Raw genomic sequence first — 70,015 nt, 5'->3', positions numbered from 1 at the left:
AGCAATAGTTTGTATTCTTGATTCTGTTAGATTGCTTCCAAATGCACATAGAAATAAATCTGAAATCTATTGAGGATCGAACGTATACAATGTTACTAACTTTGAGTGACAATGTTACTACTTTGATAAATGTTACATATAACGCATGTAGCATGTAATCATGAAGAATCGAATCATTCCATGCATGGATACATGCTACTATCACTCTACAAAGAGATTTACGTAGTCCTGCGTCACCTATCTATGCGGTCGGGTCTTCTACACAACCTTCCTGATTTTTTCCAATGATCAACACATTTCCAAAGTAAACATATTTCAAAAACCTATTTAATTTTTTTTCACCCGGATAATCGAGTCCGACCTGTATTACCAAAAGTAATTGAGGACAGCTATTTCATATAGTCTCCCTTACCTAAAATATATTTGTGGTTTATAAATATTACACATCAACATTGAAACTAGTGCACGGAAGAAATTTATGCAAAGGTAGGTGTAAATTAAATATAAATCGCAATGATTGAACTTTTCTATTTTCTAGGTTTATTTTATCAACTTCACTGTTTTCATCCCCAGTTTCCTCAGTATTGTATCATACCATTTAAAGAGGGAAGAGACGAGATTGTGTGATTTCATCTCGCAGGCGGTAGTAGAAAATGCTACTAGCGCTAGCCGTCGTCATCATTATTATTCGCTGTCCATTTTTAAATCACATTCGTCACTCAACACACATTCGAGCGGATCGCGTTGGTGGAATAAACAGCACGATTCTGTCTGCCGGTAGGTATCATAACAAAAATGGAATTAATGTATTAAAACATTCGAGAAATTTTCCGATTACTAATAATAACGTCGTACCTGCCGCCCACTGCTTAGTGGACCTTGGTGGATCCGAGCCAGGATGACAAATAAATTACCCAATCAACAAGTACATATAAGTAAATACAAATATTAAATAGTCGTAATTTCGTTCGTTACTAGAGCTTTCCTTCCAACGATGATTTGATGCTCAAGAAGCTCCTAGGGCATTGGATGGTATTTTCGGCATGCTTTTAATGATTGGGCCTACTCTGCTTTCGTGTTACCTGTACCTACCTGAAGAACCAATTCATTATCACGAAACGAATGTGAAACCATAGTAGTGTATATTGGTAAGAATTATTGATGATTTTCCCCCTAGGATGCGGTGAATAGAGGGTAGGCTCAAAATAGAAGAACTAGTGCCGCAACCCTATTTGTTTTTAAATTTTCGATGTATAAGCCTGTGGAATGATGATCAGGGCAGGGGAGTTGCTCGAATTTGTCCCAAAGTGTGATACCTTAAATGCAATTTAAAAGCTACTTTGACGAAATATATGGCTACTTTACTACTAACTGCTACGGGCCGTCTTTGTCAAATCAAATAGGGTAAGCTCTGATACATGAACTCGACATGAAACATGTTGCTTTGGACTCATGAGAAGGAATCAGCAGCTGATTCTTCAAAACATGGTGCATGTAGCAATTGGTGTTGATATTCACCTTCACTTCAATGAAAGGTAGTGCAAGTTTGACATTTCGTCAAGTGAAGTACCACGTAAAACATAATCATCGATCCATTTAATTAAATGTCAAAGTTCTAACGTTTCGAAATTTCTATCAACTGTCAGTCGGCCCCATTAGCGAATCACGATTCGATATTTGGAGTGCAGTCGTAACTAAATTAACAAATTTAGGCTGTATTGACCTGATTTGATAGGCACCATTCTTGATTAGACTAGGCCAGTGGTGCCCAGGCATAGGCATGGCGCTGGTCAAACAAGATCACCCTATGATGTCGCGGGCCGCAAATTCCTCTGGCCATTCCTGCGCATAACAAAATGCAAAGTATGCGGCAATAAAAACCATTTTCTGGGAATTACCACAAGATTTCAACCGGAAAGCATTCGGAACTACAAAATACACGAGACATTACGACTGATTTGAGTAACTCCTGTGTCATCAAAAAAGTTACTCCACTGTCTCTCAAATCTTGAAGGGTCGCAGATTGGCCATCACTAGAGTAGGTGTTTGAACTGTCAAAGTTTCACAAGGTCTGATTTTCTGGAAATATAACTTTATAATCAATTCTCGTTTTGAGTTCATGATTTCCGCGCCACAAAAACCAATCATCTTTTAATATAAACTGTACCTTGTAACAAACTGTAAATGTTAGATGATTACACTTTCAACAAAAATATCATTTTGGTAAAATCAACCTTACATTACAAATCCATTTGATGAAAACTTTGAAATACAACTCTAATCACTCAGTAGATCGTCAATTTAGTATGCTTTTATTGCACTCTTATTGTGGTTTTTACTATCATATTTGCAAAATTATTTATCTCATTGATTTCTACAAGCTACTTATTAATTAGACTTGTAAATCATTCTCATTCACATTCTTTATTCTTTCATAATACAAATACATTGGATACTTTTAAATGAGTTCCAGGTTACAACAAGTTTTTGTTCTGCGCTGATACGAATTTTTCCAGTACTTCTTAAGTCCTATTTTGTAAGTCGAGCAACTCGACTCGATTCAGTCACTGTCGAGTGTTGAGCGCGGGGAGCACGTGCAGTATAGCGCTTCAATGCACCACTAAAATAAAACAAGTTCGCTTGTCATTTGATGATGGTTGAGTCACCACTTTTTAGCGGTCGACCCACTCGAGTTACGCGATGAAATCGCGTCGCATGTGACTTTCATAATACCAAATGTAGACCAGTCGAGCAAAGTAGCACTCGACGTGCCCTACAGACTAGGGGAGGGTCCACAATCATGCAATTTTAATAAATGGAGCTGTTTTAAGTTTCTTCAGCAAGGTTAAATAAGCATACTATAAAACTTATATTTTATAATGAATAGTAACAGACTAAAATTATTGCGGCGTACGGCTGTGATGAAAAAATCTTATTTGGCTCGCATAATGTCTATATTTGGGCACTACTGCCTTTGGCGGAGCTTTATGAGGTAGACGGATTTTCGATTTGGACGAAGTAAATGGCTTGATCACGTATCTGTAATCTCTGTTCGGGAAAGTACACCCTGCTCCACTGCATATCACCTCCTTGGAAACGCTGCGTCTACGACTTGGATACTGAAAAGAAATACAAAACAAATTGTTCAACTGCTCTATCCTGTCTACAGAGCGAATAACTTACAACCATGCCCGTATGACCGAGGGATAATAGTACTTCCACGATGAAAACTGCAAGTAGTACGAACTTCATCATGCGAAGGTTCAAATCGAAATCCAAGCAATGAGAATGTGGAAAGTTCTTTTCTATGCTGTATATTTATATTAATTTACAATGACCGTCACTGCACTTGATTAAGAACTTAGCTCTTAGGTATTTAAACTCTTTATTGCGGTGTACGCAGTTTTAACGCTGATAAACTATCGCCCTTAAATAAAGCTACGTACTTCATTTGTTTGCATAGGAGAGATCCCGCTTGACGAAAATAAATAAGAATACATTGATAATGTCATTGAAATGGATTTGAATGTTTTAAGTTATCGGGGATAACGGATGCGGAGGAGGAATCCACTCTCGAATGGTTTTGATACATGATTTCCTATGTCACTGATAGGTGCTGGGCGTCGCAACTTATTCGGCTATCTCATTTGCAATGATCCTAAACATTTGTGGCAACCTACTTACTACAGTTTCCCATCATATAATAAGGCCATTGCAAATCATATTTAAAGTTTTTGTCGCCCCCCCTTGGAAATTGGCTTGAAAAATCCGTCTCGTTCGAATTCGAACTTTTGTATAATTCCAAAAACATTGAGCAAAACGTTACAGTTACTTAGTGATATTATATGCAATCAATCGTTAACGGGCATAATTTCGGAAGCAGTTTTTGGGCCTAAAACACGGGCTCTGCTTTTAAAAATGTATTGCCAATCTGAACACAAGGAATATACAGCCCGGACTCGATTATCCGGGTGACAATTTTTATTTTCAGCCCGGATAATCGAATCATCATTTTTGGTACAAAAATTTTTTAGGCATATCAAGTTTTTTGACTTTTAGGTATCAGAAATATTTTATTTATTATTGATCTATCTTCCCAAAAGTCAGAAAATTCCTTTCTTACGATTTTTTCCACTGATAATTTTTTTTGGTACAATATTATTTTTTGTATGTTATGTTTTTCAATATTTAGGTATTATAAACGTTTTTTTTATTATTGATCAATCTCCCCTAAAGTCATAAAATTCCTTTTTTGCAATTTTTTTTATTGATTATGATGATGGTAATGGTGATGATGAGGATGATTTTTAAGTAAAAAAATTGATTCCATCATCGCAGGATTTATTTTTGTTTTGTTCGCCGATAAAAGGAATATAAGAAAGGAATTTTGTAGCTTTAGGGAGGTGTATCAATACTTGTCAAGTTGGAATCATCATGTAGCATGAAAACTATAACATTAAGGTTTAAAATAAATCATTGAAAAAAAAAAATTTTTTTTTCACCCGGATAATCGAGTCTAAAAACCCGGATAATCGAATCCCCGGTTAATCGAATCCCCGGATAATCGAGTCCGGCCTGTATTTCCTTCAACAGAATTTTTGTTCTAAACAAAAAAACTGCTTTTGAAATTCTCAAAATTAATTACGACTCATTTCACCTTAACCTGAATGACCCGCCAACATTTTGTTCATTTGCAAACCAACATATGCGTACGTGTATGGAAGCCACACAGTCGGGCATGTTGGCCAGACCTGAATTCACCAGCGGTTTTATAATTTCTCTGAAAAGTTCATTGAAATACCTTTCACTTGGAACCGCTTGGAACCAAAATCATTAAAATCGGTTTGACCACTAAACCGATATTTTTTAAGAGTTATAAACAAATAATTGTTGAGAAAAGTGACGTTTTTGCCTTTCTACTATATGAAAATATAGTATTGCCTTTCTACCGTATGAAAATATAGTATAAAGGTATAGCAATCACTCGGAAAGCCGAAAATCGAAAGAAGGTCCTGCGGGCCGAATGTCATATACTATTCGACTCAGTTTCGAAAACTGAGCATTTTCTGTGTGTGTGTATGTGTGTGTGTGTGTGTGTGTGTGTGTGTGTGTGTGTGTGTGTGTGTGTGTGTGTGTGTGTGTGTGTGTGTGTGTGTGTGTGTGTGTGTGTGTATGTGTGTATGTAACGCTTTTAATTTCACTCACTTTTCTCAGAGATGGCTGGACCAATGTTGATGGTCTTAGTGTCAAATGAAAGGTCTAGTTGTCCCATAGGTCGCTATTGAATTTCATATTGATCGGACTTTTAGTTCAAAAGTTATATATAGAAATACGAAAAATATGAGACTTCATTTTCTCGTAGGTCCCTTAACCGATTTGAAAAAAAATAATTGCATATGAAAGGGGAGTCTTTCAAACTCTTAACTTCCAAATTTCGTGATGATTGGGCATGTAGTTTGAAAGTTACATAAAGAAATGTGGAAGAAAAGTATTTAAAACATATTTTTGTAACATATAATTATTAATTCAATTAGGTAAATCTTACAATTAATTTTTATTTGAAAATTACTGTTGAGATCTATCAAACGAAACCAAGTTATTGAAAATCGGACGATCCATTCAAAAGTTATTCAAACTTTAACACTTAAGCACCATATATTAAACCGTTGAAACGTGTAAAATCAAAATATATCAGTCAAATCTCGGGTAAGTTTTCAAATAGACCTAAGTGATAATGAGAGATTCTCTTCGCGTCTCCTCTCTTCCGCTTTTTACGGCGATCCTAATGCATTTTAACACATCAGCTTTACATAAAACGGTTGCTGGAATCACTAGTTAGCTAAATGTTTTGAAAATTTCCTTTTCTATGCATTTATGTAGCCATGAAAGACGGAAGAGAGGAGACGCGAAGAGAATCTGTCATTGTCACTTAGGTCTATTTGAAAATTTACCCGAGAAATGTCGATTGTATTCAATGTATGAATGATGCATGAGTGTATGTACGCATGTATGTGTGTATGTATGTCTATATGTATGTGTGTGTGCATGGGTGTATATATTAATTTATGTATGTGTATGTGTTTACGATTTGCAATTTTGAAATTTGCATTGAAATATTAGAAAAGTGAGAAACATGTCAATTGTCTAAAGTTTTTGAAGCGTCTTAGTAGAATACAAAGCATGAAATTAAACAAAAAAACTCGCGACAGATACGTATTTCGCCTACGAGTTGCAGGCTTCGAAAATAGACACTGAATCAATACATACTAGAGCTTAGCAATTTTATATGAAAAATAGCAAGAAAAGGTTGCTAGTGGTTTTGTACGAATAAATGGAAAATGACAAGCACTATTAATCATCGATCATATTTTCCATTCTCAAGCATGTTTATGGCGCTTATTTTGCGCTGTTTTTTGATCACATACCATTTTCTAAATGTAACGAAATCTAAACGTAATGAAAATAACGTGACACGATTTTCTCCGGAACCGCTCAACCAATTTCAACAATTTTAGTATTAAATGAAAGTCTTGCTACTGTAAAATTATTAGGGAAGTTTTGTTAAAAACAAACAATCTGTTCAAAAGTTATGTATAAAAATGTGTTTTACTAGGTGTCAATCAGTCGAACGTTTCTCAGAGATGGCCTAACCGTTTTATGCACTATTAGTATTGCTTGAATTTCGAAGTTATGAGTAATCGTATATAACACAATAAAATTTACAACAATGTGTAACGATTTTAACCAGATGAATCAAATTTTAATCAATTGTATCAAACGAGAGATCTTAACGCTCTGAATATATCTGCTAAATTTGATGGTCTAACCGGTTAAAAGTTATTTGATAATAATTTGATAAAATTATTTAAGAAAACGTTGTTGATATGAATCAAACAGGATGCACAGCTAGGCCTAACCTCAAAAAGTGCAAGCGTAAAAAATACGTGATTTTTCAAGGGGTGTATCTTTGGAGAAGTTTATTGGGCGCATATTTTTACATTATTAGTGAATCCACCTAATGGGGCGTCACAATTTTTTGTTTTTTAAGTGCATGCAAAAAACAAAGTGTCTTAACAACAGTTGTAAAATATAGTAAAATAAGCAACTTTGCTGAATATAGAAACTGTTTATCTTTTAGTCACAGACAAACAGACATAACACTCGTTTTCCATTCCTCGCACCGATTAAACCGTAATTTCAAATTTGGGATTAGCTGGGAATGTCTCCGTTTTGGTCAAAGTGGCGCTTTTTGACGAAAGAAGGGGAATTCCCCATAAAAAATACTTGCTACTTCGGGGGATACTCCTGTTGCTATTTGATATTTGGGAATGTCGATCCTAGATGGTGCTAGTGTTCAGGCTAAATGTGAGGTGCGATAATTTTTGTTGATTTTTCTTCCAAGTGTCATATCGGGTTTGAAATGGGGAAAGCAAATGAGGAAGCGTCCAGCATAGCTCTAGCCATCCCAAGCCCCTACCTAGCGCCTCCATGTGGCCTTACCCTAATGCTCTATTGAGTAGCCAAGCTAGGAGGTGCGATGATGGGTGGTTCCCGGCAGCCTGATCTCAAAACTGCGGGTTTGGATGACGGCTGAGCCACACGACCTTGTTAGTAGATAAGCTTAACATAAGTTACTTTAATGATTTGTTTTGTTTTAGCTCATGGATCAAGCACCTCCTACTGTACAGTGAAAACTCGGGCCGAAGAAAGTTTAAATAATGCTCATGGATACCAGAAGAAAAAATTAATTTAATAATGGAAGCACTCATGTAAACTCAAATGTTGCAACTCTATTCCATACGAAGGACTGCTGGTGAGATTGTTCTGTTCTGTTCTGTTGCCATACATCATCATTATCGTAAAGGGGAAGGAGCATCAGGGTATCGAATGAATCGAAGACTGGATGAGGGATGTGGTAACCAGCCCAAGTCATATAAGGTCGGAGAGACATTGCTTATAGATCCACCCAACCCCTTTTGGTCCTTCACGAACAGCATTGAAATGAAAGTTGCTAGGTAGATAAATTCGATTCTGGAATTGGAAGTGGAAAAAGCACTTAAGATGGAATTCTACTCTGTAAGGTCGTCGAATAATGGAATTTCGTGATTTTTATGGATTTGTTGGTATTAAAGTTAAGTGTTGGGGTAGTGTGTTGTGTTTGAATATGTAGCGTTTGCGTTTGGGCTGGCAAACCCGTGCGGTGTAACGGAACCTCGCGTTTCAGGGGGGCCTCGCGCTTGGTGATAACTAGAGAAAACGACTCGGATCTGTTTGCACGCCGATTGTTCTGAACGAATGAAATCTCCAGATCCGGATGGTCTTCCAGAAAATGGACAGCATTATAATGTCCGAGCTTATTAACATTTTTCAAGCCAGTTTCACTCTGGGTCATATCCCGGAGAATTGGCGGAAAGTAGGCAGATACCTAAAGGCATACCTAAGACAGATAAAAAGAGAAAACCATGCAAAAGGCTTTCAGACCAATCAATTTGATATTAACACTTCTCGAGTTAGTAGAGGAAATCACGGATAACTATATCGGCAAAGAGTTTTTGAAGAACTTTCTGTTGTGACGATAATTGAGAAATCGCTCATATATCAAGAGGCGGCACTTTGGGTTTTCCTTGATATTGAAAGCGCTTTCGATAACGTGTCTTCTTCTTCTTCTTCTTCAGCAGGATAGAGCCGGGGTGGCTCGTGCTGTTTCAAGCACTCGTCTCCATTCAACTCGGTCTTGGGCCACTCGTCGCCAATTTCCTAGTCGTCTCAGAAGTCTCAAATCGCTCTCGACCTGGTCGAGCCATCGTGCACGTTGGGCCCCCCTGTTCCTGGTGCCGGTTGGGTTGTTGAAGAGGACTATTTTCGTCGCACAGTCGTCCGGCATCCTTACGACGTGTCCGGAATCTAATTCCAAACGAGCGCGAGGTGGTCGACAGGTGGAAGCAGTTCTTCGATGAACACCTCAATGGCGAAGTCGCAGAAGGAGGCGGAACGGAAATTAACCTAGTAGCGCCCATGGAAGATAGTGATGTCCTATCACCTGATCTCTAAGAAGTCAAACGAGAAATCAGGTTGCTGAAGACCAATAAAGCCGCTGGGAAGGACCGCCTACCGGCAGAGCTTTATAAACATGGCGGAGAAACGCTAGCAAAGGCTCTACACTGGGTTATTTCGAGGATTTGGGAGGAGGAAAAGCTACCGGAGGAATGGATGGAAGGAGTGGTTTGTCCCATCTACAAAAAGGGTGATCGGCTAGACTGCTGCAACTATCGTGGTATTACGCTGGTGAATGCCGCCTACAAGGTACTCTCCCAGATCCTGGTACGCCGGCTGTCACCGATAGCACAAAGTTTCGTAGGGAATTATCGGGCGGGTTTCATGGGGGCTCGCGCAACTACGGACCAAATTTTTACTATCCGGCAAATCTTGCAGAAATGTCGGGAGTACAACGTGCCCACGCATCACATCTTTATTGATTTCAAAGCAGCATACGATACAGTCGATCGAGACAAGCTATGGCAGATAATGCACGAATACGGTTTTCCGGACAAACTGACGCGACTGATCAGAGCTACATTGGATCGAGTGATGTGTTTCGTACGCATCTCTGGGACACTCTCGAGTCCCTTCGAGACGCGACGAGGGTTGAGACAAGGTAACGGTCTATCCTGCATGCTGTTCAACATCGCTCTTGAGGGGGTGATCCGACGAGCGGGCATCGAAACGAGAGGCACGATTTTTACCAAGAGTAGCCAACTTCTAGGCTTTGCAGATGACTTCGATATCATTGCCAGGAACTTTGCGACGGCGAAGGCAATCTACGCCAGACTGAAAGCGGAGTCTAGGAGAATTGGGCTAAAAATAAATGCATCGAAGACCAAATACATGAGAGGAAGAGGCTCAAAGGAAACAAATGTGCGCCTCCCACGGACGGTAACCGTTGACGGCGACGAACTAGAAGTGGTAGAAGAGTTCGTGTATTTGGGATCGCTGGTGACCGCGGACAACAACACTAGTAAGGAGATCCAGCGGCGCATCCAAGCGGGAAATCGGGCCTACTTTGCCCTTCGTAAAACGCTACGATCAGGAAGCATACGCCGCCGCACGAAGCTAACAATGTACAAAACCATTATTAAACCGGTAGTTCTTTATGGACTTGAAGCCGTGACGCTGCTTACAGAGGACATACGCGCCCTTGCCGTGTTTGAGCGGAAAGTGCTGCGGACGATATTTGGCGGAGTACAAACTGAAAGCGGAGAGTGGCGGAGGCGTATGAATCACGAGCTACAGGCACTACTTCGATAACGTGTCCTTTGCTTAAATTTTTACGGCTCCCTTTCGAAACGGAATCGACTAAAATAAGATAGATTGTAGCAATGCTTTCAAACAGTGAAATTATAGCCGCGTTGGGAGATACATCGCTTAACATTTTCGGCGATGAAAGGAAGTCCACAAAGAGCTCTTCCACATTAGCATAAGCATATGCATTAGCATAAGCAGCAAATCGACCGCTTATTGGTATATCTGGCATTTTATACTGCACGTCGTTGTATATCAACTTTTTGGCTGCATAGGTATTGTAAATTGGCTTCCAGAATTCTATTCAAATTTTTCGTGTCAGTAATCAGCTGCAAATAAGCAATGTCAGCACTATAAGAAGGTTAGCAGTAATGTAGACGTATATTTTGCCAAAATAGCATTTAAGTAGTGACTTGACTTACATGCTCCTTGGCTTGCATTTAGATAGCATTGGTAATGCTTATTGGTTACCTGGGTGGTAGCCAACGCATTCCTTCACAAGCAGCACATCTTCGTTACGAGACGTTTGCTTTCATCGAGGACGTAGTAGTTATCGTCAGAGCAAAGTTTTGGATAAAAACCAAATTTATCTGCCAACCTAGATTACCTGTTAACATAGTATCTCATTGAAATCAAATACAGAGTTGTAGACTAAACAGTTAAATAGTGAGCTACGCACAATCAGATGACTCCTAACTGGGAACAGTCCCGGGGCCCTATTCACACAGTCACCTCACCTAAATTTTTTAGGTGAGAGCTCAATTTGCGATTCTCACAGTCACCTAGGTGACTCCGCTCACCTGGGTGACTGTACAAATCAAATAGGGAGCTGTTAGGTGAGGTGAGGGTGACTGCCCGAAAAGTGAGAAAAGTGAGGTGAGTGTGACTGTGACTGTGAGAATAGGGCCCCCGCTCGTATAATTTAAGCAGTATCGACTTTAAAGTTCAGCGCAGCTGCTTTGCAATTGCAGGGCTCTTGCTTTATATAGGGTCTAGGCAAAACTTCTTCGGAAGTTTGCTGCTTACTCCATACCGAGCATTGAACCCAAGTCCCAAGAGGTCATTCACGGCACAAGATCACAACTATCTAACTCAACTACATCAATGGGTATGTGGGGCTGTGTACAGCAATCGTAGCTTGCACCGAAAGACGATTATTAAGACTGTCACAGCGGTCTTTCAATCCAATGCCCTTCTGGCATACAAAAAAGAGCCTCGCTGCTTAATCTGCACAGGGCCTCGCGCGTTTTAACGCCGGGTCTGAGGTCTAAAGTGATTTTCTTTTTCTGATACGACTGGAAAATTGACGACGAGTGGCCCCAGATCGAGTTGAATGGAGGCGACTGCTTGAATTCGTGTGGCGTTTTTTCGGAAGTCCAATTTAGTGCTGGCGACACAATATAAACGGCCTAAAAATTACACCAGAATAAAAACTAAAACATCCTAGATTGTGCTAGGTGGCAGAATTCACGCGTTTCATTCTTTACTCGGGTCGCACTAATGATGTTTTCTTGTACCCTCTCGATGCTCAAATGAAATTGTTACGCTCTCGCCGCTCTCTGGTACGGTTTACTCATTCATCCCATCCCCATTGATGAATGAAAAAGCGAAGGATGAAATAAAAGCGTTTACCGCAAGCGAAGAGACATTCAGTCGAAGAGAGTCTTTTGTTGTGAACTGAACTGTACCGTTTGTACTATAGTAGGTGCTATACGTTGCCAGACCGATATCATCAAGAGAAATTAGGTTGTCAGTGTGCGACAGAAAATAGAAGGAAAAGTGTGACCTTGTGCTTCGAAAATATTTCAAAAAGTGCACCCGTCTCGTCGTGACAATTCGGCGAAGGTCGAAACGGATACTTAATCGATATTCACACCTAACGAAAAGTGAGAACTTGTGACCAACTTTAAATCCGCATCCGGAGATTAAACCGTATCAAAAAATGGCCGACAGTGCAAACAAACGTAACATCCCGATCAAGCTCGGTGACTTCAGTGTGATTGATACGGAGTTTGCCAGCATCCGCGAGCGTTTCGACTCCGAAATGCGAAAGATGGAGGAAGAGATGGCTAAATTTAGATCGGAACTGATGAACCGGGAGTCAAACTTCTTCGAAACCACATCGAGGTAGGTGAAGGTTGGTTTGACTTACGACGGATGTCTGTTTAAGTAAGGGCCCCATACCGTTCCTAAGTGTGCAATCGCAAAACTATTTCGCAAGGGATTCCTGCGTTATGTCTTCAGTTTCTGATAGCTGATTTATTTCCATTTTCTTTCGGAGTGAGCTTCCATCGACGCGTGAAAGTATGAATGAGGAATCTCGAAATTTTTGTCCGTTCTAAAAATAAAAGAAGCCATAGGAGAACCGTTTTCGTCTCCGGCTGTTTTGCCTTGGATGTGTAGCTTGTTGATTTAGAGCTACTGTCATGCGTAGGGGATTGCCTGGTTGTGTTGGGCAATGGAAAAATGTTTTTGTTTCGCAAAATCAAACGAATATTTCAAAGATTGATCTACTGATATAAATCGTTTGAATAATGAAATTTATACTTGTTGACATGGTTTCGAATCTCACAATGTGAAAGTTGTATCAATTAAAACAGGTTCGAAGCATTAAATTAAAAGATGCGATGAAAGATATGGGAGATTAATAATAAGACTTTGACGTCTGTTGCAACTATAACACAATGACATCGTATTCAGCATCAAAACAAACGCTTCAATTGTTGAAAGGCACATGAATAATTGAGAATAGATAATCAAGTACCGCTTCTCCTTGCCATAATCGACCGAAAAGAAACAGCAACTAGCGCGTGGGGATGACTCATCTGGCTATTGCCGGCTGCTGGCATGGACAGCCGGGCAGCATAATGTGTTCGATTGTGCACGAAGTAAACCATAGCACGCGCAGCGACGCACGAAGTTCTGATGATGCACTTTTCAAGATATGACGTCAGGCCGTACGCCAATGCAAACTTTCCGAGCTGGCGAGTTTTTCTGTACCCGATACCGAACCGAGATCGGACGGAAATGAGTTAAATTCATCAAAAACGTTCACAGATGTTTATTGGCACTGTGAAGCGAGGTCTCCTCGTCATCGGAGTCATAAATTACCATGCGCACAAGTTTGTATATCATTAAGTGGAGCTTTAGTGGAATTTGGGGTGCGATTGTTTGGTTAATCGGTTTTTTGCTTTGAGCGATTGGATTGCTATTGTTCAAAGGCCCATGCTGATGCTGACTAAGCAAATAAAAAGCAAACTATGAACTTAATGGGACAATGATATGGTTTGTAGTCTTTTAATCGGTATAAAAATCTGAAATATTGACTTATCAAATGGTCGTGTATACGCTTCATATAAAACAGCGAAAATTCACACGAACTTTCAACATATTTAGATGATTAAAAAATACATAAATAAGGAATTTTACTCCAACGCTTTTGCAACACATGAGATAGCTATACAATAAATTCCTATCATCAAGTAAACTGATATTGTCAGCTCTGTTTTGTAACGGAATTCAAGCAGCTGCCCTGCGCCAATAACAATAACACCCACGAGCAACAGTTTACTTTTTCTCTTCTGAACATTCAATTTCGTTACCTTTTCTTCCTCCTATACGTCCTGAAATTGCAAGTCTTTCTCAAACAAACTTGCGACTATTGCACCTTAAATTTGTTCAATTTTAATCGCGTTTTTTTCGGCTAATTGTAAAAAAACAATAAATATAGACAATTTCGTATCCTTTCAACATTTTGTTTTGCTAAATCGGGCCAAATGGTAATTTAAATCATTTGAATCGATGCAAAGCTTTTTTTTAACTTATAGTTTTAGAACCACAAGTAAAATTTGTTTTAAATGGAACATGCGGAAAATGTATTCAGAACAGATTTATTGACATTTTGGCAGTAACATTACAGCATTCTGACTATGACCAGTTTTCATCTTCCCAAAACGAAACAAATGCGACAAAAATTATTCCGAGATTTTTAGCTTTTTTTTTACTTTTGAAAAAAGCACAACTAGAATAAAACAATCACTCTCAAAATTTTTCTGTAAGTAGTTCACATATCTATCTAAATTTTGTCTGGCGGTCGTCAGGATAATTATTTTTGTATGAAATTCATAACTTGAGCTTCTTTTAGCTGTACGTTTTTTTATAAAAAAAGACCTATGCAATAATTAAGAACGTTCTTCGTCTTAGATGTTAAATATTGGTCAAAATGTATTATGACGGCCTTTTGGTAAGAAAACATGAGTGGAAATTTGGCACACTGACAAATGTGTTATAGTAAAAAAACATCACCTTTTCAAGTTGGTCAGTGGTGTGATATGTTTGTTTTTAAGGATCAACGTTTCTCCGACTGTGTTCCAGACAGTGACAACTATAATAGATAACAAGAGTATGACTACCTACCAGCTGCATAATAAATCAATTTTTCTACACTGACATCACATTATAGGGTCCGGGACCAGATTCTCCGGCGTAATTTTATTTTGGGTCTATCCTGTTTTTCATATTCTTAGGGAAAAATTATCACCATTTCTCGTCAATAGATACCAAGTTTCGTAATGATAAATTGGTTTCTTCAAGTTTTTAAAGAGAATATCAGAGAGTGCCGAATATTTATAAGCCTGCCGAAACCTATTTAACCTATTTTTGTCTCACATTAGAAGACAAATAAACAATAAGCGTAAATTTCAAACATGTTTATGCAAAAGAAAAGATCACTACAATCACAGTTCGAACAGTAATTTATGTACCCTTTCATTTCGGTGGCATTAAATCGTTAAATATTTTTTCGTTCAAACAATTACGCCGGATGCTCGTGTTTACACTGTGTGCAGTAGATTTCATGAATGTTCCATACGAGAACGCGCACCTGCTGCAATCATTACCCACAGAAGATAAGCCAATTATTGTAACGGTGGAAATTGATTTCGCAGACTAAACCGACTATCACCTTGAATGTTTGAGTACAATGCAAGTAAGTAGGCAAACAATTCATTTGAAGGGAGAAATCATGGCCTGATTCAATGAAGGTTCTATTTACCTCCACTTGTCATCGTTATCGAAAGACTAATCGGACTGATAGACTCCCTCCGAACCGCATCGGCCAATCAGTTTAAATTTTATTGTTATTGACATCGTGAGCGTGATTGGGAATCGATTCGCAATACTTTTTCACCGATTTTTGACTGGAAGCTAAAGGAATCCGACGACGTAAGTGGGCACATGTTTCGTAATCGCGCCACGCATTCCGATTTCCTTATTTGTGCCACTAACCGGGCAGCGACAAATGATGATAAACTTAAAACTCCGGTTTAAGTTTCCTTAGAAGGAGCGAACCCTCTCGTGTGCCCACATTTCGGTTCAGTTCGACGGTGAGTGTACTGAGCGCCGTTTTCTTTCACTGGCGTATATACCGGGGTGCAGCGGTTGGGCTTTTGCATAACGGTGTACCCTGGACCACCACCTTAATGGATGATGTCACATTCATGTAGGTTGGTCATAAAAAATGCGCAGTCAGTTCTGTGTGACACTGAATAACAGAGGCGTAATTAAAACACAACTGAGGTTATTTGAAAACCAAAATCATGACGACAGCTTGGTTGAGATTTTATGACGGGTTCACTTTTATGGTTCAAACAGTTGTACGATTTGGCAAAAAACGAGATTTCTCATCCAGCAGGTGTGAATGTGACAAATGTGTGGTAGAAAATATATCTAAAAAATTGGGAACTTTGTTTTGAATTAACATTCTCAAATGAATTTACATGATAAATAGGTTGGGTTTAGCTACAATTTGGTTACTACTCAAATACAAACTCAGATACTGAGTAATTTTGCAACCAAAAAATTGGTAGAAGATATCCAAAAGTATATTTTTGTAACTGAATAATTCAATTACTGATAGCAAGCAGCCAAAATTAGTTGAATTTTCGACTACAAATCTGGATTTGCGCACTATTGTATTCTGAGCAGTTTTCAAATCCAAACAATTTATTGGTAAACACATTTAAGAGTGAAGACAGATAAAAATTTTGTTGTTGTTACTAGATTGTCGAGAAAGTTGCCAGTTTGCTTGGTAGTGTTTTCTAGGTTTCAAAAAACTTTCATATGTTTGTTCAGTTTCTGAATTTTCTTCAATAATATTATTAACCTTAGCTCCGTTTCAGTAATTAACAAATTGTAGAAAATTCTATCTTTAAACGACGACTAACAATTGGATTTTTCTTCTTTTTTATATTTTACCGCTCCTGCCAAACCTAAATACCGCAATTCTAACCGCGATTTGTCCGTGTCCAATGCCGAAATATTTGTCCCAATGCCACAAACAAATACAAACAATCCCGCGCATGCGCATAACTTTCTTCGCTTCGAAATATAATAAACAAAAACTCAAATAATGCAAACTAAACCAAAGTTTTTCCACCAAAAAGACAGCGACGTCCAGCAGGTATTTACCCGTTACTGAGATAGTCAATCGTATTATATTCTAATACCATTTAACTTGACCTGCTATGTGTAGTTACACGTCCAAACCCTGCTGCAAAACATTTACACACATACACCAGTAAACACTTGCAAAGTTACTACCTCAAGGGAATGATTGTTGCATTTATATTCGTTCTTTTTTCCTAAACCATCATCTATAATAATCTATTATAATTGTAAGCATGGCACGTCACTAATCCAATCTAGATATTTGATCAACCAATTAACTCGTTCTATTAGAAGGTTCATCCACTGGTGTCAATTGAACCAGACTGCGCATCAAAACTGCACGGTTTTCCTCTCCCTGTTCAATATTTGTTGGCCATTACATCATCACCCTCATCATCATCCACGACTTATGCCTAGATACTGATCTTAGTTCACCTCTGCGATTATAGGAAAACTTCTCGTGTCAAAATATTAGTTTATCATCTAGTTAGGCATCACACGTTACTTCAAGTTGACTTTTATTTGATTTAGCCATTCTACGTATTTGTATTTGTAGGCAGCGTATGTAGGCAGTTTACGTCACTGTCAAGCGAAATGTTAATATTTATTCTCACTATGTTGGTGATTTTGAAGTTTTGACGCGAACGGCACTGCTTCTTCTCCTCGCCCATTCGACTGAAGGGTCAACTGATGAGGTGAATGTAATGAAATGGCGAGCAACTTGCTGGCTTGTATCTTCGAGGATCGAGTTTAGTGGAAACGTGAACGTGTTTACAATTTAGGACGTGGCAGATAAAACAAATCTGAAAATTTGGATGCTTTGCTTATTTTTTTTGATGCAGGGTATTGAGGCGGTGAAAAGTCGTGCTGTAATTAGTGCGACGAGGGGGCAATCTCATCATTGCATTGTTACGCAGCGCTCGTTGAACATTTATGTTAATCTGTTCCAAAAGCGTGGGACAGTCAATTCTCCCCCGTATGCTGTCCGCAATCAACAGTGCTCTGGAGATAGCCCTGCGAGCACAGAGAGGTTCTACATCGATCAGTTGACAGCGGCTTTAGCGGCATAGCTGGAAAGACGGAACGGGTTTCTCCATGGCAGCTTTTGCAAAGCGAATCTAAGAAATCGACGCTGACCGGACTCGATTCTCTCAGCACTGTTTGTGTAGTTAGGATTCCAATCAGACAAACAGTATGCCAGAATTGACCGCACCAGCGAACAGTATAGTGATTTGAGGCAGCGTCAGAGAAATTTTTCGCGATCGTAAAGAACCTAAGGCTTTGTCGACAAAATACGAGATATGACCCTTGTACCACAGACTAACAGACGTAACACTGAAGCCTCATTCCATCGTCAATAAAAACGATCATTTCAAATTTTCGCTTAAGCCAAGACTGCGCGAGAACGCCGCTCGCCTGCGCTGGCCTCAGATATTATACAAGTAAATTCATAGCATTGCTAAATTTATACCAACCTACTCTGCGTAGCGCGAAGACTGCACCAGGTGATGCTAGTGTTTTTTCCAAGTTCTAGGGGTGTCAATGAAACGATGTTTTGTTAGAAAATTTGTTCGAAGTGTTACGTCTGTTAGTCTGTGCTTGTACGTTAACTGTGAATCTAAGATAAGTGTTTGATATGCGAAACACGTTCCCCTAGTAACACAGTTGTTACAAACCAGTTGTGGTAACCGATATGTGACCAACTTTAGTCATAGAAGAGTTGCTGCAACTAAATGTGTGCTGCTTAGGTCAGTTGCTGAGCTTTCGAGCTCATAACGAAACATGATCGGATCTTTCTTTCGGGAAAATGCGATTGCTGGGCACTTCTCCGGGTTCAGTATCATATAGTTGACGTCGCACCAAGTGACAAAGGCTTCGAGTTGATTTTGGAGAAAATGACAATCATCAGTCGAACGGATCCGGAAGTACAATTTAGGATCATCCTTTCGCTGACCACACGATCGTCCGTCAAAATATTGCCATTCGTAATCCTACACATTTTGGCTCATAGCCAGAAGCTTCAGCAGGATGCGTTAAGTTTCTAGTTGAACATTCGTGTTTTCTGCTAACGATGCAGTTACTACAACTCCACATACTCCTATTTTCCCAGGTAGCGCTTTTTCTCCGGGAAGATGTGGGTTCGCTGCACCTTCTTCTGTCTGTGTTTTTTTACGTTCTGACGAGAGGCACCGTGCATCTTTATCACCCGCGCTACCTTCTACTCATCCGTTACTCTCGTACATTCTTGCGTTCCGCTTATTCCGTGTAACGTTCCCGGTGATTCTCTCTGCTACACTGTTAATGGCTGTTTTAATGGTATTCCAATCCTCGAGAGAGCCTTGGTCCAGTGTCCTCTTCCGTCAGTGCAGCTTCAAGTGAATGTATGAAGTTTACGACTACGTCAGGCTGCTTCAGCCTCGCGAGATTTAACTGAGGCTGGCGTCGTTACCGAATGTTATTCGCAACGGTGAGTTTGGGCGATTTTTAGTGGCCTGAGTCAACGTTAGCGCTTCGAAAGGATCTACTGTCAACGATGTCTGAGAAGCACCGGAAGCAGTAGCTTCCAGTTGTATTGGTGTAGGAATGAAGAACGTATTCCACGTCCCGAGTTTCCAATCCATAGCTCGTGTTCATCGCGTGGGCTTATTCCGATTGCCCCATTTTAAATTTTCTTGTTCGTCGTTTATTAAATTTCACCTCTTTTCTAGTCAGCATATGACCTTGGCTTCCATTAAGGTTGATTATTCGATCTCCCAATCAAGGTAGGCCCGTATCCTGATAAGATTATTGCCTACAGGTGCGTAAGGCAGCGTTGGTATGCACTACCCAGCCGGCTACCAGCCACAATTAGCAAAAGTGGTAACTATCGATACCCTTCGCGAAGTCTGGGGAATGTTCTTCTAAATGATGAGACTACTCCTTTGAACAGTTGCGCTTCTCTAACAACCAGAAGTTCACATAATACTTAAAAAAGGAACTCAAAAGCTAATATTTAGTTCAAACTACGGAAATTGCATGTACAGACATAACTTAGTTTTCCAACAAGTATCATTTTCATGCATTAGCGTAACTAGCAACAAGAAAGTTCAAAGAAAGTAACTGTTTCGTGCTTGGTTCTGCAATAGGAACTTGAAAGTTCGATTAATTACCTAAAAGCAAAGCAAAGCCATGGGTATATAAACGTTCTTAAGAACTTAACCCTTCTTTATCGATCGACTTCGAAGCCAGTTATTGGAGTACAGGAGAATTACGGGGCTAGTTCAAAGATCTTCTATGGACTTTAATGAGCGGCACCGCCCAGTCGAGAATCGAACATACGACGACTGGCTTGTTAGACCAGCATCGTACCCCGGACCTAACTGGGCGGACATTGGGCTAATGACCGTTCAGCGCTTAAAGCCCCGTATTAAAAAAACTGGGCGGACTACCTAAATTACCTAAAAGAGATGCCAAAAATAAGCCAAAACCAAAAATTCCCCTTCCATCCGAACTTTGCGTTGCTTGAGTTCGTATTGCAGCTACCAATGCGATGTTCAATAGCAAATTGGACATCTCGGCACCTAACTTTGAACCATATAACGTTATAAACGATTCAGATATCTCATCATCATCTATGCTGACATTTCATACAGAACCTGTCATAGCTCATCTCAGGTTACTGACCGCTGTCTTGAAGTGGTGCATTTGCAAGTGGAATTCTCGTAATTTATCGAGGATCTGTGGCAGCATTCGTTGTAGAGCACTCTTCTCGAAAATCGCACTAGTTTTTCCTAATGATGGTTTTCTGTAACAGCTTCGTAACAGGATACTTGTTTCAATAAACTTTAACCTACTGTAAATTTTGCATTTAATTCCAAAGATTGCCACAGGGATTGCGTACAAATCTACTGTACAAGTCACCTGGCAATTCTTGAAATTAAATCAAAAATTTACTGCAAGTTAAAGTTTATCGAAACCAAACTGTATACTATCAAGATCAGAGGTGCACCATTGACGATAGACGAATTTGCTTGCCCACAAGTGAACACGGCTATCTGTTGTTTATTATTTATGGGCTATTTTTATTATTAGTTCGTGATCTCATCGTTTTTCCTCCCCCGCACTGGCTGACCGACACGGCGGCCGGGTGGCCGTAGCAGCACCGTCGTGAGATCGCTGCAATATCAATAAGTGAAAATTAACACTTTACTTGTGCACTCCAATGCAGCACCGACAAGAAGGAGGCTAATGCGGTTTCGTTCGTGAGCTTACCGTGGCGTACCGTATATGATCTTGTTCTGGGACTGCGTCACTGAATGCTGGATGCCATGTATCTGAATCTAAATAACTTTGGCCAACATTTGCTGTACATTAGTTCATAAATTTTTGATTATAAATAAACTGATATTTTATTTCATATGCTAATCAATTGTTAAACTGGCATGGAAACATGATGAAAAAAAATCACCAAGAATTAATGAAAATTCTCAGGTGCCCGTCCTGGTGAAAGATAATCAAAATCGTTTTTTCTGCCATGTGACTTGGAGATGAATCATACATTGTAAGCAACAAACGTTCGATCAAGAAAACGCAAGACACGGTCATTAAATTATGTCAGATAGTCAGTATTCACGCAGAAGGTATTTTAAAAATATTCATTTTAAATTTATTTTTGATGTCCATTTAGTTGTACAATAATGATAATCCTGTACATTTCTGCACAGGCAACGGGCGCACCTTGTGCAATTGGACACAGGAAAATCCCTCGTACCTTTGCTTGCTCGGTGCCCCCTTCTACTAATAGACTTGATAGACATCAGATACAGTTTTTGCTGTTTACTGTCTGGACTTGACGACGCCATATAGTATGCTTGTCAATTATATTCAAATTAGTTCGTTCCATCGTCCCGCAGAAGTGACGTGCTAACGTTGGCTTATGTCAACATGCTCGATGCCAAGTAATGGTTAGCTTTCCTAACGTGTTGGACTAATTACAAATTGTGAATATGAGAGCAGGTATGCAAGGAATGCAGACGTTTTCGTACAATTTTTACTACAAAAAAGTAATTTAATTTCAACGAGTAGGTTTTTATTTCAGTTGACGTTTTCTTAAAAGACAAAACGCGGATTGACATTGAAACCTGGTGTTTTATTATCCCGTTGGCGAGTCTGTGGGAGGCGTGTATGTGTATAAATACTTGAATATACATAGTATAGTAAAGAGGTTTATAACATTTAAGATCGAACTATGAAAAACAACCGCATGAGCACGTTAGCTTATAATTATATTTCCAAAATCTTTTGTTACTCGTAGAATCTTAAAGTGTCTGTTTTTACTAATTTTTCCATCGGGTTAAATCTAATATTGCAAATTACTTGCAGTATTGAACTCACCTGATTTACTGTTTTACCAGATTGCATGCGTTTTTTTGTTTACCGAGCTACTCGGACAGGAAGGTGATGTAATGATGCTTAAAACCGCACACATTTTTTCTGATGTTGTTTTCTCACTGTTGCGGCAAATTACTGCTTGTCGCGTCGGTGAAAATTAATGTTGGAAAATATAGCCTTGGTTAACGTAAACACTCTAGGTGAGTGTAGAATGAAGACGAATGTTCTTTCGAGTTTTGCTTTTTTTTCAAAATAAAGATGTTTCACAGCGGAAAGCGGTCTGATTGTAATTAACTCATAATAACCCAGACTTCACATGGATTTTTATTGTTGTTTTATATTTGTGAAAATTGGATAATATGTTTATTTTGACACAAAAACAAAACAAGATATAGGGTGCAATCTACGAAAGTACTTTAAGGGTTCCTTTGAGTTGTTTATTGCAATTGTCCAGTGCTCTAACAACTGGCAGCGAAGTCTGTCGAATAAAGACAGAAGATCAAGTCCCGAAAGTGGAATGTAGCACTCTGGTTTTCCTTATGATCAATTAATGCAGAATGAAATAAGCCCGGATGCGGATTCCGATCGGGTGCCTCCCTGCAAACCTACCACCGATGTTGTATGGTAGCAAAGATATCTTCTTCCTGGACCTGTCGTCCTGCCATTGTGAAATTGGAGGTATTGTTAGTGTTCACTGCCATCGACTTGGTCTTTGCGAAATTGTCTGTGAGACCTACGTCCTTGAAACTGTCCGAGAAATTATCAAGCGTGCTCTACATATCAGATAGCCGTTGGGAAAGCAAGACAATGTCGTCGGCCAGGCCTAAATCATTTAATAGCTTCGTTGTCTAAGTCTTCTACGGTAATCCTCGAGTTGGTATATAACCATATCATTACCATGGTATGTTACCAATGGATCAATTAAAATTTTGTTCATAATGACGAGGAACAATAGCGATGAAAGAATGTAACCCTATGTCAGCAGTGACCCCGATATGATCCGAAAAGACACCGTCGTGCAGCACTTTGCACAAGAGTATCTCTTAGCGTACTTGAGATGAGGCGGTGGCGATCCACAGGAAATGTTACGGTTTCCCAATTAATGCTGTAGAACTGAACATTTGCGCTGACTAAACTGAGTCTGCTGTCAGCATCTTCTGCTGAACTGCTGTCTATATACCTAGTGCTCTGCTAGATTTTTATCGTATGCTATGTTTGATTGTTGCCTCAATTTCCGCATGCGACGCTGCCTTAGAGTTGACGCGGTTGAAGCGACGTAGTTGCTGGTTATGTTGGCCTGTGATACTTGAGACCCGAAAGAGTTGTTCAAAGTGTTCAGTCCAATGGTCAAGCTGGTCCATATGATCGGTCAGCGACTGGTTTGCACAGTCCTTGAGCGGAATCTATGCTCTGGCACTAAGGCAGCGATAAATATCGTACAATAAACGGATATCTCCATTGGCGCTGACCTTTTTTGCGTCCTCAACTGCGGAATCGACTCAGGCTCTCTTGTCCCATCTTCAAAACTTTTAACAGTCTTGTCCAGCTCGGCGACTCGTTGACGGGCTGCTGTTCTTGTGGCTCTGGTTCTGGTGCTGATCTACGCCTTTCTCCGTTCATCGATCATCTTCTAGGTTTTATCCGAGATTCAATCGCTCCGGCCACTGCGCATTGACGAAGGCGTCGAAGCCTCTGGATGCTAGTTGCTCGACGAAGGCCCTTTTCACCGCGGGATTTTCCAGTCGGCGGACGTCATAACGCCATCCATTGTTCTTCTCTTATGGCAGAACGCATGAGAAGCGCAGGCACTGACAACAAGACGGTGGTCGGCTGTGATGTCGGCGCTGCGTTTGTTGTGTACGTCAAGTAGGCTCCTTTTCTACCTTCGGTTAATGCACATGTGGTCTACTGCGTTTTCTGTCCGGCCGTCACGGGAAACCCAAGTGACCACCTTATGTGCTGGCCGGAGAAAGAGTGAATCCCTTATCACCACATTGTCCATTCCACAAAACTCCGAAAACAGCCTCCGTTCTCGCTTATTTTTTCTAGACCGCGACGTTCCATGATGCTTTTAAGGAGGGAGTTGTTCAAACCCATCTTCACGAAGAAGTGTCCTAAATGGATTTGGTTGTAACTCTTTGTCCGTTTTCTTAGTCCCATACTTAGTCACACAGTTGACTGTAGAAACTCTCTTTTTCCCGCAAATCGGCAGCATCTGTTGGCGCATAACACTGGATCCTTGTAAAGGGTCTTATCCATCCTCTGAATCTGGCAACAAGTCTCATCTCATCTCATTAAGGTCGTGTGATCCTCTAGGCTCATCTGGAATCTAACTCTTCGTTTCCGAGTCGCATTATCGGTTCATGATCAGAATATAATAAGTTTTGTCCAGCTAATCGCCTCGATTTTCAATTCCGATCGGGCGCGTGCCGATCAGAAACGTCCCAATCGACGTGTATTATAACATACGTTGTATTCTGATCGAAGCGAAATTTCTGATCGGATCCGGGTCCGATCTGTATGTAGAATAGAGGTTAATGTCTTGTGTTTACCAGTGTTCATCTACTGAATTGGTATTTCCCAGTATTTTAAGCCACAGGAGCTTGCTTCTCTAGCAAATTGAGCCAGTTTGTCCTGCTGGGCAAACCGTCCCGTGTTGCTAAAAATCTAGATTGATTCCTTTCTATATTTGCTGATATATTGCGGGTACTGTAGGATGTTGGCCGTTACCTGTGATTTTCTTTCCGCTCGTTATGTGACAGACGCTGTTTGATCCGCTCCTGACCTGGAAAACGCTAGCAGACGAATTTAACGGAGACAAAAGCGACTGTATGTCGCAGTCGTACTCACTAGAACTTTCATAGGGACAGTTTTGCTTCTCGTTTTTGGCTCTCTCTCTTTACCAACTTTGGTATATAAAGGATGTACTCGAAAAAGTGAGACACAAAAATGGTCGTCAAAATTTATTTTAAGTCAAATTTTCTTCAAATTTTCACTGAATAAACTACAACATTATGGTTAACTTCACGCGAGCTCGATGGGCAGACTTGCGAAAACACGCACCGCTCCGGTAACCGTGCTAAAACTTTCCCCTCCGTTCATAAGTCACATGCTTCCGGTTTCGGTGTATTTTGCCTCCTTTCGTTCGAACTAATATGATACCGCACCTCAGTGCCGATTTGTTCTTTTCTTTCGGTACAGTATTATATGTGTTCGGTGCGCTTCGGGCGGCCCCGGGCCAAAAAACGGCATTGTGGAGGGCACCCGCTACCGATCATAAGTTTTTACCGTATTGCACCAAGCAGTTATTTAGGTTCTTTTACTTTGCGAGCGATAGTGTGCCAGCTTACACCAGCTGGCACCTGCTAGAGCACGGCTAGAGTACGGAGCCGGTACCTCCTGACAACTCAGTCACGTACAAGGTGAGTTAAAATAGGTGATCTAGTTTTCACAGTTTGTAGAACAGAAGTGCGCGGAACGATTGGTTAGCAACCATCGACGTTGTTTATACATTCAATAGTTTCCGCATTGAAAATTTCGGTGGTCGTCAAGGGTAACCCAGCGGGGGTGAAAAACAAATTTGAACATCAGAAAACCTCTCTTGACTAACCTTGGTCACGTACACCGAATGAACGAATAAGAAGGAAAGCAAAGAACGAAATCATGCAAGCTGTCGTTGGTACCGTGCTCATTGGTACCTAGTTGAAGACAAAGTTCCTCGATCGGGTTCTTGTGTTGTCAGGGAGCGTGCCAATATGTTGCAACGCCAGTGCGTTCTATTATCAAAAGCACCCAGTGCCGTGCGTATCTGGACGGGTAGCAGCCGTGCCGCACCGGACGGTGTTTATAACAAGCGCATTTCAAGGTCATGACTAAAATCACGAGGTTTGGTCTAAAGTATTGCCTTCATGAGACTATAGGACGGGATATAGGTGCTTCAAGAGGCACCGATCGTGATGTATAGCTGACTCACCTTGTCGCACCTACAGATGGCTTGCCAAACCATCAACTTTTTGGCAAGTTTGTCCACTTTCTTCTTCCTTACTCCTGTGTGCTTTCTGGTTCTAATTTGTCACCGTAGTTTTATTCCTTATAAATCTGCTTAAATATATTAATCTGTTTTTGTTAGATTATCTCATTAAATCACATTAAGTTGGAGTTGCTAAATAAATGAGTCACGTGGGTTCATAGCGTAGAAGTTGGCCATGAGTTCATCATCTCGAAACAGTCGTGATTTCATACACATCCGCAGATAATTTGGGCGAGTGTTAGGTTAGATTTCCGATTAGGATTATCCTTGTGTAGGTAGTTCAAAAGCAATAAGTCCGCTCGCCTTTCGACTCTTGATGAACTAATCGTATTCACCTAGCAGAGTAGGTGGACCGGCCGACTAAGATACAGTGATTAACTAATTTAGACGCCTGCAAACGTACACTTCCAGATCAAAGTGTCACTACCCACTGCGGCTTCTATTTCATGATTGTTTACGGTATAAATTGTTTTGTTTTTTTATCTTGCCCCGCTGTGTCAGGCATACATATCAACGGAGCCGGTAGCTCGCGTGGGTGTGAGTGTGGAGTACTTTACGACCAATTTTTATTCCTGCTGCATTGTCAAACGCGATTATTGCTGTGCCCCTTGATGACGATGGCATCACATCGATGACATAGTAGACGCTAACCCATGAATGGACTGTCCATAACGACGACGCACATTTGGCGTGGGTTACCTGGTTGTTGGCGTGATTTCCCTATTTAGGATACGCACGGTCCACTGAAAGTTGTCGCCTTCCGTAGCTGAATTGCGCTCGCACATTAGTCTTTGTAGGTTTTGTATGGTCGCAGAGCGGATTCGAGCATAGTTTAGCGTCAAGTTGCGGGGGAGATGAACTCATCAATTACGCTAACGAACTTGACACCGTCCAGGCAAACAGCCTAAGAAGCGAACCGTGAAAATCGTTTTCGAAGGTCTATCACGAAAAAAGGAGTCAGCCAGTTTACCGTTTGATTGTGATTTATGAGGTAGAATATATAAATACATTGTGACTGATGGTAGATTCCACCAAGGTCTTCGACGGACAAGAGCTATTTATTGTACGGTTGACCTGGAAAACGCAAGCATCGTTTGAAATAGGTTTTATTGACCTAAAATAGTTTGCGTGTCGTCTGTTTATTAGCCGTTCTGTGTATAAATGAGAACTTTGGTTGCATGCAGATGTTCTTAAGCGCTCGCTCAACAGAGCGCTACAAACTACTACTACTACTTTTTTGCTACAAATATTCACGCAAACTCGCTATACATTTTAAACAGAAGCAAAATCGTGCAACTAACATTAAACTTAAACCATAATTGTTTTATGTTCAACACTTTTATGTAAAAATTAACTTAGACGAAACGAGAAAATAATGGTTCAGTCATATTCGTGACTAATGCGTGATTTATACTCGCCATTCGAATGCGTTTTTGAAATGCATCGCGGCTGACATGCTCGGTTTTCTGGGGCAAATCGTTTCAAATCGTAACCCAAAGTAGCTTGAATCATTATAAAATGTGACATTTTCTACTTTCAATTTTACTCAGCATATATCTCCATGCAGAGTAATCCAAGACTTTTGGGATCTGGTGATGAAGCAAGTCATTCTTGTGATGATTAAAAATGGGGCAAATTCTGATGACACCACTCTTGTGTTGCTTTTGACCGATGACACGGAGGATGTAGAATCCCATTCAAAGGAATAGTTTCCATTTGGTATTAATTTCATAGCATGCATGAGTAAATGGTTCCCTAAAATACGCTATTTTTAGGAATTATTAAATATGATACATAACATAAGACTTCTGTTTCTTAAATTGTCACTAACGAAAACAAATAGTACAAAATAACTAGCAACTTTTTCTTCTTATTTTTCATAAAAAAAATCAAAACTCTAGCAACAATTGATTGAAAAAATATAAGCAGCCTTCTTTGAATTAGCGTTGATTTTTGACTACAAAATGACTACACTTTTAACAAAAGATACTCACATTTGGGTAAAAAACTTTGCATGATATGGTCGATGTTAATTCAGACCGAACCAAGTGACAAAAATTTAGTTTTGAGAAAAACCAAGTTAAATTTTGCTGCTCTGTGTTGTTTAAAGCTATCAATCGTTCGAAATCATTTCATATCTCTGATTATTTGTAACATGTATGTGAACTGATTAAACTTAAATGTAGTTTAGAAAGTTCTAAGATCGTTTGCTGTCATTAACTCAATTTTTAAAATTTTGAGACTTGGTCCGGTCTAACTTAACGCCGACCATACAACAGCTGAAGAGTTTTCTTATCATAACGAGGATGAATTCCGCGGCAAATTTATTTTATACTAAAACAATTCACTTACGAGATCAACATAAACACATACGTAAGCTTCCTCTCGCACCTTTTTCATATACAGATTTCGTGACCTGGTCGGTTGACGCCTAAAGATGTGTTAATTGTTTGGAGTGCACATTTAAACGTCTGCTACGGTGAAGATTGCACAATCATATGTACCTATTGGGAACAGGATATAAATCTCATCTCACACCGTTACGTTAGAGCATCATTGTTGGAACTTATACAGCAGTTTTGGTTTTGATGGACCGACATGTCAGTGCCTATACGACTTTGGTATTTTACCTTCTATGTAGCTGAACAGTTTCCACCATACAGTTAGATGTCCTCAAAGATCTACGCAATAAAGCTTTCTCCCTGAACAAGTACATACATCCACACTCTTGTCATCTATCAGTATTTTTAAATTTTGTTCTTCTGTTGATTCAGTTTCTGTCAAATGTTTTGGACGGTGAATTAGTGTTATTTATAGAGTAGCACCTGCGCGCATGAATCTTAGTCTTACTTAAAATCATTCCACACCTCGCATCTCGGAGCGTAGCATAGAATGTGATTCCATTTCCCAGACTTCACACCTATCACGCGTGATGGGATACATTGAGTTGCTCTGCATAGAATTAGTTCTGATGTAGATTAGCGTGAAAAGCTATGTGCAATATTTTACCCAAGCCAGCATGTTTACTTGTGTTTGTGCATCATATTCTTCTGTTATAATTCATAGTAAATTATGCACTTTATGAAAAATTGGTTTAGAGCTAGAGACTTCAGTCATTCAATAGCACCTTTGCTACAACATCATCCTCATACCTGTTGCTTAGGATGGTCATTTTCTCACCGTTGTCTGGCACCTGACCAAATATTAAATAATTCTTTGTTCACTCGCTCGGTTCACTGTTGGTTGAAATATTTTTATTACGGTGCTAAAATGCGGCTGCCTTTTACCCTGCATATTTATTTGTTCACACTCACAAAGTCACCAACACAGTTTCTGATCTTCTTGCAACATTCTAAGCTATGTTCTCTAGTGATCTTATATTTAGCTTTTAGAAAGCAAGTAAAGATATTGCAAACAACACTGCGCGATATTTTTGTTTGTTGAGTCAGCAGCCAGCGAAACAACGAAGCGTACTGATAATTGCTTTTTACCCTTTTTAGCACAACCACATCGAATGCAGCGTCGGCGCTGAAACACCCGCAGAGCACGACACAGGTGCAGGACATCAATTCGCCGCTGATACAGGTATGTGGGAAAGCTTTGTAGAAAACCGACTCTAAAATACAAGATTTTTATCGATCTAAAGTAGTTTCTCGTTAGGTAATGCAATTCAGGCTTTCTAAGTCGTATAGCAGTGCATGTGTAGGCGAGTAACAAGCAGTTGATCAACAACTTTGATTTATGTCTCTGAGCCGTGAAATGAAGCTAGGATTAGCCTAGGACTACTATGAAACTATATGTACAGTGAACATAAGAATGACATCTGGTTTAGAAATTTTTTTTTTCAAAATAATTCAGATAAATCAGAAAAAAAAATTCCCATTGAAACCTATTGCAATAGGTTTTAAGTAAAAACGTCTTATTTTGCCTGGTCCGATCGTTTTGTCTAACCCCTGTATATCCTTTAATATGGCAAATAATAAACATAAATTACAGAAATTAAGGCTTATGAGCTAGGAAATTTGATTTATTATTCAAAATAATTACTTCGGAGTAACAATCCTTTGATTTCGCTTTAATATTATACACTGAAAATGGAATTACTTTATTTTCAGTATGGACATACAAAAGTTTTTGTTATAAAAACTTATATGCCCGGTTTCCGATGTATGGAAGATTTGCAGTTACACATCTTGAAAAATCATCAATTCTTAAGATGAAATTGTGAAATTTAAGGTGAAATTTATTTTCATTGTTGTCAGTTTTTTTAAAATGAAAATGCAAGATATTTTCTAACCTAAGCTATCCAAAAAAGATAATTTTTTGTAGGCCCTTTGTAGAAGTTATATTTTTTATAAAAAAAAAGGAAAAAATTGAGTCCTTTCCAAAAGTTAGTCTAAATCAATTTTGGAAAAACTAAGTATTGTATGTAAAGTTTGCTATTTACATGAACTCTTTATACACACAAAGTTTCATTTAATTCTAACAGGGTTCTGTCACCCTCATAGACGAGTTGGCGCGAAACCCGTCAGCAGCAAATTGGTTATCTTTTTTCCAATTTTTATCGAGTTATTTTTGCTTTCTTATGGGGGAGTAAATGTGTTTTTGCGTAGAACAAAAATTGAATGAACTGGGAAAAATTATTTGCGAACTATGAAAAATAATTGACTTTATTTATTTATATTTCATTTAAGACACTTCATCACTGTTGTGGCATTCGTGTGTTAATCATTGACAGTGCAGGTGGGATTTGAACCATGGGAAATTGAATTGGGAATTGTGGGTTCAAATCCCACCTGGACAGTCAAATATTTTTCACAGTTTACTTATAATTTTTCTATTCATTTTTGATAGCAGTTTTATCTGCCCATTGCGTACTTTATCCATCTCCGGGCGGCACGTTATTTTTAAATTTTGCGGAAAATTGTTACTACGAGACAACGACTATTCCTAGAACGTATTTAACTATTGTAATACGCAGTGTAACTATACAGTTAACGTTGCCCAACTTTTAAACATTGTAGGTTGCATAAACGATTCTAGGTAGATTTTGTAGCAAAAGCTTTCACCTACACATTTGTGTAGGTTGAAGCTTAAAGACCTATTAGGTTTTAGAATGGGTTTCCTTAAGTGAATTTTGTCTTATTTGATAACAGTTCTGAAGAAACACCCATCAAATCATAAACATCAATAGATGTAATTCATTATACAAAGTGTTTTCAACGGATAGTTTATTCTCGTTTAAAATCGACGTTTAAAAGCTTCCTTAAAACTTTAATGAATTCCTTAATATCAAAGATATATGACATTCTTCTGCAAGATGGATTTATCTTAACAATATTGCAAAAAACTCTCTTAAAACCATTTGTTCTTGGAAAAGAAACCATACTCTTAAGAAAAAACATTCTAGTATAAACAACCAATTTGTTAAAATGAACGCCGAAACCTTTAGAAAATGCAGCTGTCCAATATTTAACCATCCAGTTAACGTCAAGGTAGGATGTTGTTCGAAAAAGCCAGTCGTTGTATGTTCGAATCTCAACTGGGTGGTGCCGCTACCCAAGTAACAATTTGGATTTTATTACACTCTTGTTATGGCATTTGAGACCAAAATTGGTCATGAAAACCGTCATAAGAGTACAATAAAACTCACATTGTTGCTTGGGTAGAGTCAGTAGGATCGTTGCATTAACCCCGTAATAGTCCTGTACTCCAATAACTGGCTGCGAAGTCTGTCGACAAAAAAGGATCAAGTCTCAAAAGACGTTTATAGCCAAGGCTTTGCTTTTTTGCTGTCTAATATTTTGAACTCTCCTTCGTCTAAATCAGTGGTGGCCAAGGTATAAGCATATAGCGGGCTAAATCATATCTCCTCAATAGATCCGCGGCCCGAAATGACTTTTGACATTAATGAATTCTACCTATAGTTCTCGTCCACCATTCATCAAACCAGTCCGCGGGCCGCAAGGACCATATTCAAGAGCCGCATGCGCCCCGTGTGCCACACTTTGGCCATCACTGGTCTAAACAGTCTGCGAAGTAACAAAACAACGAAGATGTACAGGATGCACAGTGATCACAGTGTCACAAGTATGAATTACAACCAAACAACACCAGACACTTCGTTGACGTTTTCTTTGTTTATTACTAGAAGGACAGAGTTTATGACTACCGTAAAACGGGGTATCATTGATCATCGGGGGTAACATTGTTCCAGGAATCCAGGTCCAGGAAAGAGTGCTGAAGTTGTTTATTTTACTTATTTACGAGATTGGTCTAACTGATTAATGTTTCCCCAGTGATCAATGTTACCCCGTTTTACGGTACCTTGTTCATCTCCTATTTCTCGAATGTTCCACGCTTTTTAGGTCCTGCTCCACTTGGTCTAACTGTCGAGCACGCTGCACACCTCTCCATCTGATACCAATCAGTACCATTACGAACACCATTTTTGTGGGTTTGTTGTCCGTTTTCACATACACCGCCAAAGATGGTCCTGCGCAGATGATGTTCAAAAACGGCCTGTGCTTTCAAGTCCCCGTCGAGCATTGTCCACGTTTCGTACCTATAGAGTGTAGAGGATTACCAGTTCTATTAGCGTCTTGTTCATGGTACGTTTGGTACGAGGTGAAGTTTACCAGACCTCGGGGTCTTGTGGAGTCCGCAGTAGGCAGAACTTTTGGCAAGAATAAGTCTAAATATTTCTGTGCTGCAGTTGTTATCCGACATAACCAACAACCTGAGGTATACTAATTCGTCCACCACCTCGAACTCGTCCCCGTCGACTACCACACTATTACCTATAGAACTCGAGAGCGCGCGGGTCCTGCTAACAGGTACTTGGTCTCAGACGTACTCATCACTAATCCAACCTTCACCGCTTCACGTTTCATTTTGGTATAGTGATCAGTAACCTGGAACGTCCTTTGGATAACGTCCACGTCGTCAGTGAAACAGAAAAATTATGCATGTTAAAACCCGCACATTCAATAACACCTATCTATTGCGCGATATAGAACAGGAGACTGGAAATACCATCGCCTTGTCGAAGTTACCTGACTATCAGCGGATGCAGGGGGCGGGGGGCTGTAACCGCAAGGTTACCAAGTCTGCCTTGACAAGCGAGTGGTCGTGGGTTCGAATCTTAGTAGAATCAGGCCATTCGATGTTAAGTGACTTCAGCATGGGTTTATTCTCAGGCCCCTCCACAGCCTACTGCATTCTGCATTTACTAACAATGAAAGCCTCTTGCCAGGGCAAGTTATAAGAGTGGTACTTGCTCGAGGTGCGAATGAAGCCTCTTGTTCAAGGGCAAATTATAGCTTGTTCCGCTTCCTGGTTCTAGGAACGAGATTGGTAATACATAAGTAGTAAGGAACACATACATACACACATACACACCCTCACTCTGTGCTGAACTCTGCTTTACCGACCATGAAGCCTTTAGCCGGGACTGGTTATAAGAATGATACTTGCTCGGGGTGCGAATGAAGCCTCTTGTCCAAGGACAAATTGTAACTAGTCTCCGCACTTCCTGGCTCTAGAACTAGACTGGTTGAAAAATAGTAAGAAGTGTAGAGGGAAAAAGGGGTGAAAACACACCGACACTTTAAGCACGGATAATAAGCAGTTCGCTCACTCTATAGCGATACTGCAATAACAACGAAGTGCGGAACAACACCTGGATAAGATCACAATAGATCAAAATGCTGGTCGTAGTGGTAATATCCACACAAAAAAAATCAGCGGGTGCAGACAGATAGCCAAACTATCCGGGCCCATCTTTAAGCTCCTTTGCAATTCCATCTTTGCCAGCTGCCTTGTTGCTTTTCAGCTGCTTGTTGGCCTCGATCTGCGCCATTCTGGTGCTCATTGTAGATCTGCTTCCCCCTATTGATCAACTCACGTTCATCGGGCAAGATCCCTCCGTGTTTATCCCGACATGTTTCGGATCGCGGCCCAAAGCCTTTGCGGGCTACGTTAAGTTTCCTGTACAATTTTCCTTCTTTGCGTTTCCTGAGAACGAAACCGCTGTTCCATATCCTCGCACTCCATTTCTTCCAGGCTGCGCTTCTTACCTCGAAAAAACTCGATTTGCTGTCTTTGTTTCTCTCTATATCGTTACACGTTTTGACGAGTCCCCTGCTGCAGCATCGACGCCCGCACTGCATTCTTCTCGTTTAACATCCTGTGGCATTCCTTGTTGAACCAGTCATTACGTCGACTCCTTTCAGCGTACCCAATGGCACCTTCCACTGTGCTGATAATGGCTGCTTTAACGCTATCCCTGCAGTGCTCGAGAGGATCTTCGTTTAGCTCTCCCAATACGTTAGGTTCTGACGTCGATGAAAACCGATAAGTGTCTTCCATGAATCAAAACGTAGTCGATTTGCGAGCCCGTCTACCACAGTTGCTATAAAGTTGTTATGATTGCTTCTTATAAGACTAATTCTGGGTATATATAAGTCGTCTCAACTAGAAGTACTAAAATTGTGTTGCCTGGATGATTTCCAGGTGAACCGGTATGGGAAGCTGTGCTTGTGGTTACTTCGTATAATCATATTTTTGGAGGCTGCGTAGTCAATGAGTCGATTGCCGTTTTGGTTCGAAAGCGGGTGAGCGCTGAACTTTTCAATGACCGGTCTGAATTCCTCTTCCTAGTCAACCTGAGCGTTGATGTCTCCGATGACGATTTTAACGTCATGTCGTGGGCAGTTGTCGTATTCACGTTCAAGCTACTCGTAAACAGTGTACTAATCGTCCTCGTCGCTTCCTAGGTGTGCGTGTGAGCTATGCTAATAATGCTAATGTTGAAGAAACAGACTCTAATCCTCAACTTGCACATACAAGCTTTAACCAGGTCGTGTGTATTGCCGCAGCTCTTGTAAATGGTGTACCCACTTCTATACGAATGTATCGTAGACCCCTTCCAGTATACCTCCTGCAGCGCTATAATGTCGAACTTGCGGGCTCTAAATAAGTCGGTAAACGGGTATTTCCCAAAGAATTGAGAGACTTGTAGTTCCATGTTCCAAGCTTCCAATCGTTAGTCCTTTTTCGTTGCCTTGGTCTATGTTGATTGTTCCAGTCCATATTTCGAGTATATGCTTTCTGTACTGGTTTTTTACGGATGACTTGTAAGGCCTGCACCGACCTCCTACGTCGCCGGAGGACCATCTTAGTACTTTTTAGCGTCTCACATTGACACGAGGACGATTATTCGCCATTCGCTGTCAGCATACGATATTAGTTTCCACCGGGGTTGATTACCTGATTGCCACTAAGGTTGTTGGTATCCCGGTAGGTGCCAGGAATAGGGATAGGATTTGCTGGGTAAGAAGCTGCCACTATGGGCCTTATTTTACGCATTATCTATTTACCAACCTTGGGTCATTTGAAAACTTCGTTACCATAAGTAAATCAAACTATTTTTATTCAAGTGCAACTTGTCTTCTTCAAGAATACAATAAGTATATGTGAAGTTATGGAAAAAAAATTCTTTATCCTGTGAGTGGGTGAGTTAGTAAGAGATATTGGCGCTCGGAAGCTTGAATCTGTCGTCGATTCTTAAATAATCATAGATTGTATTTTTTAAAACGATTAAAAACTTAGTAAGCCACCAACAGCCCAAGTCAGGTCTTCTTAGAATACCTAGTGTTCTAATTAAGGTATCATTTAATTAATCAGAACAACTCTCTTGTTTCACTGTAGGAGGATGGCGACAACAAGGTGCTGAAGCTTCGGTTCGACGTCAGTCAGTATGCTCCGGAGGAAATCGTGGTCAAGACAGTAGACAACAAATTACTGGTATGCAAATTAACAAAAAAATTTGGTAAGCGATCTAATCGCAGCTTTCTACCGGTAGGTGCACGCCAAACACGAGGAAAAATCCGACACCAAGTCCGTATACAGGGAGTACAATCGGGAGTTCCTGCTGCCAAAGGGATGCAATCCAGAGCTAATCAAGTCGTCGTTGAGCAAGGATGGCGTACTGACGGTTGACGCTCCGCTGCCGCCGCAGGCTCTGACCCCCGGTGAAACCATGATTGCAATCACTCATCACTAGAGAGCCGACAAAATTCGTTCATTCAGCCATATTGCTAAATATTCTTTCCGGAGCGCGTATTCAGTAAAATGGAAACGGAAGACGTTCAAGAAAATCGAAAAAACATGCTTTTATACTTATAATCATTTTACTAGTTATGCTGTAGCACACCAACCTGCCGGTTGGTGAAGTGTTTTAGGACAAAAATGAAGCTGTATTAAGACAAGATATTATTAATCAGACCGAAGCTATCTCTATTCGGTGGAAAGTAGGCCATCTCCCTCATTGATACCAGTAAATGCATGTGATATGATGAATGCGTGCGCACATTATTACTTAATTATTACACCTCCAACCTACATAAAACAACGATACGCTACACCGAAATTAACTCAGACGAATGTCTATCAAGTGGCCTTCACATGCATGATTAACCAGTTTAACCAATTTCATTTTAAAACAACACACAGTAAATACGGGACTTTGATATTCAGGAAAATTTTACACTTGGCCAAAACGATATTAATTCTTGTACGACCGGGCCACTCGATTGCTACTATTATATACTAATTGATTGGATATTGAATTTGCCGGCAACCGAGATATAGGAATTACAGCTTTAGATAAAGGATGGCTCTCGATCGGGCGCTTTCCATTTGTGTTTTTTTATATTCGATCGAAGCAGTACTATCGGAAAACAATCGTTTGTGTATTTGTGCTTTATTTATTTTATATATCGTATAAAATCTGTGAATGTCAGAGATTAAAACAGAATTCTTGCTGAATCCAGGGGTTGTTATATTTTAGAGAAAACTCATAGTCCGGCGAAATGGTTTTCAATTTTCAAGCTGTCTTTATTAACGCTTATGTCTGTATGTAACAATATTATATAAATCTATGAACTGACAACTGGTGGGCTTCGTCATATCACGCCTAGCAAAGGATACAAAAGTCTTGGTAATTTAATGAAACCGTGTGTTTTGTGGGTAATTGCTTAGTTTGTTATCTTTTTGAGAAAAGCCCAAGCTACATTAAATTTTGATTATGTTAATATTCCTGTATTGTTTGTGGAGATATTTTTTAAGTTAATTTGTCAACGTTATCTAACTCTGCTCCTTGAGCGGGGCCCAGGTGAAATCTGCCTGATAGGTATAGTAACAAAGCCAGTACAGCACATTGAAGAAGGTAAACGAAGCAGGAAACATAACTCTGGCAGCCTGATCAATCAGAGAGACACTATTGACGTGCCGATTTGCGCCACCTATTTTTATGAAATAGTAAAGAATAAACGTTCCGATAAATGTTAATAAAACTTGCCAATCTCACCTCTGCCGGTAGCTTCTCGCTGTCTGCGGCGACGGAACTGGTCATCTCCGAGAAAGCACAGCCACAGCTGTTTCCAACGGGGTTCCTTCGGTGGTTCCGTTTGGGTTGTCCGTTCCATTGTCGAAAGGTGGGAAGTGGTCGGTTTGAACATATGCTGCGGATCATTGTAAATTGGACAGATGAGTGAGTTACGACGCCGAGCGGCCATCAGTCGCTGGGGAGATTCTTGTATCGAAGCCGTACGAGACCGTACTCCGCATCCGTCATCCCCGGAACCGATAACGTTCAAGCCTATCTCAATCACGTTATCAATGTCTTCCCATTCATCTTCGTCCAGTGGAATCTCTCCGCTGCCGACCTGCAAATAAATAGAGTACGTTGTATTCATTCATGATTGATACGGCTATCACGACTGTCGCGATAGTTTATCAACGTGAAAACTGCATGCGCCGTGTTTATGAGTATTAATGGTATTAATAGTTAAGAGTAGAGTCCTTGAACCAGTGCAGTGATGTTTATTGTGGTAGGTTAATAAATAAAAAGCATGGGGATCAACTTTGCACGTTCGTAGTCATTGAATGCATTTCGATTTGTGCCATTGCAAGATGAAGTTCGTACTATTCGCAGTTCTCGCCGTGGTAGTCTTGCTGTCCCTCAGTCATGCTGGTACAGTGGTAAGGCGCATTCACTCAGATAGAATATAGCGGCTAAGCCATTTGGTTTCTATATTTTTCAGCTTCCAAGTCGTAGACGCATTGCTTCCAAGGAGGTAATATGCACTGGAGCGGGATGTATTTTTCCGATGAAAGACTATGGACCCGTAGTTACGCCGTTCGTTCCCACCGCAAAACCAAAAGTTCGTATGAATATTGTACCGCCTCTGAAAGGTACGGAATGAAACATTCCATGATGGAAGCTTCCATCTTTCTTTGTTGAATTATTACCCAAGGATGAAAATCTAGTGGTGTCGCTATAAAATAGTTCAAACAACGCAGACTCGGCAAGGCTCAGAGCCTTTTTCCGATTATTCCACGCGCAAAGGTAGTTATTATGTATTTTTCATATTTCTCATTTGAATATATTAAAACCATACACTTATCAAGTTGTGTTTTTGTCCATTAGAGTGGTTCAGCAAGGTTTTATTCGCTTCTATCTGCGAGCACGATCTGCAATTTTTTTCAAAGAATTTGCATTAAGAAAAAGTTGAATGAAAAAAAAGTCGAGACTATTTTCACCATCAAATTCCACTAAGTATTAATTTTATTCTGATAGATACGTATTTTGCCTTCAGCTTGACGACTTCAGCAGTGTTTGTTTTCCAATCTCGAATCTGAGAGCAGTCCTCTCCATTTTAGTGCATCTGAATGTTTTAACGTACAAAATAGTGCTACATATAGTAATGCCGGCGCTGGAATGGCTCAGGATGTTGTGATTTGTCGTAGAACCACCAATTACGGGACGAAAGAAATCTTTAATCCCTACTTAAGCATTTGTATTTCCGATAAGTACTACGATATCATGTTCTGGGCACTCTCCATACGTCATGAAACTCTCCAACAGTTCATGAAACTCCTCATTCGGGATTACTATTCGAGGTTGCTTTACTTACTTTCTTGTCCGCCAGGTTCAGCAGAACAAAGAGATGGCATCAGAGATTTCCACCGCTGACGGTTACCCGCCATGGCTTTCACCTGAGACCTGACGGCGGCAGGACAGGTTCTCGTCAACAGCCTGGATATTGTTGGACAATGCTGCTTCGTCATGTGCTTCTGGGTCTGCCTCTTCTTCGTTGTCCTACTGCACTTGCACTTCTATCTACGTTATAGTATTTCTGTTGCTATCGACCGTTGATGGTATCGAAGATGGGGTTCCTCGTTGTCAGGCCATCAGGCATAAATGATATATCGCAGCCAATGACTATTAAATACCGAATAAAATTCAAGTTTTCGCATGTAGAGTGATCTGGTTTCAGCGTCAAAAGTTTTGCAAACCTGCAAAAGCACCCATGACCGGCCGATCTGTGTGGCTATATCACTCTTATTACCGCCATTGGGCGTTGTCTGGTTACTAAAAATATTGACAGGCTTCTACCTGCTCAACTTGTTGTCTCATTACTGTAAAGTTGGTGGGATTGTCGGTGGTCACTACCATATACTTGGTCTTTGCTATATTGACTGATAGACCTGCTACTATCTTTCAGAGAGGTCATCTAGCTCTAGCTCTGCATATCGATTCAGTGTTGTACTAGCAAGACAATATCGTCGGCTAGGTCAAGGTCATTTAGTTGCTTCATAATTTCGAAATAATACTTGTTTTGGTCTACTGTCAATAACTACAACTAATATTTCAACCATAACGATGAGAAATAGCAGCGATGATAATATGCGGTCCTGTCTCACATCAGCAGTAACCCTGATAGGATCGAACAACACGCCATTGTGCAATAGAATGCTTCGTTACTGTTCTACCTATAAGTGTGCTCCTGATGTTTTCGTGGTTGACTCGGTCAACGCTATCGTCAAAATCAACGAGCACAAGCAGAAGAGAGTCCTGGAGTTTGTTGATCTACTCCAATATAATGCGAAGCGTTGTGATATGGTCTACACATTGGCCAGCACGGAATCTAGGTTGTTGCCGCCGGAGAGTAGTATCGATCTTCTCCTGAATCTGGTTAAAGACAACCTTCCAAAGTACTTTGAGAGTAATATAGAGCAACGTGATGCCACGCCAATTATCTCATTCAATTGAGTCTCCTTTTTAAGAACTTTGACCAATATGCCCTGCATCCAGTACACCGGAAAAGTTGATGTTTCTCATATCCCATTTAGGCTGACAAAGACGGATCAGCTTTGAAAACTTCGGCCGGTTGTCCCTGGCGCTCTGTTGGATTGCATATTTTTGATTAGTCCTTTAATTTCATGCAGTGATGGCGAGTTGCTATGAGTTAACGCGATTAGTACGACGAATTATTGGCGTCATACGCTGCTGGTTCTGTTGGTCTTTGACATTTGAAACTCGAAAGAAACTCGCTCAAGCTATGCTCTACGGTCAGTCAGGACCTGACTAACTCTGTCCTTTAGCGGCATCTTGGTATTCATGCTGGCACCACACGGTGGTTTCTTCGTCTTCGGTTAGGAAGTTAGTCCAGGTTCTCTTGTCTCATCCACAAGCTTGTTTAACAGCCCTCAATCTATACCACAATAGATCAAAATAATGGTCGCAGTGGTCAAATCTTCCGACAAAAAAAAACAGCCCTCAATAGTTCGGCGTATCGTAGACGGGCAGCTGTTGTTTGGTTAGAGTTTCGTCACAGGTCGTGATGAAGGCGTTACATTGCTTTTCGACAGTTCCACTAGGTGGCAATTCCGAGGCTCGACCATTTTGTTGTTACCACAGCTCTCGGTTTTCGTCCATTTTTGCCATGGTGCCTCATGATGTGTTCAAGGTCCGCATTGTTTGAGCTAATCTTCGCATTGGAGTCACCCAGGTGGATTTCGGGATTTTCGCAACTACACTGCTCAGTTAGTTAGCTAAGTGGCTTGCCATCCTTAGACAAAACCTGTTGAACAAGGTTTCTCTAATTAACTCGGTTGTGGGCTACCGCTCTCCAATTCCTTGGACACCGACACCGCACTGCTCATCTGGTTGTAAAAACTATCTTTTTCTTATAAGTCTTCAGCATGGGTTCAGGCATGTAGCTTAGTAGGCATCCTTATTTACTTTACCAGCCGAGACCCGGGGTGGCTTGAAGAGGCGTTCTTGAAGAGCACTTATTTCACTGCACGGACGTACCAAGCAATATTTGTGGCTCGTGATTCGTACCTCTGGCTTTTACCAATCTATGCTTTCAGTTTACACTTTGTCAAAAACCGTCCACTAAAATGCGGCAAGTGCATGTAGATCCTCAATATGTAGCGTCCGATTCAGGTCTGATTCAAGTTAAATATTTGGAATCATAACCAATTCTATTTCCATGAGTAGCTTGTTAAACGTTCTCGAACGCACGATTGCTTTTTGAAACATTTCAGACGTTTTTGTTGTGTTTATTTCATCTGAAATACAAAATTCAATGCAAAATCTTTGTTCTGTTCAAACGATCATCTTCTAAATTTTGGTTTCGCCAAAAAGTAACACAAGATTCTTATAAACAAAATGATGCGATTATCTTTCGGAATGTAGTGGCGCGATCTCTCATTAAGTTTGCTTGGTATTTTCCTATGATTTCATAAGTTTTTGGCCTATCGCCAACGATCTAGAACGAGCATTTGTAGGTGACGTGGTGACGATATTCAACATTATGCCACGATAATTACTCCATATCCTAACGCTCTTTTCAAAGATTGGATAACTTGAGACGTCAACATCTAATCGAACCTAAACTTTGATTTATTAACATGAAAAGTCCGTCAGCAAAGCAGATCAAAACTTTTTTTTCCAATTTTCTTCCTTTTCGATTAGCTTTAAGCGACTCCAGTGAACATAACCCCAACTACAGAGCAAAGAAACAGGACCCACCTTGGTGAAGTAGTGCACTCCGGCAAACTCTAGTAACGTAGCGATGCAGTAGATGAAGTTCATCAGCAAAAACCAATCGAGGGCAGTAGCGTACCGCACTTTTGGCAGATCTGTCCGTGAGTCTAGGCTTATTGTCGATAACGTCAGTACCGTGGTGATTCCAAGCCCAACTCGATCGCTGGTAGCTTCCCGGTGGATCCAGAATGATACCCATGACAGGACAACGATAAGAATACATGGCACGTACACCTGAATAAGAAAGTAACCGGTGTGGCGTTGGAGGTTGAACGACACATGCAGGACGGAAAATTCGCCTTCGCGTCGGGCAAACGTGTAGTTCTTCTGGTGAAAACTCATTAGATCAAACTGGCTAAGAGTCATGCCGGGAACAAAATTCACAGAATCGTCGTCTTTCCATTGATACACTAGTTGTTGACGAGAGTACGCATAACTTCCCAGAACAAGGGGACAGGATTGGCGATCCATTGGGAAGCTACGCAGCTGCATCAAACAGGAAGCTTTGATTGTTAGTCGCATTGAGTACAGAATCTCACCATCCTGGCTCAATCGGAGCAGTTTATTGGGAACCGTAATGGTGTGGATATGCGAATGTTTACCATTGTAGAAGTAAGTATCTGGACGCCAAATTCTCTCTAGCATTTTAATGCTAAGAGACAGACTTTTGATTGGACCGTGAAAGCTTAGCCGCTTATCGCGCCAATACTGCCGAAAATAGCAGTCCATGGAATAATCCTGAAACGTGAAAGAACATTAGTGAATACTTGTGAACAATTTGAACGTTACAACTTTTACCATGTCCAACTCAGAGACTGGTCCCATACTGCGGATCAAGATGTTAGTCTTTACGACGGTTGGAATTCCTGAAATTAATGAAAGTTAACTAACTTTCTTTAACAAACTTAAAAGTTCAACCTACCCTGGCCATGCGTTGGCATTTGTGAATTTTCGTAACTTTTGAGCAGATTCTCCAATATCATTGTTATATTTTTGCTTAACATATCATCAGCGGCGCTCCGCTTTCTCACTCTGCGGTATGCTTCATCCTCGTATTCTCTGCTTGAAATGTTTAAGGGATGTCTAATTGCATAATTACGAACGCCTGCCGGCTTAAATTTATGGATCATCAAGCGCTCTATTTCTAAGTCGGCTCCAAAAGCTCGTCGACGAGGAGCGGTATTGTAGATGTAGTAACGTTGATATTTGTACGACGGTGTATGAGCTGAGAGTTGCAACATATGTCCCTCGGATTGGAAACCATCAACAGGTCTGTAATCTTGATCGTCCAACGTCGGCTTTGACGTTGTTGTCGCTGTTGCTGAGCCACTTGGCATTGAAATGTGCCGCAGGCGACGAGGCTCTGGGTACCGTATGTTTCTTGCAGACGAGTCAGCATTCCGGTGCTCAACGACATCATTGTTTTTGTAGTAGAACGAAGAATTTCGTTGTTTTCGACTGTGAGGTACGGTGTTGGATCTAAAGAATGTACGCGCAGGATTAAATTTCGAATTAAAGAGATCTGTTGTGTGGTTGAGAGCAGTATACTCACCGCGGAATATAGTAGACAAATTTGTGCTTGCGTAGGTGACCAATCGAGATGTTAGCCGCTACGAGTAGTCCATTCTCTAGTGTGTTTTGCTGTTGCACATGACCTACTTTGACTGAGTAGCACGAGCCAAGTATGATTATCCTGTTGGAAAATGAGAAAATTCACATACCTACATTTAGAAAATGAATACAATTCTGCTGCATTGCGCGCGGTCGATCGAATAACGGAAGTAGAATTGGAGAAATGTTTCAACATCGACAACAATTCGTTGAACGGAGATTGTTTAGTTTCTAAAGTTCACCAAATTAGAAAAGTGGAATGGAGTATATACTAACCTCAAAGTGACTATTATCAGGTGTATTCCTGTTTATAAAAGAGGCTGTAAATTGGGTGCCCCCGAAGGAGCTAATTCCCCGAAAAAGCCAGGATGTTAGCCCTTCTTGCTATCGACCAGCAGCCGCGATACTTTTAAGACCACAACTGCACCGCCTAACACGAGTGCCAGATGTTGCGATCACCTCAAGTGATTATTCATGCATTCTGCTCTTGAGAACGGTACCTCTTTTACCCAACTATGAGACAAGAGATCCTGGATCTGTACCATCCATCGATGGACCATCAAAATTGGCATGTATTTGGTGATTCCAATTAGGTACTCGCTACCGTGAGTGCTAGCCAAATCGGTGTCAATAACCACAGAGTCATAAAGACCACCTTCTGCCACATAAGTATACGAACCCTACTTGAACTCATGGCTAGCGACCTACACAGTAGAATTATGAATGCATTTATATCGAAAAGTGTGCCATGACATGACGCACTCTGGTGGAGAAAACGCTTAGAAACCTTCATTGGAAGGCTAGACATTCATTTAACATGGTCAAGAACTTAAAAGTAAGGTAGATTTATTCGGATAGATATTGCATTTATAACGAAGTCAAAATTACAAAATTGTTTATTTGACACTTTCTATGCCTTTAGAATTAATTTTTGCGTCCTATCTAGGGCTATCTAACCGGTAGTACCGGTAGTACCGAAACCGGTAATACCGGTCAATTTTTGAATACCGAAATACCGGTTTTGGAAATATCCTAGTTTTTTTAATGTCCTTATTCGAACAAGAACTAAGTTTGATAGAAGATTGCAAATTTCATAGAAAAACAACTTGGTTAATGCTGACGAGATTCTTCGACTACTACCAATGAAGAAGGTGAATCTGTGGGTCAAACAATTATAGCTCTACCCGTTAATAGAGTACAATAGAGCATCTTTGCTATAAAAATGTTTCATTATAAGAGCCTGAGGTCAATTTTTTTGAACAACTTTATATTTAAAAGCCACCAAATTATTCAATGCTCTCAAATAATGAATTGAGGAAACAAGATTTGGGCCCGGTAACGTCACTCAACATAGAAGTTTGTTTGTTTATTTTTTGATTATAGCCACTTTAACAGCTTAAGTCATTCATGACTTCTGCGGGGTTGGGATTTGAATCCGGGACCTCAGCATGAGAGGCGTGAATGCTAACCACTACGCCGGGATTGACCCCAACACTGAAGTACTGATGCTCCAGTTTCAACTGAAGCAGTACCGCTTCGTTTCGAAACTAGCTTTAATCAGCGTCAATGAAACGGTTTCCACTTCATTGTGACGACCGGTTTTAAAGTTTCGTTTGTATGTGTTTATTAAATCTTCAATAGAAGGCCAGCAACTTTGCATGTAATTGAATGAAATTTGAGTAACATTTCCTACAATTTAACGCATATTATAATTAATCTGCGCAACATCGACAATCCTTCGTTGTCGTCGACATTCGAAGTCACTAACATCAGCTGTAGCTTGCGTGCATAAAGCAATGACAAGAGAAAGTCTCCTTCAATTATTTGTTTCGACGATGCCGAGCCCTGATCAGAATACAGGGATCTTTGCGCTTTTTGAGCAATCGTGCCATTTAAGAATCGGCCAGGAACGAATTTGGGATACTTTTCAAGTCTTTCGAGTGATACATTGATTGAGCAAGCAGATGAATTCTCCTATAGTTAGGCATTCATTCTAGTGGAAGCTATAGCTAAATAGTTAAGTGCGGGTTTCCCTACTATAAATTTGAAGAAATGAAAGTAAAATTCCTGATGCGCTTAGAGCCGTTCGTTAGACTTCGATGAAAGCGGAAATTTTTTTCAATTGTTGGAGGCGTTGGCAACAAAATCCGTTCTCCCAAGAGAAATAAATCGCTAAGCGTACTATATCTGCTTAAATTCTACTTTGCTAAGCAACAATACTGAAGCTATTGGTTGAAAATAAAGACATTTACTGAAAAACATCAACATTTTTATTGATTCCGAATAATCTGCCAATACCGGTATTTTACCGGTATTTTCTACGCTAATACCGAAATACCGGTTTTCACCAAAAGCGCCCAATACCGACAGCCCTATCCGATCTAATCAATTTTACTTTTTATTCCAGACTAATCGCTCATAAACATAAAATCGTAAAAGTATCGCAATGAGCCGAATGCTTAGCATTTGTCAAAACATGTTTAAGCTTCCTGCAGGTATTTTAACGATAATTTTCATGCTTCCAATGTCACAGAGAAAACTAAAAGCATTATCTGATGCTTCTTTAATTGTTCGAATCTAAATTTGAAGAATACAACATGTACCTAAATGTTATTTTCTAGTACATATAACAATTTAAAAATTGTTTTCGTAAAATTGATAACAGTATCTAAAGCCTTCTACTCTAAATTTCAGAGTGAAATCGGTTTGTCATTGGCTTTATATGAAAAAAGTTTCTTTTTGTGGCAGGAGCGGATTCAATCCTCGAAAATAAGTAACACATCAAAGTCGCAGTTAATCGCCAGTTCTCTTCCACAATGGTCGGAGTTTTGAAACCCATTATCAGAATGACAAACTTTCAAAAACCAAACAAGTTCGATTCAGAATTCCTGTTGCTTCAGAAACTTCGTCCTCATATCTTGCTGCTTCATCAACAGATGAACATGCTGATTGTTGATTTTAAAGAGATTCGAAAATCTCTCCCGATTTTTTTTAATTAATCTAATAGCGTCAATACAACCATTCTACCACATTTACCTGAGTATTTTAATTGTTAAGTTTTGTAGCAAGTAGGTTGTCATCAGAATAATCAAGGCTGTAATTTTGTAGCACTGCAACTCAGATTTTTTTTAGCGGAGAATGGTGTGGGTGTATGGACCATAAACTTAAAGAGATCTGCATAATAGATCTGACGAAAATCTGGGCAATACAGTGGGCCGGACACGTCGCGAGAATGCCGACCGATTGTGCAATAAAATCTGTTCTCTTCAAGACCTCCATCGGTATTGGGAATAGAGGGACTCAACATGCTAGATGGCTTGACCAGATTGAAGCCGATTTGCTTCTGTCGAGTCGCTCAACGAATTGGCGACAAGCAGCCCAGGACCAAATACAGCGAAAAGTAACTCTAGATTTATCTCCCGGCTCTATGCTGCTATAGAAGAAGGAAGAGAGTTTTATATTAACCACTTATTTATTTAATGCTCCAGTTTTTTTTTAATGTAGCCGAGATGGCGCCCCCCTTAAAGTGGCGCTCCAAGCAGTTGCTTGTTTTGCTTAAGGGAAGCGCCGGCCCTGATTATACTCGGTCTCCGGCTACACATGGCCAATTCGTTGAGCGACTATTAACCCGCAAGTCGATTTCAACCTAGTCGAGCCCTCTTGCACGTTGGGCCCCTCTTTTCCTGGTGCCGGCGGGGATCTTAAAGAGAACAGGTTTCGCTACACAGTCGTCAAGCATTCTTGCGACGTGGTCGGCTTATCGTGAACTCCCGACTTTCGTAAGCTGTACGTTGGAAATCTTTTCAAGTAGTGCCTGCAGTGCGCCACTCTCCATTTCCGTTTTTATTCCACCAAAAAGAGTCCGCAAAAGTTTTTGTTCAAATACAGCAAGTGCACGTATGTTTTCCGTCAGCAAAGTTACAGTCTCAAATCCGTAAAAGACCACCGTTCTGACCAGTTTTGTATGTCATCAGCTTTGTGCGGCGGCATATCTTCTTTGACGTCTTACGGAGGGCATGGAAAATAGGTCCGAATTTCACCTTGAATGCATTATTGAAGCTGCTTACTCGTATCGTTGTTGGCGGTGACAAGAGATTCTAAATGCATGGACTCATCAACAACTCGAACCCTTTCCTACTCTATATTTGGTTTTTAGCGCATTGTTTTGTAAACAAATCCTCCTAGTCTCAGTTTTTAATCTGACGTAGATTGCCTGCACCGTTTCAAAGTGTCAAGCAATGATGTCAATGTCGTTTGCGAAGATTAAGAGTAGGCTGCTTTTATTAAAAATCGTTCTCCGGCTAAGGATTACTTTTACACAGTATTTCAAGAGTAATTCAAAGCAACGTGATGCCACGCCAGTTACCTCATTCAGGGGCCTTCTTAGGGACTTTGACCAGTATGCTCTGCATCCAGTCTATCGAGAAAGTCGCGGTTTTATCCCTAGGCGCTCTGTTGGATATCATACTTGTTGCTACAATTTCATCCAGTGATGGTGCCTCAGAGTTGACGCGATTAATGTGACGATCTACTGGCGTCACGCACCGCAGGTTTTGTTGGTTTCTGACATTTGAAATTCGAAAGAGTAGGTCAAAATGTTCACTCCATCGGCATCGGCATCTGGCATCGTCGCAAGGTAGCCGGCCCATCGTAGTCTCCCAACATTTACAGGATGTACGATACGAATCTCTCCAAGTAGTGCCTGCAACTCGCGGCTCATACGCCTATGTCACTCTCCGCTATCCGTTCGTACTCCCCCAAAAATAATCCGAAACACCGTAAGCAAAGATACTGTCTCAAGACCGTAAAGACTACCGGTCTAATTAGCGTTTTGTACATCGTCAGCTTTGTGCGGCGGCGTATGCTCCGTGAGCGAAGTGTCTTGCGGAGGGAAAAGTAGGCTCGATTTCCAGCTTGAATGCGTTGTTGAATCTCCTTACTCGTATTATTGTCTGCGGTGATCAGAGATCCCAAAGATACGAATTCATCAACCACTTCAAGTTCATCGCCGTCAATAGTCACTGTCAGTGGGAGACAAATGTTACTTTCTCTGGAGCCTATTCCTACGATATGTTCGGTCTTCAATGCATTTATTTGTAACCCTATCTTCCTAGCCTCCGTTGTTAGTCTGGCGTAGATTGCTTCCGCCATCCCAAAATTTCTAATAAATATGTCGAGGTCGTCTGCGAACGCTAGGAGTTGGATATTCTTGTTAAAGATCGTTCCTCTCGTTTCGATGCCCGCTCGCTGGATCACATGTTCAATATTGAATAACATACAGGCAGTGGTTGGAGAATTCGCGAAAAAGTGATCATTTGAATAGATGAACATCCCTCATGAACATACACTATTCGCCTGCTTCGCCGATAATGCACGCATCAGCTTTGAATTTTATCACGAACAGAACCTCAATGTGAACATCAGAATTCGTTCTAAAATTGAATATTGAACATTGAGTGTGTTCGATTTGTCGGATATAGAATGCCCGGGGACGCCGAAAAGTATTCAAAATAATATTACCACGAAAAGGGAATAGTTTAAAGTAGTGTTAGTGGCTTTACAAGCAGCAGAAGACGGTAAATCGCACTTTTGCGTTGCTCACGATATTCGTATATTCAGCGATGCTACAAAGCGTGAGTGTATGTTGTTCATTGTTATAGGTGAATTGAACCACTCGCGTAGCTGTTTTATCATAATAAACCAGAATTAATCCACCTAGCGGCGTGACCTAGCCTTTCTACTGCCTCAATAATCATTATTTAATTTCTCAGAAACATCTATAATTAACTTGACTATTTTCTTCAATATCCGTTCCGTATTCCTCAAATTCCTCAAAAATTTGCCAATAAAATTCACAACGTATTGCGTAGAATAATTATATTTTCTTTCCTTCGGTGCGTAAATACTTGTAAGCGTCATTTATGTTACTTGATGAACACCTTATTTAGTTTTATAATATTTACGTGATTGATAGAAAAATAATGTTAACTCAAAAGATAATTTATGCAGACTTGAATGAATATATATAGAAAATTAGAAATTAATCCTCTAACGGGTCTACAGACGGCCTTAACTTTCGGGCTTCAGAGCCACATACGAAACTTGTTTTGAATTGATAAAAAAGAAGTAAAACAAAAAGTTATTTATATCCTTTAATTCTACTACTGTGTTTTATTGATAAATACGAATTTCGGTCTCGACGTGTGACCTTCATCAGTATCTAACTAACTTAGACTGTTTTGTTTTGAATTGACAATATGAAATATGTGTTCATAGCAGATGTTTTGATATTTTGATATTAATACCATGCGTTCAAAAGTTAGCATCTTTGAAAAACAAGAGTTCAGAATTTTTTTTATTATACTTCGCTTTTGAAGAAAAAGGATATCTACAACAAAATGATTAATCTGAAAATTTTACTATTAGTTTGCTTGGCTTCAATTTTGCAACATATCTGGATTAGAAAAAATAACTGAATAGAGCATTAGATATGAAAAAGAGAAATTTCTTAGCTAGTGCTCCTTCAGATGCATAAAAATCAAAACTTGAGCTTCTTTTGAATGTACCTTCATGAAAAGATAGTCATTAGCTTGATCGCATCGTTTTTACAATGTTAGAGGGTTAGGAAAACAAGACGAGGTCGAAAAATAGTGCAAAAGTTGCGCCATAAACATGCTTGAGAATGAAAAATATGATCGACATGATTTCCTGCGCTTGTCATTTTGGATTTATTAAAACATGATACATGACATAAGACATCTGTCATTTAAAATGTCACTAACGAAAACAAACCTTACAAAATTACTACCGCGCAACGTTTACTTCCTATTTTTCATATAACATTTCTAAGCTCTAATATCTAATGATTGAAAAGAGCATCTATTGATGCGCAAAATTTGTTTGAAATTTGTATACATTTATTTGGTAAAATCAACACACTTTAATCCTATACACCACTTTACCTACATGCTTAAATCAACTGCTTTTTTTCGCTTTTTGCTTTTCTTGTACAATTGTGAGTAACAGCAAGAGAAGAAAATGCCAATTGAAATCTGAAATCAAAGAAAAGAAAAAACTTTTCGATTGAAGCCCACTATTTAATATTTATTTGCGACAGATACGTAGTTCGCCTACGACGTGCAGGCTTCATCAGTGTCTTATTTCAAAGCGTATACGTATCTGTCGCGAACGAATATTAAATAGTGGAATTTAGTCGGTAAAAGTTTTTTCTTTTCTTTAATTTCTGAGTTCGTATTCCACTAAGAGGCTTCAAAAACTTCAGACAATTGACATGTTTCTCACTTTTCTTGAGTTTCAATGCAAATTTAAAAATTGCAAATTGTCATCACATACACACTTACATACATACATACATCCATACATACATACATACATACATACATACATACATACATACATACATACATACATACATACATACATACATGCATCACACACATTGAATACAATCAACATTTGATTGATATGTTTTGATTTCACACGTTTTAACGGTTTTATATACGGTGCTCAAGTGTTAAAGTTTGAATAACTTTTGAATGAACCGTCCGATTTTCAATAACTCGGTTTCGTTTGATAGATCTCAGCAGTAATTTTCAAATAATAATAAAATATGTGATGTTTTTCATTGAATTAATGTGTATATGTTTCAAAAATATGTTTTAAATACTATTTTTTCCCATTTCTTTATGTAACTTTCAAACTACAAGTCCAATCGTCATGAAATTTGGAACTTAAGGGTTTGCAAGACTCCTCTTTCATATGCAATCAATTTTGTTCAAATCGGTTAAGGGATCTATGAGATAATGAAGTCCCATATTTTTCGTATTTTTATACATAACTTTTGAACTAAAAGTCCGATCAGTATGAAATTCAATAGCGACCAATGGGACACCTAGACCTTTCATTTGACACCAAGAACATTAAAATCGGTCCAGCTATCTCCGAGAAAAGTGAGTGAGATTGAAAGCGTTACATACACACACACACACACACACACACACCCACACATACATACACACACACAGAAAATGCTCAGTTTTCGAAACTGAGTCGAGTGGTATATGACATTCGGCCCGCAGGACCTTCTTTCCATTTCCGGTTTTCCAAGTGATTTCTATACCTTTATACTATATATTTATATAGTAGAAAGGCAAAAACCGTTTGCCGATGCTCGGCGTATCTATTCATTTTGCGAGTTTTCCAACCTCTGCATACAGGACCAGGGTAGCTTTGATCAGCCACGTCAGTTTATTCGGAAAACCGTACTCGTGCATTATCTGCCATAGCTGTACGCATTCAACAGTATTATATTTATTTATTTTTTTACTATTTGATGGGGCAGGTTGAAATGTGGTTGGTTCGCCCCAAAACAGAATCATGTGCTGCGCCGAAATCCACGAAAATATGATGGGTGGGCACGTTGGAGGAGCGATACGCCAGCAACGACACACGGAGTTTCTATAAAACGGTGAGATGCAGGATGCCTGTGATGTGCAATGATAGTGCTGGCAACCTGCCTACCGACAAAACGGCGGTAGCAGCCTGGTGGAAGGAGCACTTTCAGACACTATTGAATGGAGAGGTAAAAGCGGAGATCAGCAGGGACAGGATAGAAATTATAAACGATGGTCAAGCTGTGGAGCCACCAACACAGGAGGAGGTTAAGAAGGCAATCAGTGAGCTGAAAAACGGTAAGGCTGCTGGGAAGGACGGTATCCCGGCTGAACTTCTAAAAGCGGGGAGCGAGCTGCTGTACGAAGCAATCCACCGGATCATTGTCAGGATCTGGGAGGAAGAACAAATGCCGGAGGAGTGGTTGGATGGCCTCATTTGTCCAATTTTCAAAAAGGGACATCGAATGGAGTGTAAAAACTATCGAGGAATTACATTGCTCAATTCTGCCTACAAGGTGCTTTCCCGCATCCTGTTCTGCAGACTGAGACCGTTAGCGGAGTTCTTCGTCGGCGAGTACCAAGCAGGTTTTCGTGAGGGTCGCTCCACGATGGATCAGATGTTTACCCTGCGCCAGTTGCTAGACAAGTTCCGGGAGTACAACTTGCAGACACATCATCTGTCTGTGGACTTTAAAGCGGCGTATGATTCAGTTAAACGAAATGAGCTGTGGCAGATAATGCTAGAATATGGTTTTCCGACGAAACTAGTTACGCTGATTCGTGCGACGCTGGACGGGTCCAAACCATGCGTTAGAATAGCGGGTGAGACCTCAGCTGCTTTCGTGACGTTGGATGGACTGAAGCAAGGGGATGCACTCTCTAACCTGCCATTCAACATTGCACTGGAAGGTGCATTACGAAGAGCAAACGTGGAAAGGAATGGAACTATCATCACGAAATCTCACATGCTTCTTGGTTTTGCGGATGACGTCGATATCATCGGAATCAACCGTAGAGCAGTGGAAGGGGCCTTCAGGCCCTTTAAAAGGGAAGCTGTGAGATTGGGACTTACCATTAATACCGCCAAAACGAAGTACATGGTTGCTAGTAGGGAACGTGGGAGCTCAAGTGGTGTTGGTGCCGAGGTGGAGTTAGATGGGGAACGATATGAAGTAGTGGAGGAATTTATATACCTTGGTACAGTCATGACATGTGACAACGATGTAAGGCGCGAAGTGAAACGACGAGTTGCAGCCGCGAATCGGGCTTTCTACGGATTACGTAGCCAGCTGAAGTCCCGTAGTTTGCAAATTCGCACAAAACTGGCGCTCTACAGAACACTAATCCTCCCGGTGGCCCTTTACGGACACGAATCATGGACGCTAAAGGAAGCTGATCGGCGAGTGCTTGGGGTTTTTGAGCGTAAAATTCTGCGATCTATACTTGGTGGCAAAATGGAAAATGGAGTGTGGCGCAGACGCATGAATCACGAGCTATACCAAGTATACAAATATGCTGATATAGTGAAGGTAGTGCAATGTGGCAGGCTGCGGTGGGCTGGACACGTGGCCAGAACGCCCGACGAAAGAGTAGCCAAAACTATTTTCAGCAGAGAACCAGGAAGAGGCCGTAGACTCCGAGGCAGACCCCGCACCCGGTGGGTGTGTGCTGTCGAAGACTGGTGTTCGTGGGGATTGGAGAACGGCAGCCCAGGACCGACGGTACTGGAGGACCATATTGCGTTCGGCGCAGGATCGGTAAGGGACAGTTGCCACTAAAGTAAAGTAAGAAAGGGCACGTTGTACTCTCGAAATTTCGCCGGATCTCTTTAAGATCAGTAGCCGGCACGCTACTGTCGTTTGTGAGCATTCCTAGGCTAACTTCCGTTGCGTCACCTTCTGTTATATCGCCGTTAGAGTGTCCATCGAAGAACTGTTTCCACCTGTCGACCACCTCGCGCTCGTTTGTGATTAGATTCCTTGCCTCGTCCCTACACAAGTCAGGTTTAGGTGTGTAGACCTTACGAGTTTGGTTCCCCTTCTCGTAAAACTTGCGCGAAACATTAGCCCGGAATAGTTGTTCCAGCTTCTCATGATCTCTGTCCTCTTTCTGGTGCTTTTTCCTCCTCAGGATCGTGGTCAAATTATCCCGCGCTAGTCGACAATTAGTCAAATTATCTCTCGTGGATATGCTTAGATACTTTTTCCAAGTTCTTTTTTTCCTCTCTATCGCTTGTTGGCAAACCCCGTCAAACCAATCATTTCGTGCGCTCGAGGTTTTCTCACCTAGCACCACGGTTGCGGCATCGTTGACTGCCGAGCGTGTCATACTCCACCCGTTTTCGGGGGTCGAAGAATCTAGATCCACAGAGGAAGACAGAGCTTTATCCAGTATGCGCGCGTAGCTTTCGGCAACTGGCGGGTTGTCTGATTGCCGAATGTTTAACCGAGGAGGGCGACTTTGTCGCGAGGTATAAACCGTCGATAGTTTTGAGCGCACGTGTACTGCTACTAGGTAATGGTCCGAGTTGATATCCGCACCCCGTAGGGAGCGTACGTTCGTTATGTTAGAAAAAAACCGGCCCTCGATGAGAATATGGTCGAGTTGGTTTGAGGTTCATTGGTCAGATGATCCCCAGGTGGCTTTGTAGATATCTTTGTGGGGAAAGAAAATGCTTCTGCTCGCCAAGCCTCGTGGAGTTGCAAAGTTGATGCATCTCTGGCCGTTATCGTGTCGGTGTACATGCTATGGGGCCCGATCACCGGTCTATACATTGCTTCCCTACCGACCTGGGTGTTTATATCCCCGATATTGATGTCCTGTGGTGAGCAGCTGTCGTACGTTGTCTCCAGATGCGCGTCTACCGAGTTTCGTGATAGGGCTGCCATCTTATAGTGCCTGTAGACACAACTGTGCCTCCTTCCCTGTTGGTATGCGACCTTAGTTTCCACCGGGGTTGGTTACTCGATCTTCGCTAAGGTTGCTCGTATTTCGGTTGGTAGGGATAGGAGGTAGGGATAGGAGTTGCTGAACAAGTCTAAGGACCACTGTCTGTTTTGCGCGTTATCCAACTATTTACCAATCTTTGTATTCATCCTGCTACAATTAAGGTGGCGAGATGTATAGTAAACCCAGGGAATCAATCACGAACGCACCACAGACAATGATATGATCTTTACTTCAAAATGTTGGGACAAAATGTAATGAAAGTAAAGACATAAAAGTAAAGACAACAACAAGATATCGTAGCTGTTTATCATGGATACAGATGTATCATGACAACCATGTCGTTGCTTACGGAAGAGACACACTGTTGTATGAAATACGTATTGTACGCAACAAAAGCAAACCTAATCATGTCACATTATGTCGGCAGCGGCAGTGTTTGGTAGTTTTTTTTTATTCTATATTAGAGAGGTTTTCAACCTGCGGCTGGTTCGCCTCTTGTGTTTGGTAGTTACCTTCGTTACTGATAAAGTATTGTTTTTAACCAGACGACTTGCGACAAACACATATCTCATTGTATACCTGCAAAACTAAAAGAAAAAAAAGTTGTCTTGCTCATACCCGCGAGCCGATAATCGTTTATCCCCTTATTTTGTTGTCGTGATACATTCTGGTTGCAACGTATGTTTGTTTTATAGGTTAAACAATAATCAGTTTGTCGCTATTCGTTTTTGTCGTTTATTTCTGGGTATGAACAATGCTATTTTGATTCGCTCATAGTAAAACAAACGGATTTCAGCATTAATAGCGACGGTTCCTCCTCCTTCGGCTAAGGATTTAGCTCAGGCTCTCTTGTCCCGCCTACAAGCTTGTTTAACAGTCCTCTCTAAGTCGATTGAAGGGCAGCTGTCCTAGCCGCCCTGGTTCACGATTGCTCGATGCCGCCTCTCGCCTCTTTCTGCCCGTCGATCTTCCTTAAAGTTTTTCTGCCCGCTGCGCAATTGGCCGAGGTCTGGCCGTGATGAAGGCGTTCTTGATGCTGATTCATTGCGCTTCGACAGTTCCATTAGGCTGCAGCTTCGAGGCACGGAATTCATGTTCGACAAAGGCCGTTTTCAGCTTGGAATTATCCAATCAGCGAACGCCGTAACGGCAATCAAATTTCTCCTCCCGTCATTGAACACGTGCGACGCGTAAACGTATCTCAGCGATAACAAGGTAATGATGATGGTCGGATGCAATATCGGCGCTGTGCTTGTTGCGTACATCAATAAGACTCCTTTTCCACTTTCAATTGATGCAGATGTGATCAATTTGGTTTCCTGTTTGGCCGGCGGCGCGGGAAACTCACCTCTTATATGCTAGTTTATGCGGGAAGAATGATCCACCAATGACCATGATGTTATTACCACAGAACAGCTCCCCGTCTTCGCTCATCTCTTCTGGGCTATGGTTTCCCATAATACATTCAAGGTCCGCGTTGTTTGCACCAATTTTCGCGTTGAAGTCACCCAAGTGAATTTGAATGTTTTCCATGGGGATTTTCTGAACCACAGTGTTCAGCTGGCTGTAGACATTCTCTGTAGAAACTGGATTGCAGTAGGGTTTCTAGCCAGTGTTTTAAATCTGGCAAAAAAGCAAAGCAAAGCCGTGGGATTAAACGTCCTTTCTAAGACTTGACCCTTCTTTATCGACAGACTTCGCAGCCGGCTATTAGAGTACAAGACAGTTACGGGGCTAGTGCAAAAATCCTACTGACTCTATCTAGCAGCACCGCCTAGTCGAGATTCGAACATATGATGACTGGCTTGTTAGACCAGCATCGTACCTCGAAACCAGCTAAGCGGCTATATCTGGCAGCGAATGTGCTTTCGTTTATCGGTTCCCAGCCCACTTCATCAATGCGGCATGTATCTCAGGGATTAGCAGGAATCCAAATCCTCTTTCACCTTGTATGCCAGAATAGAACAAGACTTGCCCGGATGATGTCTAATGTTTCCCAGTACCCGGCTACCGGACCTCGCTCAACCCCAGCACTTCAATCTTGTAGGTGGCTAGCTTTCCTTGTAATTTGAGTTAGTTAGTTAGCTCCACTGGGCTGATAATGGCGGATAATGTAATTGATTTAAAGATAGTTTTCTTAAGTTCATTCAAGGTATTGGAATACACTTCCTGAACGATTGCTGATTAACTAGCTAGGACTACGATATGGCCATGAGCTCTTCTTATTTTTATCCGCATACTAGAGCTTCTATTTAAAAACGCACCGGATATACACCTACCAGAGACTGCTTGTGGCTGTTTGTTTCGATAAAGTCTTTCGCTCGAGTCCTGTCGCTTCGACCAACGGAAAGTTAACGGTGATGGTGGTATGCGCTTCATTATATACTTTCTTCGTCCAGTTACTCATCAAAATTTAAATTGAAGTGATTTTATACAATTTTTAGCCTGGCCTTGTCCTTGTTGGGTTCTATATCCCTTTGATATTGAAGATATTTCATTTCTTAGGATATAGAGGTCATGGTCACAACTAGTTTTGTTCTCTTACTTTGAGATCGATGGTTATACACATCAAAATGCTGCGGTTAATTCGATCGTTTTCTGCTAAACTACTGTCATTGAAGCTACCAGAAAAAGACAATTTTACCATTTGTCTAGTCACTGACTGAACCTTTTTTTTACTTTTTGTCCGTGGCCGGGTTGTTCAAGTATGTCTCTTCATATCGCTTAAGCAAGTGATTCATGACTCTTCCGCCGGTTAACCGCTCATCCGCGATGACAACAGTTTTAATTGCTGCTGCCTGTTTGTCGTTTCGAGTACACACCCTTCCCATCATTCACTTTCTCTTGGCTGTATGGCCATGTCCTGCAAGCAGTTTTCAGCTTTTTCGTGCCCTCTTTTGATGATTATACAAGTGATGATAATGACGATGATGTAGATGATGTTGACAATATTGCGACTCTTGCTGAAACTGCTGCAGCTGCGACAGGTTCCGGAAGCCAAGAGAATGAGCTTTCTCGAGCTTAACTTATATCGCTTGACGGTTATTTGCTTCCGTTCATACCGATGCTTATCAGGATTCGCACTTGACGCTAGCGTAAAACTCTTTAGTATCGTACTGGAAAAGCATGTCACTTCGTTCGAATATACACCGACATTTAATAAGGTTCAACTGATGAAGTATGTTGCGCGTAATTGTCCTTATAGTAATACATTTACTTTAGAAAGACTGTAGAAACTTGGTGCTAACTTTAACCCATTAAATGGCGGTATTTTTTACCAGAAACTAGTGTGTCCATCTAGAAACTATTGGAGAAATAGGTGTGTTCTACTACATTTGTGACCTGGTGGCAAATGTTACAGTACATCGATATGGTAGAAACGGCAAATGCTCTGATTCTATTGCAATGATTGGAATGTAGTCTATTGCAGCTCTATGCACCTGTGCTTTGTAATCGGAATTCGACAAAATACCCATTGAAAGAAAGCGTCTTACTTGTAATGTTTTTCCTTCGCTTTATACAAAAAAAAAAAAAAAACAGTTTGAAACTGTACGAGAAAGATGCAGCGACTAAATCGATTCGAATAAAGTCGACCGTATGCAATCGGTAACAAAAGCGACACTCTAATTGATTGAATATTATTTATTAAAATCACCAAGCAATGCCAATTTTTGCCACCAATTTATCGATTAGCTGGAAGTGATTTTAGAAAGATAATTAGCAGTGGATTTTGATCGGTTCGATTTCAAACTAATCTATCGAGAGTACGTTTCAGGGAGCTGCTGTAAGCATTGTTTGCTTTACAGCACAGCAAAATAAAAATATGTAAAAGTGAAATTTTTTTTAATGCTTATAGGGTAAGGAACGAGTTAACCAATGTCACCTATTTTGATCAGTTGAAAATAAATGGGCCAAAAATGCATTTTTTTATTCATATTTTCAAAATCTTTTGATAGGAACATCTTCACAAATCACTTAACCATACATTTAATTTACACAAACATAATTTACTGGGTTTCCGACAAGAAATATGATGAATTAAAAATTGTAGTCCAAAAACGTACATTTTTCAGCTGCTGAAAGCAATCGCCAACTCGCTACTATGGATTAGTATTCATCACATTTTTCAGCACTGATTACAACCACTCTAAAAGTCAAGCACTCAATTGTCACATACCATATTATTCACTATTTTTTTTCTATTATCTAAGGCTTTGTCACTAGCCGAAAGTTTTATTATTTTATAACAAAACTGAAAATAAATTCTGAATTGACGGAGCCTGTTTACCAGTAGCAGCTACAGACGGTAGATAATCTACAGACGCGCAAAGAGCGTGGCATAAAACACCAATCGAACCGTCAAATCGAGACACCAAATGAGCAAAGTAAACAAACTTGTGTTTCGTATAGGCAGGGAAGACTAAGTTTTGTAATCTACCTGAAATATTAAAACTTTAACTATTGATTTACTAACAACATATGGATTAGTTACACTCGATATATCATATAATGCTTTGAAAAATTCAATTGGCTTTTTCAATTTGCAAAATATGCGTCGTAATTCGCGAAGTTCCATGGAACATACCTCGCGATTCACGCAACTTACTGCTGATTATAGGGAGATTGATCCAATTCTGACTGGTTGCCAAAACTGTTTAAATAAAATAAACAAAAAAAAGTGTTGCCGAATTGGTAATTTTTCTCTTTGCGCGTCTGTAGATTATCTACCGTCTGTAGTAGCAGCAGCTGCAGCATAACTGATGAACTATCGTGTTGCCAAGACACTGTTTCGGTTCTGGAAATAAGAATTATAGGTTTGAAATTAACTTAAACCTCCAATGGGGAAAACGTGGTTCAATACTTTCAAAAGAAATATATGTTCATAATTAATTTTTCTTTATTAAAAACAACAAAAAAGACAGCTTTTTCAATGATTTTCGAAGATTTTCTCAGTGATTTAATGAAGCAACGATGTGTTTCAATGTTATTTGCTTTGACAACACTGTTCTAAAGTTAGACCATGTGCACTGCTATATTTGCCTCTTTTGTTCTCTCACAATCCTTATGAACAGTGAGTGAGAGGTCAAACTCGCAGTTTCCCATAAGAACACTAGAGAATGAAAGAGACGACGAATACCGTTTGCCGAACTGTGCGGTGAGTGTATGCCCCGATAAACAATTTAGACAGATTGCATTTTACGCATCTACCGACAAATATCAAATCTATTAAGTTCGAGGGATTTTTTATGGGGGCGTATAAAAATTCAGATTTCAGGACTGCTTAAAAAAGCACCTTGAGGGTGAAAATATGTTCTATCTGATCAAAATTAGTTCCATCGCTCTAACTTTTAAAGCGAAAAATCATAAGTTTAGCTCAACAATAGTGTCTTTCAATGGTAACAGCTTGAAGAACTAAAGATAGCAAGAAGATTGGTATGCTGATATCCCCCACTTAGTCAAACCATCGCTTGTAATAAGGTAAACCAATCAGTGACCCGCTTAGACTGCTTAAAACCGGTTCTTTACCCTAGATCTAGATGGTTTGAAAAAGTTAAGCGAATATCGGCTTTAATGCAACGCTTTGAAAAGTTAATTTTTTCCTTAAATTTTCTATTTGATTCATTGCTTGTCCAAGCGTTCGATCACACACGTGTGTTTCCTTTTATGTTTACTTTTTATTTTATATGCTCATTTTAGCTTTTTCACAGTTTCACAAAACGTGGCCACATAGCAAGGATAAAATAAAACTCTTGTACCAGTCAGTTGCAACTTCAGTTACTTCAGGATTTTTGCTGAACGTGCTCAAAAAGCGCAAACTAAGATTGAATTTAAATACAAAAGAAGGAATAGAAAATGTGCACGAACATTAGCGATACGTAGACAACGAAAGAACAAATCCAAACTAGTATAACAAACTACATATTCTAAATTTACGGAAAGAAACTAACACATGTTTTATCTTGCTTAAAAATGCTGCAATTTCCTTCCATAGAAAGTTTCAGATACATTAAAATGTGTATCCTTTGGGACTATTCAGAAAAGGTAATAAAAAACTAAAAATAAAAAAAATGAAAAATGAAAAATGAAAAATGAAAAATGAAAAATGAAAAATGAAAAATGAAAAATGAAAAATGAAAAATGAAAAATGAAAAATGAAAAATGAAAAATGAAAAATGAAAAATGAAAAATGAAAAATGAAAAATGAAAAATGAAAAATGAAAAATGAAAAATGAAAAATGAAAAATGAAAAATGAAAAAAAATGATGAAAAGTGAATAAGGCCATTACATATTACAAACATTGAAAATGATTTGCAATGGCCCAATGAAAAATGCAATGCAAAATGGAAATCAATTATGTTATTATTGAAGAGATGTAGACACATTTCCGAATGATGGTATCGTTCTTCATTACTGTTGAATAAGCGACTGACATTTTGTGCGCTGAAAAACTACTCAAAGACAATTTTTTCGAAGTAATTTCTATCCATACGGTTAACTTGCGCGTATTTTTCGAGAGCGGTAACGTAAGTGATTGTCAATGTCAAGCACGTATCTTACAGTTTTACACGTGCCTTCCATTTGTTGCCTCTATTTATTCATGGAAACCTGTATGTCGCATCAGCTTTGCTAGGTTTCATAGTAATCCCATGCAAATATGTACCACTTGTTTGCTGGGGTTTGTTGCTGACTGCAGGTTCTAGCTCTTATTGGAGTGTACTTACTGTCTAGTATTTACTGCTTTTTTTGAAAACAACCAGATTTCCATGTTCCGGTAAACATGTTAAGAGTTGCGTGGTAGCTTCTGGAGTAACATAATAGTATTGATCACTTTCTGGGATTCAAACCGTCAAACTTTCACATCCACCACAAATTAGAATAATTTCAAAACTAATTAAAATACCGGACATCGCCATCAGCGTCGAGAGAGGAAAGCCTTGGAAATTCATTTTCATAATAAATAGTTTTGTGTTCTGGTTTCCTTTCCCGTTTTCGCTGTTCGCTTCAGCGGGAAGCAAATGCTTCAAAAAAGTAAAAAAACTACTTATACCGTTTGCATCAAAACTCCTGTCAGCTTGAAAACGAGTGTACAGAAATGATTATTTATGAAATGCATGGTCCTCGCGAATCCGGTGATCCCAAGCTACCTGATTAATGCAAGGTTTTTTAAAGCAATTTAAAACAAAAAAAACTTTACATCACAAACAAGTTTTACAGTATATAAATCACAGCATTGTTTGTTCTGAAACGTGACGTGGCGTACTCGCTTCTACTTCCGGCTGAGAATGATTTCTTTTGATAGTAACTAATTGTTTTAGTTATCCGGTACTTACCGCGAAAGTTGTGCACCAAGCAGAAGCAGCCACCAACTTCGTTGCAGTTCAATGTTTAAACAGGCGGGCAACGGAATCGTCATAATTAACCTATTATGCGCGGGGAACGGTGTACCAATTAATGTTGGGGAGATTTCCCGTCTTGCAGGTAGGCCGCGGCTGTGGAATAGACTGATCGAAATTTTGACGTAGATTTAACAATCGCTGTGAAATTTTTTCTTAAGTACTATTGTTTTGTTTACAATTGTAGTGGGTTTCATAATATTGATAACGCTGCACGTATTGTCTCGCCCTGGAGACATTATCAACACCTTTGTTTCATTACTTTATTCTACTAAAGAGTAAAGACTACCGTTGCAAAAAATCAATTAATGGCTGACCTCCTTATGAGGGTTAAGACAAAAACATAATGTTGGTTATGCGAAATGTTATCTTAATTAAACAATTTGATTTAAAAAGATGGTGATTTAAAAAGAAATCGAACATATAGAGTTGCGGATGTTACTTTATTTAAGGGGGCATAGTACCTTTTATACCATGAAAATGAAAAATTTTATACCATGAAAAAAACATGAATTGCGGTATGTACCATAGATTGGCTCTGGGGGGCTTATCTGAATTGAAAAATTCCAAAACGACATGAAAATATATTAAATTATCTCGTGTTTGACCCATCCTTTTTTTTAAATTCGAACGCATAACAAAATGACGGACATTTAAACATAAAAGTAAGGTTTTTAGTCGAAAAAATGGACCTTCAACATTTCTAAAAAATACCAAAATTCTAATATCGAGAAAAGGATGGGTCAAATACTAGATAATTTTGTTAGCTTTAAAACACAAAAAGAATCATGAGAATCGCTTCAGCCGTTCTTGAGATATTTATGGTACCGACTTTGGAAACCCGGTTTCGAGAAAAAGGGCGTTGAAGTTTTTATTCGCTGTGTAATCGCTACAGACTTGCGCAGTACAAATAGCTGTAACTTTGTTAATTTTCGGAATTTATCCAAACGGCTTCAAACACATACGGTCAAAATGTTAATCTTCCGAAATCTTATATATAAAAATGGATTTCTGTCTGTCTATCTGTCGGGATGTTCCTTATAGAATCAAAAACTGCTGAACCAATCGGCGTGAAAATTTGCATGCAGAGGTTTTTGGGGCCAGAAAAGGTTTTAATGATGGTTAGAGACCCCTCCCCCACTGAGAGGGGGGCTCCCATACAAATGAAACACAAATTTCTGCATAACTCGAAAACTAATCAAGCAAATAGAACAAAATTTGGCATGGGAGTGTTTTTGGTGACAAGAATTTATTCTATGGTAAATTGAGACCCCTCCCCTCTTTAGAAGGGGAATAATGACTCCTCTCCCCTTTAAGAGGGGGGGCTCCTGTACAAATGAAAAACAAATTTCCTCTTAACTAATCAAGCAAATGGATCCAAATTTGGCAAGTAAATTAGCATCCAAAATTGTACTCAAATTCTTCGTGTTGGTGATTAGCTGTAAATTAGCATGGTCAGCACTATAACAAGGTTATCAGTAAAGTAGCTGTATATTTTGCCAAAATAGCATTTAAGTAGCATTTAAGGCGACTTAAATGCTTATTGGCCTACATTTGAATAGCATTGGTGATGCTTATTGGTTACCTGGGATGCTTTCATAGTTACGTAACTGCCAAAATGAATCATCTAAGGTTGAACTCCTCAGAAACTTGCAAAACCCGAGATTGTGACAAAGATCATCCGGGATTCATGATTTATGTACAACACAGGTTAATTTGTGGTACTACGAAGTTTGTCGGGTCAGCTGGTAATCAATAAAACAATGACCCCCTTAATTTAAACGAAAGAAATTGACAAATAATACCTTACGGGCGTTAAGAATTAAGCGTTAAAAATTGAACGACTTAAATTTTACGTATTGCTTTTAATCTTGCATTTAAAAACTTGAACAACCTTTATTTTGTAGAAACGTGCGTGCGATTTTGAGATTTGGTGTTCAGTTGTCAAAATTTCGTCCAACTATGAGGAGCAACGCATCAACGAAAATACGAACTATTCGCACGTCGAGCTAGCAAAATCATAGAAAGAGGCTATATCAACTGTCACTAAGAGAAATAAAGTGTTTGCGGAATGTGTATTGACAGCCAGGAAGCTGGGATCGGAAGGAAATCGAGGCCGGAAGCGGCCATTGCGAAATTGTGAATTTATTGCGTAATAAAAAACCAAAATTCTATACATCTGCAGGCGTCTGAAGATGGCCGAAAGAATGCAGTTGGCTGAAACGCGTCACGCAAAAGCAAACAGAGTGTCATCGTTTCACCGAAAATAATTAAGCAAACTTAAATCATAATACTGTGGTGATTTAATATTCAAACTTGTACATCTATTCCCATAACGCAAGAAACAAAACCCTTTTTCTTCATTTGAATGTCTTTAATCCCTTTTTCACATGTTTACTCCTTCTGTCCCATCTACAACAAGGGCCATCGGTTAGATTGCTGTAATTACCGCGGCATTACGTTGATCATCACCGCCTACAAGGTGCTCTCCCAGATTTTGTAACGTCGTCTATTCACAATAGCAAGAGAATTCGTAGGGCAGTATTAGGCGGGCTTTATGGGGACCCGTGCTGCTACGGATCAAATTTTTACTCTTCGGCAAATCCTCCAGAAATGTCGGGAGTACAACGTGCCACGCATTACATTTTCGTGGATTTCTGAACAGCATACCATACAGTTGAACGCTAACAGCTATAGCACAAATATTGTTTTTTGGATAAACTGACGCAGCTGATCAAAACTATCCTGGAGCGAATGATGTGCTACTTGCACATTTCGGAGCACACTCGAGCCCTTCCGGACTACCAGTCTAATTAGCGTTTTGTACATCGTCAGGTTTGTGTGGCGGCGTAGGCTCCTTGATCGAAGCGTCTTGCGGAAGAAAAAGTAGGCTCAATTTCCAGCTTGGATGCGTCGCTAAATCTCCTTACTCGTATTGGTATTATTGTTGGTGGCTGTGACCAGAGATCTCAAATATACGAATTCATCAACCATTTCCAGTTCATCGCCGTCAATAGTCACTGGTCGTGGAAAGCAAACGTTGCTTTCTCTGGAGCCTCTTCCCACAATATATTTGGTTTTCGACGCACTAATCTGTGACCCTATCTTCTCAGCCTCCATGTTTAGTCTGGCGTCGATTGCTTTCGCCGTCCCAAGGTTTCCAGTAATGATGTCGAGGTCGTCTGTGAAGGCTAGGAGTTGGCTACTTCTGCTGAATATCGTTTCTTTCGTTTCAATGCCCGCTAGCCGGCTCACGCCTTCAAAAGCGATATTGAATAACATACAGGACAGTCATAACTCTCTGCATGATTCGAAAGGACTCGCGAGTGTCCCCGAAATGCGCACGTAGCACATTACTCGCTCTAGGGTAGCTTTAATCAGCCGCGTCAGTTTATCCGGAAAACCGTGCTCGTGCATTACCTGCCATCGCTGTTTGCGTTCATCTGTATCGTATGCTGCTCTGAAACTCTCGAAAATATAGTGCGTGGGCACGTTGTACTCTCGACGTTTCTCTAGAATTTCTCGGAGAGTAAAAATTTGATCCATAGTAGCATGGGACCCCATCAAGTCCCGTCTGATACTGCCCGACGAATTCTCGACGCAACAAAATCTGTGAGAGCACCTTGAGGCGGCGTTGACTAGCGTAATGCCCCGGTAGTAAAAACAATCTAGCTGGTCGCCCTTTTTGTGGATGGCACAGACTACATCTTCTATCCACTCCTCCGGTAGTGTTTCCTCCTCTCAAAGCCTTGAATTCATCTAGTTGTGGGAGATGTAGGTAATACTAGAGATAAGTACTAATTTAATCGGTATGACAGATTACGAAATATTTATTTGTCTACCGTAAAAATAAAATATCCTAAACAAACTGAATTTCTGACTACACTGGCAACGGACAAATGTCTGGATGATTGGCATCGCTGGGCGATGCTATATAAACAGATGTTATTCATACTGACGCTCATTCTTGTGACGACTTTTGGAGAAGCAGCAAGCAGCAGCTGGAGGATCTCTGGATCATGGACAAGCAGCAAAAGGGAAAACTGGTGGCTAAAACGGTAGCTGCGCAGTTGGGTGCGATTTGGGATGGAAAGCCACTGCCACAGCAAGCGGCCGTGGAGGTCCACCCACCGGCAGCAGGAACTCGGTTGCTCACTGCTCAGCAACAGTAGCAATGGAAGAAGCCGAACACAAATCGACTTCTGTTTACGACACTAGTGAAGTGCCGTTGTTAGCGGTTGTTGGTTATTTTTGTAGAGTTCTGCCGGGACTCAGTCCTTTTCGGCTCTATTATTCTTCAGTTTACCGATTTCTCACCGGATATCTTCGAGATTGGGAGTCGGTACGCTGTTTTCGTATGTAGGCACATTGATGGTGCACATTCTCTCGTTGATCGCTTTCCATGTCTTTATTTCGTCGCCTTTGTTCATGCCGAATGTTCCGAGTAAAAATTTCTTGATGCTCTTTAGCGTGTTGGTTTTAGATAGGTAGCCATACTAGTGCCTACGCTATCGAGTCTTGTGATGGTTCCTTAGTTTCCACCGGCGTTGGTTACCCAATCTCTGCTGAGGTTGCTCGTATTCCGGTTGGTACCACGTGGAGATAGGGATAGGAGTTGCTAGATAAGGCTAAAAACCACTTTGAGGTCTGTTTTGCGCATTATCCAAACATTTACCAACCGGAAGACATACGTGCACTTGTCGTATTTGAACGAAAAATGTTGCGGACTATTTTTGGCGGAGTACAAACGGATAGTGGAGAGTGGCGTAGACGTTTGAACCACAAGCTGTACGGACTACTTGGAGAGATATCCATCGTACACCTGGTGAATGTTGGGAGGCTACGGTGGGCTGGCCACGTCGCGAGGATGCCGGACGACTGTGTAGTGACACCCGTTCTCTTCAAGAACCCCATCAGAACCAAGAATAGAGGGGCCCACGATGCCAGATGGCTTGATTAGGTTGAATCTGACTTGCGTGTGTCGAGATGCGCAACACATCGGCGACGAGTAGCCCAGGGCCGAGTACAATGGAGAAGAATTTTTGATACGGTAGGAGCCACCTCGGCTCTCGGCTGGTAAATAAACTCGCTTTGTCAGCTTTCCACCTGTCCACCCTGTGTCCCCCAGTCACTTGTAGTAACATTTCACCGCTTTTCTAACTATTAGGTGTTTAACATGCTTTGGGCGTTGCATCAGTCGGTTGGTGCACCCATCGATTTATGCACCCACCAGTTTGATTTTTTGTATGTCTATTGAGTTTAAATGGGAGATTATACTACTACATATACGGTAAACTCGTTCGTAAGTCGTTGAAGTTGAAGAAGGTCTTACGTCGATTCCGAAATATAACAATATGGTATTGGAATTGGAGGATAGAAATTAATTAATGACTGACTTCATTATAAAGATTAAGACAACAAAGCATGAGATTGGTCTATAGCGATCAGGAGGATTAGCGATGATGATTCGTTTGCGGATAAACCGAAAACGGTCAAGTACAAGGGGTTGGTCACTCGGCACAGCCGTTTTTATGTTAGGCGACTTGAAACGAGCCGAACTGAGCCGATGCTGTACCGAAAGTGCCGAACCGCAAGATTTGTTAAATTCATTAAAATCTGATAGATCTGGCAACCGTGCGAGATGATTTTGACAACTGGCAGTGCTCCCATTTCATATGCAAAATTGAACCGGAGATGTGTCGCTTGATATCTCTGGAGTGCCGTGGCACAATGTGCTGAGCGTCCGACCCCTTGGTCGAGTAAAAGTCAGTCCTCATTTGGCGTTCGAGCAAAAGAACTGACATCTCCAGTTGATATGCCGAATTCAAACGTTCATCACGCGAAATAACGTTTGAATCTGCATTCTTATAAAAAGCAAAAACAGCCTTAACGTATCCCAAAACAAAAAGCATCCAGACCAGTCTCAAGAAATCGTTTCAAGTCGAAAAATTGCTCAACCTCATTACACCTGCTTCTATGAACAGCTAAATTATATCAAGGCAAAGCAAAAACGACTTTTACCCATGATTCCTAACCATAAGGATCCTGTTGTCTTCTAGCCGGATTTTGCATTTTGCCAGTTGCCAGTATGCGTAATGAACAGTAGAATGGTATACATACCACCAAGGATGTAACATTCTTCTCGAAGGACATCAATCTTTCTTATTACCAGGCTTCATTCTCGGTTTTTGCTCAGTAAATTCTCATTTGACTGCAGAGTCTCAATGAAACAGAATTCAAAAAAGAAGTGTAATACGCAATTGTAGAGTTAATTATTATCTACATTATTGTTGAAGAAAGTATAGTTCTACCTTTTGTATTTACGGCGCTATGAAGCTGCTACCCCGTTGGTAGCAAAAAGAGCGCTCATTTGGCTACCAACGGGGTAGAAATCGCATAGCGCCGTAAATACAAAAGATAAAACTATACTTACTTCAACAATAATGTAAATAATAATTAGCTCTACAATTTCCCTTTACACTACTTTTTCGAATTCTGTTTCGTTAAGGCGCTGCAGTCAAAAGAGCATCTACTGAGCAAAAAACCGAGAATGAAGCCTACTTATTACCGGCAAATTCGACTAACGGATCAGGTAACTTTTGCTGATACTTTCCGCTAGATGGGCACTAAAGCGCCACGTGCCATATTTAGAGTAAACTTTAAGGCTGATACAGATTACACGTCATAATTTTTTTTCCGTTACTTTGTTTTTGACGGTTGCTGACGAGTAGTCTGTATCGGCCTTTTTGGGTGATTGAATTGCAATTTGACAGTCGTTCATTGACGTTCGTCGAGTATGTTTGACAGTACATGTCTATGCTGGAGCCATCTGTGAGATTTTTCAGCTTTTTTAATGATCCATTCAAGAACTTTGGCCATTGTCGAAGGTACATTTTAGGAAACATGTCCAACAGAAAAAAGGGATGGAAAACGTACCAAAACCTGTCGCTAAAAATCTGAGCTAAACCTCATAAAGAACGTTCGCAAGAAACTGTACCAGCTAGTATACAATCAATAGCTAGAAGAAATTGAGAACGCTAAGCCACAGACAAACGAACGAGACACTTGCGTTAATTTCGCTGCCCAAGCAAAAGCATCCCAATTTTCAAAAAGCATGTTTCGCAACATGGCCGCACAGCGCACTGCAGTTTATCTAATAAAAATCAAATTTCTAACATTTTTGTTTTTTGTTTACTAAAAACTGGGAGCGTCCATGTTTTTCGGGATAGTCTTTAAGTCAATTATTACACTTTTGGTATTTTACTCTTCTACTAGGTAATAACAGAAAGGCAACTAGGTTGCATTTCTCAATAATAGTTTGTTTATCAGGATCTGACTAATTAGCTAATGTTTCATTGTTATTCACTTTTGTTGTTTTTGTAGGATTTAAGTTTTAAACTAGAGGAAAATGGAGGTCTTGTACCCGATTGCCATGCTTTACATTGCTTTTTGCTTTGTTTTTAAACTGTACTTCAGTAGTTTCTTGTTTGTGTTCTTATTGAAGGTTTGTTGATCAAAATGCCATCGCCGCGCCATCTTCGGCGATTTACCCATATTTGAAAGTGGCGGCAGTGTGCCGCTTGCCTTTATGCTTTTATT

The 70,015-nt window shown here is 40.3% G+C and overlaps 2 protein-coding genes across 3 annotated transcripts; one reads left to right on the top strand and one right to left on the bottom strand.

Annotated features, from left to right (window-relative positions):
• The first annotated feature begins 11,960 nt into the window (after positions 1-11,960).
• Positions 11,961-36,976, top strand: LOC128732570 (heat shock protein beta-1). 2 transcript variants are annotated; one of them, XM_053825848.1, is made up of 5 exons: positions 11,961-12,426; positions 16,727-16,759; positions 29,647-29,731; positions 35,858-35,953; positions 36,012-36,976. In XM_053825848.1, the coding sequence occupies exons 1-5, from the start codon at positions 12,242-12,244 to the stop codon at positions 36,210-36,212; spliced, it is 600 nt and encodes a 199-aa protein (XP_053681823.1). In that variant the 5' UTR covers positions 11,961-12,241; the 3' UTR covers positions 36,213-36,976. The 2 variants fall into 2 exon arrangements, with proteins under 2 accessions (XP_053681823.1, XP_053681832.1); XM_053825857.1 differs by lacking the exon at positions 16,727-16,759.
• Positions 36,977-37,294: 318 nt separating this feature from the next.
• On the bottom strand, positions 37,295-43,081 carry LOC128732559 (gamma-aminobutyric acid receptor alpha-like). The gene is made up of 5 exons (XM_053825836.1): positions 42,970-43,081; positions 42,846-42,913; positions 42,033-42,785; positions 37,518-37,875; positions 37,295-37,452 (listed from the first exon to the last, which is right to left on the bottom strand). Exons 1-5 carry the CDS (start codon positions 43,049-43,051, stop codon positions 37,295-37,297), a joined length of 1,419 nt encoding a protein of 472 aa, XP_053681811.1. The 5' UTR covers positions 43,052-43,081.
• Between the last annotated feature and the right edge of the window lie 26,934 nt (positions 43,082-70,015).

The sequence above is a fragment of the Sabethes cyaneus genome, chromosome 1, assembly GCF_943734655.1.
Source record: "Sabethes cyaneus chromosome 1, idSabCyanKW18_F2, whole genome shotgun sequence".
NCBI lineage: Eukaryota > Metazoa > Arthropoda > Insecta > Diptera > Culicidae > Sabethes > Sabethes cyaneus.
The sequence above is the reverse complement of the archived record's forward strand: the minus strand, read 5'-3'. Positions and strand labels throughout refer to the sequence as shown.

Coding starts and splice junctions, on each gene's coding strand:
- LOC128732559 (XM_053825836.1), bottom strand. CDS start 43,051: ATGTTAAGCAAAAATATAACAATGATATTGGAGAATCTGCTCAAAAGT. Junction 42,914..42,969: donor AATGCCAACGCATGGCCAGG/GTAGGTTGAACT, acceptor CATTAATTTCAG/GAATTCCAACCGTCGTAAAG. Junction 37,876..42,032: donor GAGTGCACTACTTCACCAAG/GTGGGTCCTGTT, acceptor ATTTATTTGCAG/GTCGGCAGCGGAGAGATTCC.
- LOC128732570 (XM_053825848.1), top strand. CDS start 12,242: ATGGCCGACAGTGCAAACAAACGTAACATCCCGATCAAGCTCGGTGAC. Junction 29,732..35,857: donor TCAATTCGCCGCTGATACAG/GTATGTGGGAAA, acceptor GTTTCACTGTAG/GAGGATGGCGACAACAAGGT. Junction 35,954..36,011: donor CAGTAGACAACAAATTACTG/GTATGCAAATTA, acceptor TTCTACCGGTAG/GTGCACGCCAAACACGAGGA.